At 31.8% G+C, this 57,517-nt stretch overlaps 1 protein-coding gene across 2 annotated transcripts; it reads left to right on the top strand.

The window, feature by feature from the left end:
* Window positions 1–31,651: 31,651 nt before the first annotated feature.
* Window positions 31,652–47,880, top strand: LOC107163043 (uncharacterized). 2 transcript variants are annotated; one of them, XM_089226515.1, is made up of 5 exons: window positions 31,652–31,959; window positions 37,509–37,646; window positions 42,096–42,393; window positions 46,400–46,532; window positions 46,732–47,880. In XM_089226515.1, exons 2-5 carry the CDS (start codon window positions 37,532–37,534, stop codon window positions 46,885–46,887), a joined length of 702 nt encoding a protein of 233 aa, XP_089082641.1. In that variant the 5' UTR covers window positions 31,652–31,959; window positions 37,509–37,531; the 3' UTR covers window positions 46,888–47,880. The 2 variants fall into 2 exon arrangements, with proteins under 2 accessions (XP_089082641.1, XP_089082642.1); XM_089226516.1 differs by lacking the exons at window positions 31,652–31,959; window positions 37,509–37,646 and adding an exon at window positions 40,509–40,736.
* The last annotated feature ends 9,637 nt before the right edge of the window (window positions 47,881–57,517 follow it).

The following is a 57,517-nucleotide window of genomic DNA, read 5'->3' as shown; positions in this document are numbered from 1 at the left end:
CATTGTTCATTATCGATTATTAAACACAATGAGATCTATTTTATTTTATTGGTTATATATAATATAATATTGCAGTCATATAATATATGTATTTAAAAAAAAAAACCAAATTATTAACGATGACCATCACTGGTAGGTAGGTCAGGTCTATCGGCTTCGTCAAAGATCACCTGGTATACTTGGTATAACTACTATACATAGTTTCTATATACATATTTAATGTAGCGTTGTGAATATAAATCAATATGATCCCTAATTTTCGATAAGTGAATGTAAAAAACATCAATAATTTTAAGAGGAATAAATTTTAGTTTAAACCGGTTGAAAATAATTAATTATAATTTATAAGTTTTCGACTAAGATCTGATAGTTAAATTTTTTTTTAAGTAAAAAAATATTAGCAGTACCTATAGCGTATTGTGTATTGACTTTTATTGTACCATAAATAATTTGATATTTTTAAAAATTTTAGGCCTCCCGAATTTATTTTCTGTCACGGTCTGGGTATTATTATAGTTATATGTATATATTTAAAATGTGTATGGCACAATTAAAAACCCGTATTAAATTTCTAGCAAAAATACAAACAAATATTACACCCTTTCAAATTCATCTAATGCATATATGGTGTATAATAATTATTGTACAACCAACAAAAACATTCAATAGTTTAGCTGAGTCATCAAATATAATCGTATGTAAAATAAACTCATCTCCATTTTACTTTATTTGGTTAGCATTAGCAAAAAGCAATTGTGTTAATTGAGAGACCAGTGAAATATAAGTTTTAAAATAGAGTGGAAAGTAGTGCCAGGGAAATAGAATATCTGTTGATGGGGGCGTTAAAGTTTTTGGATCAGTCCCAAAATATACGTCCAAACCATATAAAATTAGATGAACATATTTTACATTTATACCTATTAATTTTACCAGATTATTTCATTTATATTTATGCTTAAAAAATAAATAAATACTTATTATTTTTCAAGCATTTTAATAAAATGTCACATATGTTGTATATTGCGTATAATTAATCTTTTTAATTATTATTTTCCTATAATTTACATAAAAACCAAATTTATTGGTTTTTTGGTATTTATTTTTCATCAACAAGATAATTTATATTCTTTTTACGTTCCAGTTTATTTTTATAAGTAGTATAAAATTTGGAATAAATTGAATTACCCATATAAGATATAACACCATTATACATATAAACACACCAAGTTTATTAAAATATTAAAATTTGTGCATAATAATAACAATCATAATCTTATTTAATAATTATTTTATTCTATTTAGATCTATGAATTATCTGTAGTATTGAATACTATTTTTCAAAAATCATTTTAGTTTAATGAAACCAATCATTTTGTTTTATATGTTTGTATTTTTAAAAAGATTATTGTTATTTATTTCCCGCTGGAGTAGGTTAGTTGCCAATGGTGATGCTATGTGAACATTATACCTCTTAAATTTAACCTTTTGATAAATTGTATTATATCAGTAGAATTGGATAATAATCTACAAAGTATGTGGATTTTTCAGTCTGGTGTATAAATTACACTCTAATGACAAATTTCTAGAATATAAATATCTAAATTCTTTGTAAATAAAAGAATTTTGTTCATAGAATTTTTTTATTATTATTATTATTAGTGTTATGTTACCGTATATTATTAGTTTCTAAAGATTATTACAACTATGAGTGAATTTATAAGCCATACACTATAGTACACTGCATTATAATAAATTATATATAATATACAATGGCTATTGGACATATGTTTATAACATCGAATACTAATAAATCTTTTGGTATTTTGAACAAGTTTTTTGAAAAGTATTCCAGATAAATTATAAAATTGGTTACATTAGTATTAAAAAAAATCTAATTTTGAAAATATTTTTAAATAGTAATGTTATAATAAATAATTTTGAATTTAATTTTTACAAGTTAAATGAAATAAGTTATTATTATGATGTGGATATTTGTAGGATAGAAATAAGTACCTGTTTAAAATAATTACATGATAGTATCATTATTATCATAATATTATCAATGACATTATTGATACTTAAATATAAATATATCTTAGTTAATGGTTGTATATTAAATATTTTATATCATTTTAATATTTTTAATATTTTTACAGACACTAAATTAAAACAAAACAAGTTTAAAATTAAATGTTCATCTGATTATTCTGGTTATATATAATCTCTTGTTAACTAGTCATTGAGATATAGGTAGATAGTTAAATATTATTTGACTTGTATAGGATCAATCGTAGTTATGGCTAGTTCAAGTCAAATATAATGTAATTTTATGAAACAAGTAGTTTTGTTTAAAAAATAAAACACAATATACAAGAGCACGATTAAATAATTCCTCAAAGCAAGATTTTATAACAGAAATGTAACCTCACATTTGATTATTAATAGGTAGTTTAGAATTATATAATAGTTCAACACTTAAACATAATATATATTATAAAATATTATTTACTGAGGTAGTATTATCTATTTTATGAAATTAATTCATGTAAATTACTAAATTAAAAAATCAGAATGACATATTGATTGTGATTCAAAATATTAATCAATACAATAATTTTTTATTCCTGATAAATATGGGTACATTTTTTTTATATACATATACCTATTTTTGATTTTAAATTTAGCTAAAATGTAAAAATTATCCATTGACTCTCTTTACAGAGTCAATTAATTCGTGTACTATGTATATATGTAATACATTTCAATATTGTCGCTATAATTGATTAAACGTTAAATTAAATCGTGCTTCAGCAATGAAATAAAATTATTTATAAAATAAAATTTCACAGATACGCTAACGTCTCGAGCCTTATTTAAAAGAATAGTGCTGCAAGTAAAAACAACGATTTTTCTCATGCAGCCGCATATATATAGGTCAATATTCTATTAAAATATTACTTATACAGCTTGTGGGGGGGAGGGGAGACACAACCCATTTTTACTTATTTGGCGGAATAAGCATAATGTATATTATAATATATAGGTGGAAGTTTAGGTCATGGTGGGCGGTAAACTCATAACGTACAGTTAAGTGTGTTCTTCGTTTGATGATGAGTAGGTACCGGGCAACGGCCCTAGGTAACTATGTACAATGTTCATGGGCCGTATGTCATCGTATTATTATAAAAACCACAAATTAATCGTATACGTATTATTACGAGTGCCGCACTACATAGGTAGGTGTTTGGACGATGAACGTGGAGGTGCCCGTATTGTTTTTTTTTTTTTACAAAAAACATTAAATTATGCTCGAAATAATAGTATTAGATTTATCGTTTTTTTTTCGAAAAATTACCGTTTATTAGTAAACATATACATTTTTTTTTTTTTTTATTATTGAAAACACAACACTATACAGCAGTTACAATGAGTTCAATAGCGCCCGTGGTTATGGAGCAATTTAAATTAATTTAAAATTATTACTCCATAAGGTGCTGCATGTACGCGCGTGCATGAGGGTGTTGGCGTCTACACTTTTTAATACAACATGATTCCATACATTATTCACACTCCCTTAGACGGAGTGTAGGTATAGCATTATAATAGTAATTGCCACCCATCATGATTTCGTAGGTCTAGGCTTTACCAGAAAAAAAATAGTGGGAAACTAGTAAAAAACCAAGTGCCAATGGAAGCTAGCTGCTCTTCTCTTTATTGAAAAACCTTATAATTGACAATAAATCAATAAATAAAAATTACCTATACGTAGTTCAGGTATATATTGTATGTGCCTATTAACGTAAGTTAGAAATCGGAATTGTAAATATAGGATTTATAAGTAATCTTAGTAACAAACCTCATAAATGATTAAATTACAGTATAGGTAGATAATATTATTGTAAAATGCAGAGATATCATTTTTTTTTCCGTCATATAACATTATGTACATTATCAACAATTCTTCAAAAATGACAATTACGTCGATTCATGAAGCATAATATTATACAATTATACAATTGTATATTAGGATGTACTAATGTATAAAAAAGTTATTTTTATGTATTGTATGCTATTATACATTCTACTTTTCAATAAACTAAATTTAAAATTATAGTAAGAAAATAAAAACCAATGATTTTAATGGAAAACTGTTTCAAAAAAAAAAAAAAAAATTCAAACGTAAAATAATTTATCAAAATAACGTATTCAATCATAATAATAGCGAATGATAATTTTATGATGTTTCGATTGTTTCAATAATTAGGATCGTCTCTATAAATGACTATATATATTTACTTTTTTAAGCAGGTTCTACCACTATTTATGTAAAAAAAAAAAAAAAAATGAAAGGATTTCTTGTATGCAATTAATTTAATAACATATTATGTTTATATGTCTAATGTATAATTGTATACAATCAATCTGATATTGCATTAGTTTTCAGTAGTAGACAGTAGATCTGAATGTAATGATGATATGTTATCAAAAATAAAAAACATTTTAAAAAAGTAAAGTAAAATGCAAATTTATTCATTTTTTTTTTTTAGAAGTTATCAATTATTATGAAATATCGTATGGAGCATCTTTGTAGATTAAACCGTTTACATTTTCTCCATAAAAAAAAAAATTCACAATGAAATATGAATAATACTACAATTATAATAACAACTTATATGAACACGATTTTATTCATAAGTCTTCACACGTCGTCATGCTACATAATATTAGCATTCTAATATTATTATTTTATAATTTACACTCATTATATTTTGATTTCTCTAGAAATTCAAATAAAACCATTTTATTTTACTTAAATATGTTTTGTGTTTTGTCAGTGTGATACTATTCAAAAATATTCTACATTTCAATATCAAACATTATGATGTGTATAGTATATATATATACATATATATATAGTAGTACAAACGACCAGTCAGACGATTGTCAGTATTCATTTCTGTACACGAGGTTGTAGGTATATATGTGCATACAGTTTACTAAAATACTTAATCTCACCCTTTCTGGTAATCGATTTTAATGCATTTGACACATTTTCAGGATCTCTGGCATCGAGACAGTATTTTTATTATATTATTTGGTTTTCGTTTCACTAGACATTTCTGCTAGCGTTGCAAAACGCGTATGGATACAATCGTTATTGCATGGCTTCAGTGCCAATATTGCCGAATATTCCATTATGTTACTTTTCGGGACATAAAATATGTTTTCTTCGCCGGGTAAATACTAAAATATATATACATATTATTATATTTTATTGTACCATGTTTCATTTTTGTCCGAACCACCTACCTGCCCACCTACCTACCTACCTGAACAGTTCGTACCCAAAGGTGGATTATTATACATCGGATGCTTTGTATTGTGTCTCGTTCCCAGGGTATGAGATCTAGTTGTTTTTTTTTGTTGTTCATCTCTTATGTTGCACGTACGTATATTATATTGTGTTCTCTTTCCATCATCATCTGAAACTGGTCGGAAGTCGCCCAGGAAGCCCGGTTTCTTGTTCAAATAACAAGAAAAGTATAGGATTTCATTTAAACGTACGTTGTTTACTCGGTTAATGGATCAAATTATATATTATATATTTTTTTTTGGCATTTCCTTTGCACTTACACGATTTTCGAAAAAAAAAACCTTCGATATTTGCTCTGTTATTCAAACTCTAAAGCAGCAGCAGCAGCAAGTCTAAAACCCTCGGATAAAATAAATGGAAAGATTGTATTAATAAGATCAGCCCGGTGAGATGTGCTGCTAACGCGTCGAAGAACGTCGTCTGATATATTTTATTTATTGTTATTAATAATTTCGTTATTATTATTATTATTATTTTTTTGCGCCGGCTGCTGTGACCAAAATATACCTATCGTGTTTTCGACCGTTGTCGTCGGCGGGCGGCAAAAACCATATAATAAATAAAAAACAATCAGATGTGTTTATCTACATAATATACGACGTTTGTACGCGGGCAACCATACTATAATAGATGGATGTATTTGATAAAAAAAAAAAATAAAAATATTTATACATACCTCAATACCTACCCTGCAGTATAGGTACGTCGCGTATACATACGCATCACTAGGAAAATCAAAAATTCTGTCCGCATATATATATATATATGTTTATTATTCGTGTACGTGTATATGGCGGCGGCGGTGGCGGCAACGAAGATGATAATAACGTCCTATTACAATAGCTCGGTAATAACTACCTACGTGCGCTCATAAATAACACCCTTAACGAGACAGCTGTCCCGCAGTAAGACTGCATAGGGGGCGTTTTTGAAGGTGTCGGAGATTGCGTTTTTGCCGTCATCCCCGCGTGTAAGTTATATATTTATGTATGTATGTGCATATGCAGTACCTATATAGGTACTCGCCATCACTGCACCAGGTTTTATATATATATATATATACACACATAATATATAATATGGTCGTATATACATATTATATATATGTAGCTAGTATATGATTATTATGCGTGTATGATGAAGTATTATAATTGTGTATATACTCGAAAGTGACGAAAAATGAGATTCGTGTGTCTCACAAGTTACAGTGTTTACATCTGGTCCGTATATGTATAGGTGCATGCGGGTTAACGACGCAGGTCTAGAATGGAAAAAATGATATTTTTCATGACATTATTATAATATTATGAATTTATGATATAATATAATGACGTCTGAGAAGGTGGATACCGTATTTAATTTTTTTGTTTTAATCATTCACGAATATAATGGTCCACACTATATATATATCAGTGCCGTCCTGCAAGGGCAGTGCAAACACGGCACACGTCCAGAGCCTCGCGTATAATATGTCTACGATAATAATGATATACCATGTAAATAAAATATTTCCAAATATTTTAGCATATAATATTGTAAGGCCAGGGCCTCGAATTCTAATAATGGTCATCCAGGGTCTCACAAAACCTGGGAAGGACACTGCTATATATACGTATATATGCTCTTATACAATACGCTCATATGCTTAAGAATTTAATATGACGTATTATTTATTTTAACTTATTAATACTATAATATTATGAAAGTGTAAGAGGTGAACCAACATATTTTTTTACAGTAAATTCAAAAAAACATAATATAATATAGTGTTATACATTTTATTTTGCAGTCACTGCTGCAGCTGTATTTTATCACTAATAATAGGTATGCATTTATTGATTTTTCAAATAACATTCCGGTCAGCGAATAATATAACATTACATCCCCAAATAGGAATTTTTAGTTTTTTTTTTTTTTTTAATTTCGAACTTGAGCAAAAATGTGTGAATATAAATCTTCGAGTGTCGAAAAACATCATAATAAATATATATGCGCGCGGTGTGAGTACCATATTATGTTTAATATTGGTGGCCCGACGAGGATGTCTGACAAGAGCTTGATTCGCTCGTATAAGGCCTCCTGCGAGTTTTTGTTATTGCAGGTCGATTCCGATTTGTTTATTCTCTCGCAAAAATCAATGTTATTTTTCGATATGAGAACGTCATCCGAAACCTTATACACGTCTTTACTGGGCGTCGCCGACTGTTGTTTGTGCTGCTGACCGCGGGTGACCGGATGTCGGATTTACATGGTTTCTCCGTATAGATCTCGAAGGACTATATATCGCCGCCGTTTCCGCCCAGCTCATAAAAAGTCCGAAAAGAATTTATTCTCCCCGACAAAATAGATCACAGATAATTTTATATCCAATTCACCCTTAAATTACACGTTATGTGGTTGTCATTACAGACCCATGCAATGGTCTGGGCGCGCGCGTTCGTCGTCGGACACGAGCATCCATATAATAATTACGTCTGGAGTCCCGCAGGGACGTCTCGTTCACCTGTCTTATTTCATCAGTTCATCTCATTCCACTTTTCTCTTTCTTTTTTCCCCCTCTAATTTCCATCAGAGATTTTGAGATTTGTGAACGACTATACTCCCATTCAAGCGTTAATCGTCGTTCGACGCCGACATTTCGAAATCTACAAACGAAACGAGCCGCCGCTCGTTCGATGACCATCAATCGTACACATAAGTGCTGCAACCCCTTACTTCATAATAATTCTTTCTTTTTTTTTTTTGCTCACGGCGTAGTGTATACACATTTTATGGACGTGCGTATAGTAGTTCGAACCGTATGTATACATCATAATATTATATGATTGTTAATTTGTAAACAACATCTATTATAGCTATGACCTAGAATGCGTTTTTTAAATTCCTTGAATTAATATAAATACACAATTGTTTTTTATTTTTATTTTTAAACCATATAGTTCTTATTATTTGTTTGGATTACCTATCACGATTTACGATTGATAATAATACGACATTATACAATTATAACTATATATAAATACGTTCAGATTTCCTTCACAAAACTATAGTTGTATATTATACCTAACAATATTATTCATACAACTCCATTATTTATGAATAGATAACCCTCCGGCACTGAAATTGCCTAATAATAATATCGCCTATTATAAATTCGCAATCTATTAAAATTGACATCTCGAATATTAAAAGTTAAAATAGATTTGAAAACGTGAACTATTTTAACTATGAAGAAAATCAAAACTGTGTATACACTATACTTGATTGATGAAGGTTTTGTTTTAACGTGTAAGCCTTGGAGGGATTAGTACAAAACAAATATGAATATAAATGAGTCGAAAATAAAAATAATTATGATTTCCTAACATGTTTTGATGTATTAATTTACGATGAAAGGTATAATATTCATATTTACCAAACAAATACTCACGTTAAAAAGTATCAAGAAAGAAATATTTTTGGTTGGTAATAAATTTTAAGAATATCAACTTTTGTTAAAAAGAGATACGTACCTAACGTTTATAATTTATAACCGTACTATCTGATATAATAATTATGATTTTAAAATGGAAACAAATGTCACTGATTAGTTATTTATAATTAATTATTAGTTATAGAAAACCATTGGAAGACAATATTATGTTGAATATTGACTATGTTTATTAGTATAGATAGGTAGTTAATGATATTAATATAAAGTCAATCAATTTAAATACCTTCTCTTTTTGATTGTACACTACTTTAACATATAATTTAAAGGGTTTTCAGACTTCTGGATAATATTTTTTTATGACTATAATAACTAAAGAAACTTTATTTAAATATAGACTAATTGAAACAAAGTTAATTGGTATTTAGGCATTTATAAATGTGATAAACAATTTGTACCTAACCTTATAAAGTTATAAGTAATTTACCTACATTTTATTGTAATGAACATTTAATAACTGTTGTAGTAATTCAAACAAAGTATTGTTGTTTTAAGCTTGATTTTGATGATAATATTATAATCCATTGATTTCTCCCATTTATCTAGTTTAAAAATAAAAACAAATATGTTACCTAACTTTCAGTTTTGTTTTGTAATAAGACTACAGTTCGGTTAAATTTTTTTTTTTTAAACAAGTTTATATAAAATATAAAATATTGAATAAAATATTAATTTGAACAGTTTCGCGGACGGTATATCACTGATGCAGTGACGTATCAAACGCATTTCGTCTATCGGCTTTAAAAATTTATATATTTTAATAACCGTATTTTTTATATTTCATAAATTATAATACGCATATAATAGTTTATAATGTGTATATGGGTATACCTACAACATTATTATTATTATTATATTATCGACCCATCCGTTAACTTTTCGGCGTGTGAAACCGGTCCTTTTTACGACTATGGAATTTAATGCGTGTAAAAAATATATACCCACTTAGGTACGTGCGCGCGTCGTATACAGTTTACACGCGGTATATTGTATATTCATTATTTATTATTTTTAATATAAAGACAATTTTACTGCCGATGACCAAAACGATTTTTCGAGAACTGACGAATAAAAAAAAAAAAAAAAAATTATAGCAATTTGAAATACCTAGTACGATGAACATATTATAGAGACGACGAGAAGTGAGCGAGAAACGAATTTAAAATGAAATAATACAATACGAATGCATACATATATATCTGTTCACCCCTCGTACGTCGGACGACGACGACGACAACAATGGACGTGTTCGCGCCGAAAAGTTGTTGGGGTCCGCGAGGCGGACAATGAGATATTATTTCGCGCATAACGTCCCCCTACCGTGGCACGCAGAACCAAACCCTGGCCGGCTCCCCTGCAACCGCCATTGAAACGGAATGGGCTGATGTGTATAAAAATTATTCGTGAGCGAGTGTGGCGCGACGACGACGTTAAGACGAGTAGTAGTAGTAGTGGTAGTGGTGGAGAAAAATAAATAATAAAAACCTTTTTGCGCCCCGCGCGATTATTATTATTATTATCAAACACTATAATAATATGTGCGGCGGAAGAATGTCCTGCTGCACCCGGGGCGAGAACGGTGCAGAGGTTGTGCGCGCGCGTAACCGGTTTTGTGTATATATTTTATGTCGCGCGCTCACTGCTGCAGTCGACGTGTCTCCTTCATCCCTCTGCAGCACCGGTGCACACACATACTACTATTATTATTATTATACACATATAGGTATAGCTATAGTGGTATATAGGTACCTATATATGATATTATATATATATTTATATAGGCGTACTGTATATAATACTCTGCGTAAAGATATATTATACCTATACACATGATGACGATATACCTATAATATTGTGTAGATTTGTGCTCGCGACGTGCATGTGTAGTGTATAATATAATATGTATATATACGTTACACGACGAAATTCACCCTCTGTGGCGAAATCTCTCGGGTACAGGGCGGCGGCGGTGGCGCGTTTGTACAATATATAATATTTTTATGTTGTGTAATGCGCATATCATTCGTACAGTCGTATACTACACGGTAGTGAGTGAAATAATAATATTATATTGTTATATAGGTACGCGCTTGGATCATTCGAATTCTGCCGACCTCTGTGACCAGACGTCTCGAGAGGAGGTTGGCGAGACAAACGACATCGCCTGATAGTCTTAATTATTTTATTTTTATTATTATCATTATTAGGAACCCGCGAAATATAGGCCATTTGGCGCGTGTTGGGACGGCAGGGGTTATTTGTGTGTAGATTTTAAGTTAGTATAGGTTGTAACACGTATATTTGTGACAAAGATATGTTGCTAAAACTCCCGGGCGGTCACCCATACGGGAACTTGCAACTGCGGCCGGTACGTACGCTCAGCGCGTTTCCGCAGAATGAGCGTACGACCTAGCCTAACCAAAAAGCCACATCCATGATTATTATTACTCGCTTCTTATAATATTATACCTATTTAGAGTGCTTTAAGGCTGCGCATATCATATTTGAATTGATATAATATTATATATGCCAGTATAGTTGTACCTACTGTAGTGTAATACATTATATTTTATATTTATAGTAAAAAAAATCCAAAAAATAATTTACTTGACTTGGATAAATCTTTTTACCGTCAAAATTGTTCTTATAATCAGATTCACAAATAGGCTATTTTGAATTTATCCAAAAATATATTTTTTTTTTTTTCAGTACTAAAAATTAACATAAAAAAAATGTATAATACATGTAGCGCTAGAGTCACCTAATGAACAAACAAAAAATAAATAAAAATATTAATTTGATCAATCAGTTCCATCTGTTACACCTTGTATAGTACGCCGTATAATATACTTTCAAAACTTTTTCCTGAAATATCATAGTTATACTACGTACACTCAAACAAACCATAAAAAAGAAGAAATACACAATTTTTTCTTTAATTTTGACTATATATTCTAAATTTAAAAAGTATCTATATTAAATACTATTTGATATTAAATAAAGTTAATCTTAAGGTTTAAGGAATTAATAAAAGTATAGCTATATAGTACCTATAATAGGTTTTTACTAAATCGTCGTGCAGCGCCGAATAACAAATCACGTGCAGTTGACCAATACTTATACATCGTTATATTACCGACACTCGACAAAAATGTAAAAATAATAAATATTACAGAAAAATGAATCTCCCAACAATCGTTGTCGGTGGTATTTACTATTTCCCGTAATCCTTGTTTTCATAATTTATTTTTTTTGTTTTGCCATATCAAAAACGTAATAGTAATTTTGTTTTTTGTGGTTGTCAATTAAACCTCTCTCCAAAACTTTTATCATAAAAAAAAATAAATAAAATATCTATATTTTGGCGTTGCTCAGCGTAATAGCCACGATATACTCTCATATAAAACGATGGGAACATCATTGAGTACGTGATTTATTTTACATAATAGGTACGTATATTAATATTAATAACCAGAACAGCCTTAAGTATACCTGATCACGAAAACACTATCAAAATCATAAAGTTTCTTAAAATAACCAAATCGTATAACGCCTTATCTGACATTTGTATTTTTTGGTATTTTTTTTCTCTTTATCTTTCTCTCACTACCTACCTATGTTGTACTTATATATTTTAACGTTATACCTTTATAAATAATCTACATTGTACTTAATATTCATAATGTTATTTAGCACCTAATTTAATGTTTACATTGTACAATATACCAATAACCTTAGTTGTTGCGGCTCTAATAAATAAAAAAAAAACTATAATAATAATAATAATTATATTATTTTGTATTTGGAGCCTCGCACTTCACAGTAGGAATGTCGTCGATGTCGGCAAACCATCCGATGAGCCGCCGCCAAGCGTGGTTTAATATATATCCAGGTGTGTGTGTACTACCTATAATTACATTGGCGATTATCTCGTGTGCGTCCTTCGCCGACTAATATTTAATATATTCATCTCCATCCGTCTAGCCCAAAACTATATGCGATTTTGGGTATCGTATAATAACAAGTTATAATAGGTAACACTTAGACGTTCTATTAATATGATATTATTATGCCACATCGGCTCTACATATATTATTATAATATTATATTATATTATATAACCGCTAGACTAGCAGAATTTGCCTCTGTATATACAATTTCATTAAATCTCTCTGTGAATACTTCAGTGTACGTATATAGGTATGTCATAATAATGGGTATACCCGTTTTTTTTTGGATAGACACTAGACCTAACCTATATGTATATACATAGGTATACTGATATAATATACCTAATATTTATATATGTACTTTTTTATATGAGGTGCTAGCGATTTCTTCATATAAATTCAGGAATGAACAATACACGCGCACATACTTACCTATATATTATTATTGCATAATGAATCAGAGGGCATTCCTGTTCCTGTTTCTTGTTATCTTATATCCTATGCGTACCCATAGTCCTATTATCGCGGCCGCTAGTCACCCTTCGTTTTATTATTTTTTTTTTTCGCATTCTACTTAGATTTTGCTTATTGTTGATGAAATTTCAAGAAATTCTAAACGAACGACAACGACTTGAAAAAATATTTTCTTTTTTCCTTTAACTGGGTAATAATAAGCAAAAATGCAAAAAACCTTCTCCGGTTTTTTTTTAAATTTTTTTTTGTTTGATTTCCGGTGTTTTTTCATTGCAGTGACTGCTTTAAGCTATAAGATGCTGATAATTTGAGACCCTGTTTTTCTTCTTCTTTGTTCATCACTCGCGGATAGAGTGTTTATTATCCGTGTCAGAACTCGTGATAATAGTATTATCTGGCCCGAATACAAATTTCTCTCATATATCCTAATATCGTATAATATTTTTTACACGTAATATAATATTCCGTTTCGCATTTACAATTTAGTAAGTTGGTATAAGTACTTGACAAAAATTTCTGCTTAGCAATTCTATACAACAAACGTATCCACCTCTATTTCACTGAGCACTCTATTCAACTATTTCAACAAATTATCTAATTTTTAATATTTAAAAATAAATTACAATTAATATTATATAATTTGAACATTTTAACGGAATATAATTTATATATTTATCTAATATGCAGTACAGCTATATTGTACATAATATGATATTATATGAAATATTATTGTAATTTGTTTAATTTACTATATTTTAGTAGGTACCAATGTGAATGATCGGTGATGTAATGATGAGATCACTGACCGAGACTAGCTTGTAGGTCCTCAGTATCGTAAAACCGACAAAGTCATAAATGTGTATTTTTAGATGAAGATATTAAACCGCAATTTTCGAACGCTTGACTGTATTTGTTGATAAGTGCAGGATAAAGTTATAATAATAATTAAAATAGCGAGTAACGACGAATACCGATGGAATGACAAAGACGCGAGTATGATACATACCTTCGCAAATAATCGAAGTCTATCAATATTTATTTGTGATATGAGTCCATCGCATGTATTAATATAAAGCTATATACAATAGGTAAGTCAGTATACATACTAAACATTTAGAATACTTATAAATTTATAATCATTTTTCATTATTATACGTTGGGTGCCACATATTTCCATTCATTATTTTGTGTAATTTTGCACCCCATCTGGTTTTACATGACACTCGTGTTCTATTATACAACAATATAAGATTACAATTTTACATCAGTACCTACTATACGTTATAAATGAAGTTTTTCAAATGTCTCGAACAGGTAAATGTCGACAATTTGTGTACGTTTTACATATACGTATAATTCTATACCTACCTATATCATATATATATATATATGTTGTCATGTCGATCACATATAATATATTATATGTATATGTGTATATCATATATATATAGGTTAGGTTATATTATTTGATATTATATATATTTGTATGATATGTCTGCGGTTTCTATTATATATGTGCAAACGCTTGATAATAATTGAAAAACATATATTGGCAAAATGACAACGCGTATGGGATTCAAGTAGAACGAATATGTCCCGTTTTCAATAGACCCCGATGTTTGTTCGACTTTTTGCTCAAATTGAGATGTCTATCGGCCCGAGGAAAGGGTTTGCCGTGTGGGAACTCGAAATAACATCCCGTGAAAATCCTTTCAAAATCCTCCGACGCGCTTAAATCGATGTGACCCAAACTGCAGGCAACAATATTTTGAATTCATACAATTTCGATCGTATTTTTTTTTTTTTTTCAAAATGACCGTCCCCTATTGTCAATGTCGCGGATCGCGCCCACCTGCATTTTTGACAACGATCGTTTGATGGAAAAAAAAAATGATTTATATATTCAGCCACCCCGGGAATTTCGGTAAAAACGATATTCGCGAACTGGTTTATTATAACGCGCATAATATATTTTAGTGTACCTATATATATATATACATACATACATATTATATAGGTGTAGCGAAGTATTTTTTCGATTTATTTTATTCCGCGTGTATATAACCGCATTGTTCGAAGTATATGGACATAACATCACATTCAATATATAATATATAATATATAATAATGTCCATAAATCTCACCGTTCTCTCTTCTCCCGCGCTTATAATATATATATATATATAATGATTTACAGTCATATAGAGCAGTGCGTGATGTATCATCTACCTATATTTTTTACACTGTATATATAATATTATATTTATCGATGTACGTTATTATAGATATATTACGAAGGGGGCGTGTACTACGCGCAACAGAGTGTCTTGGTACACCTATTTATATATATTATATATGTATATATATAATGTTAACCACGGTTCCCGTCTGATAGACTACCCACTATACGGTTATCGGAATGGACCGTGAAGATTTCCAGAGTCACAAATTTAGACGGCGCGTGAATATCATCATCGCGATCACCGCGAGGACGTGCGGTGTAGGTATAATATAATATATAATCTATGTGCGCTCCTCAATTGGCTGCCGTGCCAGACAGGTGTGCGTCGCGTAATATATATAATATATGTATATATATATATATATATATATACCATATATACATGGCGTAGTTGACGCGAGCCCGAAAACTATATGCTGGATAATCGCCGTGTTCGAAGCGTTAATAAACCGTGTTCGGGTTAGGTCACCGATCGGTTTTTATAATATGTATATATATATATATTTTTTTTTATGTTCGTCGCGGCTGAACGGTTGTCCTGCACCAGAATTCTCGATCGGTCGTCTCGTCTCGAACGCCGTGAACTCGGATGAAATCAATAATATATATAAGTAGATAGGTATATAATAATTATGAGAAGAAAAAAAGAAAAATACCCAATGTAAATCCGCGGTATATACTCCACGGTGCGAACGGAAACCATTTGAGTTTCAACGCCACCGATTATGTTTATCCGGTAAATAAACGCTGTAACGGATTGCGATAATTTGACAGAATTAAAATGTACAGCTGCAGCTGTCTCTGTTCCGTGGATTTGTGGCTGAAAAGACGCACAACGGGATCGTTTCGGGATATACCGTTTCCAGCAGAGATATACATTTACTATTATTATTATTATTATTATTATTATTATTTTAAAAATTATCGAAAAAAATTATTCTACTCTTAAAGTGCGACATAGATAAATACTGATGAACCAGCAATACACTATCGTGAATAATATATTTCAACTTTGATATTGAATTAAACGAATCATCTGTGTTTGCGATTCGAGTTCCCGAAATATTTAAGCATACATATGTTATTATTATATATGATTTCGATAAACTATTGACATAACTACTGAACTGTTGCAGTACTCGTATTATAACTGTTTTAAATTTTTTTATAAGAAGACAATACCTACCTTCAGCTTACATGACGGATGTATGCGGGTGTAGATTTACAGTTTTTATATTTTATTTTCGCTTGTTTTCTATGGCGATGCACAACATAATCATAACACGTATATATATGCACGTTATATTCCATCAAACTTTATTATTTTTTAACTAAAAACGCCGAATGACGTGGCCAATTTTGCGCTGCAGTTTATTTCACACAATGCTGCAGCTCTTGGTACCTAAGCAATTGATCGTGCGTTATGAACAATTGTGCGAACTGTCCTTCGGGGACGAGACAAATCCCCCGATTGTCAATTTCGATTGTGCCCAACAATTTATATCCTGTGACGCGTTTGATTTGTATCTGACATGGTCACAAAGAAACAAGAGGGAACGCGCTACTGTCGACTGGTTCTGGTATATATATTGTAGCCAGTTTGACGGGATCATATACGTACACCGAATTCCCTCTGTTGGGCGAAAATGCTAATACAAGATTAGCGTATAATATAATGTATATTGTCTAAATATATATATATTTATATATAGAGAGAGATAAAATATATAAATTGGAAATAATGCGTATATGCCTCGTCAAAAGATATTATGATCAAACTACTGCGTCAGACGATAGAAAAAAATCTAAACCGAATTGATTAAACGTGAACTTAAACATTATTTGTCATGAATATAATATTGTTTACATGTATATTTTAGTATAATAAGACGTTACGCAGTTATTACAAAAGCATATAATATCCGGTATGTTTAAGTCAACACACGTTTTCAATATTATTGTATGTTGTTCGAGACATAACCTAAATTTGAAAAGTATCTCTTTGCCGGTATAATTATTTTTGAATCGTAGGTATGTGTATAGAAATATTTTAATGATTTAAAAAGAAAACCGTTGGGTATAGGATAGGTACAGTGTATGGTATTCAAAAACCTATATTGTGAAGTAAGTCTCGTATAATACACAATGTATATTTAGAGACTTGAAAAAAATAGATAATCCTCCGAAAATGAGATAATTATTTTATTTTTTTTTTAAATACCCTTCGGCTATTTTTTATAATAGGCTAGGTGTTCTTGTACTACCCCACGTACGCTTCTAGTAATATGCGTTCAACGGGCGCTGATTTAAAGGGTGGTAAATAATAGCAATGATTAGATGACTCGTAGATTTTTGCACCTTTTTTAATTAAAAAATCTAACAAGGGTATTTATTTCATAAATCATCACGTCCCGTTCATATTTTTTTAACCATCACAGGATCTTGTTATCCCGTCAATTTTTAGTCCTTTAATTATTTCTCGTAAAAACCGTTTAGTTCCAAGCGTCTTTTCGATTGTTCCAATAATGCACAGTCACAGCATACATAGCGCCGTACACGTATCCTCTATTTCCTCAAGGCATAACAATATAATAATAATTTATTTGTTTACTTACTTTGAAACGAAACTAATCCATCATATGATCGCGGGTTAACTTCGAAAAAAAAATAATAAGCAGACAGCAGTCATAATAATAATCCCATTCCATTACCACCACGAGAATATTATTTACATAAAATAATTATTACTATATTTACTTGTTAAGGCGCTGGATCATTTATAACATTGTAATATTTATATTACCTATTAAATCTCCTTGAAATTATTTTGTATAAATAAATATAAAATATATATTTCATTATCATCAATAAATTATTTTATAAATAAAAACCAAATGTAATATACGTAGGATTAAACCACCAGGACAACATATTTTATACGTCTTAAAACAAGAGTATATTTGACTGATATATTATAGCATATTATACTTAATTGCAAATAATACGCCTACTACTTTTCAAACGCAAAATATTTATTCTACAGATCAAAATATTTTATTATTATATTTATATTACATTATATAGTTATACATTATTTCCAATTATGTTTTGCCTTTTTATAGTTCTATCACTTAAATATAATGTAAACCGCATAATCTATGTAAATTATAAAAAACTATTTCATCGAACTAAAAAAGCAAACAAAATAACTACAAGTGATTTAGTATCTATTTCATTTCCTAAATTATTTATAAACAGTAATAGTTATTCAAAAAACCGTTTTTGACAACCAATGTTTTATATTACTTAGAGCTATTTAAAATGCGATAAACATACATTTACAAACGTCAAACTAAATTCCGAACATTAGGTATATGAATGTTTTTTAATATAAATTATAAATTAGAGCTATAGAATCGTACAAAAATAATACACATCGTACTTTTAGTTGTTAGAGTATAATCTAAATTATTGTACGTTTATAAGTTTGCTATTAATATAAAATAAATCAATCAATAGAAAAATATATTGATATAATATATTTTAAAATCGGAGCTCGATCAATTATGTTAACGAATAGTAATGATTTATACTGAATTAGAAAAATTCTTATATAATATTTAAATTTTGTCTAAGTTTTTAATCACCTACATATCATTTTTTAATAATCTAGTACATAATCTCCTCCCATAAACATCTTATTGACTAGATTTATTTGCAGTTTATTATATAATATTAGTTGTTTCATAGCTATAAATACTTCTAACTTGATTATCAGATCACATCATTAAATTCTTAAATTTTAAAATTCTAAATAAACGTTGTTATAGAGAAACTAAAATAATTAATGTATTGGGCATATTCATTAGAAATTAATGAACAATTATTAAAACATTTAAATGTCTCACAAAGTCATTTATAATTCTTCTAACGAGTTTTTTTTATACTATAGGTAGAGCAATTTTTTACAGATATATTGATAGAGAAATGAATTAAAAATATAAAATCAAACTGTTATGTCATATATTTTATCACACAAATAATAAATATGTCATGACACACTGGGCCCCAACGAAGAATCCATCCAAAATATAAAATTATTTATAAAAAATATTAAACTGTGCAATTAAGTTTAAATTATTTAAGTGCTTATAAGTATATGTTAAAAATCTAATGATCGACGATTTCTTCTTTAATAATAATAAAAAAATAAATGGATAAAATCTAAAATCGTAAAATATAATATAAATCCAGAGATAAGAATTGTATTTAATTAGGACCTAATTATTAAGCGATTTACTTCGATAATTTGTGTAAAATTGATTTCCACACAAGGTTCCATTAATTTTAAAAAAGAATTTCAAAAATGTAATAAAAAAATATTTTATCGTAAAGAGATCCTAATTATTTGTCATAATATTATTCCTATAATAATTAATTATATTTTTTAGATTAAAATCAACTTATAATATATATAATTATTATGCTTTTAGAACCCTTTCAAACAGATTTAACTTTAATCATTAATGTATGTTACCTTTTCCCAGATAAATTGATACAAATCTTTCTTTAATTATTATTGATGGATGAATTGCAAAACAATTATTTATAGTCAAAGTATTAGATCACAAAAATCTTAAATCAATAATAAATTGGGTAAAAAACAATGTATTTAATTTATAATTGTCAAACCGTTCGAATTGCGGATTGACTAAAACAATATCGTTACGTTTGATTTTCTTAATTTGCTTTTTACAATTAATTCAATGTGTATTTAATAGATACTTTTGGCAATAAGCTAGGTATAGGGTATAGTTCGTGAGAAATAAGAACCTCAGAATATTTAGTAGTTACTAAATATTTATGACCGAATTCAATAAAACTTTGAAACTCGAAATTCTACTCCAGATACATATTATTATGTACACCGTACCCGGTTGTCGGGTACCACGTGCGTTTCGGTCTAAAAATTCGTATAGCGAATAATAAAAGACGAACAATATTTCATTTAATCATGTCATGTACAAAACATGCTATCGTCGGAATTAATTATTATTTTTAAAATTCCCGAAAAAAATATGGCAAAAAATATTCTTGTTTTGGCGGATGGCATTTAGGTGTAGGTATTATGCGAAAAAAAAAATGTTCAATTTTAATACATGCTATAATATACCGTTCAATCGTCGTATACAAGCGCATCAAACTAATAGGTTTACGAAATCACTACAATCATAATATTATTGTCACGTGAAAAACATAAGTACATAATATTATGATAATTTTCGTAAACAAGCACGTAAACAATAACATTATTGTTGGCTGTATAGCGACCAACGTGGCGTTTGTATGTTAAACATACGTTACCGGGTTGTCTCGGTTTATACCTTCTGTATACAATTTGAATAATACTAATAAAACACAATATGATGGATACAATAATAATAATAATAATATGATACAAAATATTGTCATTTCCTATTTTAAATATTAAATTATAAAACACGCTATAATACGGCGTGTTAATCACATTCTTATTTACGCGTGTTAACAGTAGCACGCCGAATAATTACACTGAGCCTAGCCGCCGATAAGTGCGCCCACTCGCATTCGTCGGACAGGAATTATTATTACATATTACACTCGTGTTTTGACTTTGTCGTCGCACAATAGTCGTATCATGTACACACACATAATAACGTACGTCATAGTGCGGCCATATACCGTTTATTAATTACGAGCATTTATCTTCAGGTATATACCAGACACGTGCATATACACACAATATATATATATTATTTACAACTCACTGCCGAGATATACATATATAGATATACCATAATAATAATGTATATTATGTTCGTACGTGTGTGGCATAGTTTCGTTTATTATATATATACGGCGGTGGTGTGTGTGCGGCGGCTGACGAGAGTGGTCCAGAGGCGGCGGTGGATGCAGGAGCAGCGTCGGTCGCACGCGCTAGACACGCGTCTCGGGCGGCCCGCAGCCTCCTCTGCTCACGTACGTGGACCCGATGGCGCGGCGGAAGGCCGAGGGAAGGAGGACGACGGCGGTGCCGAGAAAACCAGGTGCTCATCCCGTGCGAGTGAATACGAAACGCGCGCACGTCCTATTACAGCACCTATAATATACATACGACGTTATAATAATGATGTATTGTACATAGCATTGAATATAATACGTAACATTATGTGTCGAAATCGTTCTTCGTCCGTACCTATTTAATATATAGGTATATAACATATTATAATATGTATAATATATTAATATGTACTCATCAACAGGTACGCGTCGAACACGACAAACACACATTAAGGCGAACATATTAAGTGGCGCTCGCGGACATAACTTCAAGTACCTACCTACTGCATCAGGGGCATTGCGTTTAGAGTCCTAGAAAATCAAAGTTCAAAATATGCCCCAGACGTCGTCATCGTGAGTGATGAGTCAAGCTGCAGTCGCTGCAGAGAGTCCTGTAAAATATGTGTTTAAAATAGAGTAATAAAAGCCATAAAAAGGGAGGGGTCCCTTCATCCCTTTATTAAAAATGAATCTCAAAAGTAAAATGTAAACAATAAACTAATATATGGTCCTATTATGTATATTTTATAACTGCAGTATACGCACCTACCTATATATATATATATCTAAATGCAAATGTCTATAAAATATCGTTCGTCGTCCATCGATATATTATAGTCGCTTATTAGCCGAAAATTCTTTTTATTCCTATTTTACCTAACCAAACTGTTTTGGCTCATATATAAATTATTTTGTATAGTTTCACACATAATTATAATTATTAATTATTTTACACAGTTGTTTTTTTCGTGCAAGTATTTGGGTTTTAACCTGCAGGATGAGCAAAAAAGTATTTGGGGGGGGGCGCAAGCTCTATCCCCTTCCACACATGGTACAACTGCAGTGATAGATGAGATATGTCATATATTATGATGATGTATATGCGCACTGAAGCTATTATTATAATAGGACGGTCACCGTCGTTTCTGCGGAGACGGAATCGCGATGAATAATATTATTATTATCGTCACCGAAAAAAGTGAGCCACAAAACAGCGGCGCGGTCGTTCGACGTGTTCGTGCCACGCGACCTCGGGTGCCGGCGCGCCGACAGTGTATAGGTTGTGTATCGTCGCTCACCGCGCTGGCTACCGGCGGCGGCTGCGACGGTCCCTTCGTCCGGATTTGATCGAGCTGCCTGTAAACCTGTTGTGCTCTGAAAAGGGGGATGCACCGCCCGCGGCACCACAGGGCGAACGTCTCTCGGAGGTGGCTTCCCGACGACGACGACGACGACGACGACTACGACTAACACGACTATAACACGACGAAGACGACGGAGGCGATGACGATAATAATAATTAATGTCGAATGGGCCGATGAGATGCAACCCCCGTGAATGCGAAGACCGACGTTGACGAAGAAACGAATACCTTATATTATATTATACTGATCTCTCGGCGATACGATGACTATCACAGACCGCGTCGTCGTGTGCCTATATATTATATAAAACAATACAACGGTTTATTACTGCTGTACATCATCTATTATATATATATATATATAGGTACCGATTAATATTATTATACACATCGTTGTAATATTATATTATATAGGTAGGTCGTACTTAACCATCAATCGCTCAGATGAAGCGTATAAAGGTGCCTATTATAAATGTTGCACAACAACTTTGAGAGATGAGCATTACCTCAACATCATCGTTATTGTATATAATATGTACACCGGCAGCATACCGATGCTCAGTCTACCGTGGGTTTCGCGTGGTATAGTTATTGGTCTCACCATATCCGAGTTTTACTATAGGGATGGGCCGATACCATTTTTTACCGATATCCGATACTCCGATATTTGGTGTCGTCGATATGAAACCGATGGAAATGTTAAAAAAGCATTTCTCGGCAAAAAACCATCAACCGATATTATATAAAAACCGATACCCGATAACACAAATATTATACCTAGACAAATAAAAAAATATTGATTATTAATGGTAATAAATGATTGTTTAATAGTTATCACATGATTATTTTTATTTCAGTATTTTATACTTTAATATAAATACTTTTTTTACCATAGACTATTTTTCACTATACAAAAACCACAATGCGGCGCAAATCTATTGTAAATTCTTAAAAGTCAATCACTTATTATATGGTTAGGTGTATAGTAAAAATGAAAGGGAAAAAGTTAAAAATTATATCTATAATATTATAATTAATAAATAATAAAAAATAAATAATTATAATCATATATTGAGCATAAAAAAAATATCATATCGGCCGTTTTTTGGGTATTCCGCAGAGCTTATTGAAACGATATAATGTAATATAACAACTACTATGTAAGTAAATAATTTATAAAATATACTGTAATATTAATGTATAAACCATTTTGTAATTTCCTTTTGCAGCGGAACAATATGCATTTTACGGACGTAATATAGATTGCCGCAATATCTCTACGAATAATAATAATTAAAAAAAAAAAAAAAACTACTGTGAAATACCCTCGATTCAACACGTATATCACTCTGTATTATTGCAGCTGCACAGCGTGCAGGGCCATCGCTTGCGACGACGGAGTGTGTCCATCGCGATCCGCACGCATAAAACAAGTTGTGAGCAATCGCACGCAACAACATTTAAGTCGGCACCACCGTTAATCGTATGCGACCATAAAATCGCACGTGCCAAAATGTATATCGTTCGAGAGTATTGCATATTCAACGGCGTCTGCAGACGGTATTGTGCCGCGTGTTCGCAATTCAAATATAACTACCTGAAGATATATTATTTACGTCGTTGATACGTATAATGTTATAGGCATACTTCTCATAATATATTCGCTACAGCTTATAATGTTTTAATATTTATTATACTTTTTTATTCGTTCCGAACAGAATTATTTATCGTAGACCATATTAGTAGGTATCTGCTCATGTATATATACGATTTCAATTAATGCATTCATGCAGGACGATTCAGTTTCAAAAACACATATAGGGTGGCCACCGGCCACCGCAGATTTTTAAAATAGTAGTTTATAATTATAGTACACAAGGTGCAGAATAATTTAAGGGTCTATCCTTGTTATTTCGAAGAAAAAATATTTTTATATGATTCAGATGTCACTGCTGCAGCAAAACAAAAATTTTATGTTTTTCTCAGCCATAGTCATAAATAGTCATAAGTTTATCTATGGTTGTATAATAGTTATAACTAATTAACTATTTGATAAAAATTTTAAATGCACTGAAGTAGTACAAAAAAAAAATGTTTTATAATTATGTAGTTGATGTAAAAAATAAAAAATAAAAAAAATAATAACTATAAAATGTGGTGAAAATATGAATTGTATTTCAAAAATGATGTGTTTTTTATGATAGAATGAAATTATGTAAATAAGAATTATAAAATTTTGAAATAATATGGGTGATGAGCGATGGCCGATGGGTATAGACACTTAAATGGATCATCTTGTACACTTGGTTATAAATTATAATAATGCCTGTAGTTTGGCAATGCGGTGTCAAATTATAGTTATTATCTGGATTCTGGAAAACTTAATATTCGTTGTTGCTTATTCGCGTGCGGCATTAGTTCAATTTGTTGACAAATGAAAACAATATGTTTTCATTATAACCTGCACGTGTGTAAATTATGATGACATATGTGAAATTTTATTAGTTTGAAAAGACATATAATTAGTCAGAATTTAAATAGCTACGTTTTTTAAATGAACTTTTCATTTACGTGTATAACTATACAATTATGGAAACAATGTGTGGTATGATATTTTTAATTTATAACCCTACATTTCGTTCGTATAACTTAATTAATAAATCATATTATATTCTCCCGTGTACCTATAATCTTTAAAGATCAATATTATGTGTACCTATTTTGTAATAATATTGTACCTATTTTATAAAAATAATGTATTAGTAAAAGATTTAAAAAAAGGTTGATTGTGTTTTTCATATTTCTAAATATTGAAATGGTTTAAATGTAATTTCGATTTTAATATATTTTTTGTACGGAGGAACTCTTCAAGAAGTTATTGGTATTTGGTTCTAACCCTTTTTCCATTTTTTAAATTACAGGACCTATATAGACAATGAAAGTGAATCCAATTAAATAAATCGTTGAAGGTATAGGTATGCATGTATATCAATATGTATATATACAACTGGTTCGAATTTCGAAAAATGAAATTACAATAGGTAAATTGTTTTTAATTTCATCTTATATGTATAACAATAACATGTAGATCAATTTTTGGTTGGTAGTAAAACCTTGATTGTCTTCAATGTGTACTGTTTTTTTTTTTTTAACAATATCGTTTATGCACTGTATAATAATTTGTTTGAATTTAATTTCCCGATTTTTTTTTAATCAGTAATTATATGAATCCGGAATTTCCGCGTAATGTGTATGAGTATCACAGACATACAAAAAGGATCTCGATCATCTTCTATATTATACTGCCGGTCTCGTTAGAAAATTATAGGGGCAAAACTAATATGAGGTCTTGTTCTACACACACGTGGCACGCAACCGTGCATTGCATCGAAATGCTCACATTAATAACTACTTTATATTTTTACGTTCAATACGGGTTTCTTCTTCTACTTAAACTTAAAAAAATATATATATATTTTAATGTTCTCGATTTATGGCAATTCGAGCAGTTTGAAAGTAAAAAAAACACCTGTATTTATACAATATTTATTCCGTACAATTATAATGGTGTGTGCAGGCAGTAGCTGCAGCAGTGCGTTTGTATGCCAGAAATTAATATTATAATATCATCATAAATTATTAGTACTTCATCCGTTATTAGGTCAATAATTATTCTTTATGTAATAATTTAAAAATTTTAAACAAAGAAAACACGCGATAAAAAAATGTGTTGTTCAAACATCGAGTAAAAAATGTATTTAATTAGATAGTAAATAATATTTGGATACCTTAGATACCTTTATATAGAATAACAAAATCAGTTAATATTTAAAAAGAACAAATATTATCGTTATTTTCAAGTACTAGAAGTTTGTTATAACAATACATTGTTTAAAACTTTGAATTTTACACAACCGTTATGACAATAATAATAACAATAACATAAAAGTTGAATCAATATTAAAAGTTGTATACAACTACGGATTTGAATTTTTCAAGAAATAAACTTTTGGTAGGTGAACAATACAGCCATTTAAATTTTTTTAACAGGGTTTTTATTGCTAAAATAGTTATATACCTATATATACACTATAATACAAGTTTAGTTATAGTCTAATGATGCATAGGATCATAAAATATAATTCATCGTTATTTTTAAATGGCAGTGTAAATGTCTCAGTATTTAATTGTCTTGAAAATCCTAAAAATACCTGTCTTGTGAATTTGAATATTCTACATCAGGGCATTTATAAAGCGCTGTTACACCACCACACCACAATATATTCAATTTCGTAAAGTATTTCCTCTTAGAACGTATACCAAACTGCCAAATTATTCGAATCGATAAGATTATTTTTTAACCCCACCACATATACAGTTTGCAATGCATGTAAAATTATAACTTTATTTAAAAAAAAAATACATCATTGCTTATTAATTTTAAAGAATTTAAATTTATATTAGGTATGTATAGTATTTTTGTATTGGTATATAAACTAATTATATCTAATTTATATAAGGTCCTAATTAATAATTATTTAAAATATATAGATACAATATGTTATTACCGATACGTTACGACTTAAAATTCGATAAGTGTCATAATAAAGATAAAATATAAGATATGTTTATAATTTATGCACCTGCACTTTACATGTTTCATATATTCACACTGCAGCTGTAGCTGGCTTAAGATTTCTATCAGCGACTTTAATATACTTTGCTTACTTTCCTGGACAGTGAAAATAGTCAACAAATTAATTCTAGATATATTATATTGCCGTACTTGAAATTTGAATACTTATCATTTACCGCAATCGTATATATTATTTAGTGGAATTATATTTATCATTATTTTTATTATGAATATTTATCTATTTCACTTAAATTTACTTACTACTAAAACTAAAATGTAAAATCATAAAGGTGTATCTATATATGTATAATTTTATCCTTTATTACAAAATGGTTTCTGGCGACTTAAATGCTTGGCCAACCCTCTATTTAAAAACTAATTTCACGATTTTCCACCAAAACAGCTATTTTCAATTTACAATAACATATATAAAAGTTAATACGTTATATTACATTTGTTTATAATGTTAATAATATGTTGTAGTAACATCATTTTGGAAACATTTATCGTATATATAATATAATAAAACTCAAAAGTTATCCCTGTCCATTTCACCCTATTATTGTTATTATATATAGCGAGGCATTGCCCGACGGCGACGACGGGCGTTCAAGTCACTATATAATATAGACCTGATGCACGCGCCTTCGTTAAGTACGTTGTTTAATGAATAGGCGGTGGTGGCGGTCAGTGTGTTTTATTTAAGACTTCATAAAAAACATCGACCATTATTCTCAGTATAAATGGATCCAGCGTTAAGGGTGGTCGGTCGGGTGAACAAACTAAAAAAAAAAAAACAACCCATCACTAGATGACCATTTATATATCTTCTAATTATATTCTAATTTTAAATCATCATTTATCTTGATAAAAAAAATGTATACGTATAAAAAAACCTCAACCACCGCCCCGCCGGGCTTTTCATGTTATAGGTATATATAGAGGTAGTTTTTTTTACGTATACCTCTATAGGTACTCTTCCGTTAGGCAGATGCATTTTGAACATCATAAAATATTCGAATGTTGTATGAAGTAATGAGAAATAATTGTTTGTGTAAAATGTTTTGACAATGAACGCGATAAATGGTTTTACGTTTTGTTTAAGGGTAAATCATATCAGAAAGTATTTTTAAATTAGAATTACATATTGGAAACAATAGAAACAACCCTCTCTCTTTTTTGTATTATTTATCTTATACGTCCCATATCACACAAACAAGATTATTTTCTACTTGAAATCAAAAAAAAAAATTAGGCAATTTGGGATGATAATAATATTATTGCATGAATGTTTATATTTTATATAGTTCATGAGAAAAAAAGTTTTATACATTATACTAAAAATGATTTCAATTAAAAATAAAACTAATTATTTAGTTCTGAAAATATACATTAAAAAATGGCATGAACATTGTATTTTCGTATCTTATATAGATGGGCATTATAACCGTGTTGGTTTTTCTAGAAATCGAACAATACAATATTTTTATATGCTGCAAAGGTGCTAATGGAAAATTGGAAACGACAAGATCGTTATTCATATCAATTATGTTCGACCCTGCAGGGATGGTGCTATAGGAGCCAAGATATTTACCTAAGATTTTAAAATCGTTTTTTTGAACAATGGTGGTTATAATGTAGGTGGTAGGTCCCCGGTGGGTGAAATGTATAGGTATATTGTATTTATTGATACATTTCTGTTACCACCACTTTAAGGCAATTCCAAGAACTTAAAGATAAGTATTTTTTTTAAAGAAATCAATTTATAATCCCAATTATAACGCCGGCATTGTCAATTGTCAAATTTATTATTATTATTCAAAAAAACACTTGTACACACATATTGAATGTATCAAATCATCATATATAGTATTACATTTATCAACCGATGAATTGATTTTTAAACCCATTTACTGCAGTTAAGCAAACACATATTTAAATATACAGTTTAAGCCAATGATCATAAAAACCAAAAACGACATATCAGTGTTCGATCAATTATGGTGGACACTGGACCTTTTCAATTACCATTTAAAATGCTAATATCGAACAGTATAATTTAAATAAAAAACCAAAAGAGTGGTAATAGAAAGTAATGGAATCCGTTTTATATATTAAATAGAAAAAAATCTGCATTATTCAAATTCCGTTGGCTTTTAAAGTAATATAAAAATCCATATTATACTTATTATAGTTATTAGTTATTATGTATTTAATGATTGTTCTATAAATATGTAATTTATAAATATATAAATAAATAATGATATGAATGATATTTTATTCTGTAAAATTTTGTTTTGAAATTTGAAAACACATACTATTAATCAATTAATATTTCAAAAATATGCAATTCGTAAACAATATTAAAAATACATTCCTCTGTAGCTATGCAACATAAAAAATCAAATGATCACATTCGTCGATCCTTTTCTTTTAAAATACTATATTATAATATATTTGAAAATTTTACTAAAAAAAATACAAATATCTGAATTTGTTCAAAGAACAGCAGATATTAAAAAATGTACAGTTGTATTCCGGTACTAGCATTTTATAAATTTTAATTTTTAACAACCATATTATTCTTTTAAAGAGCATCGTGTCACTTAGTACCGTTCAACTTGTTAGGAAAATTAAATTAATACTTAAGCGTTTTGATAGGACTAATCCGCTGATGCCTATACCTGTTATCTATTTCTGAGTTTTAAAACCGGTCTAAACGGTTGCTAAAAATGATCTATTTACCGTTTATCCAAAAATGATCTATTTATCATAAGAAGCGCACGTCGGGCGTGAGGTTGTACCTACATGTAAACAGGTTCCGTTTGAATGATTTCAAAATTAAGCTTCAGAAGTTATTATATAAACAGCTTAACAGCATCTCATCTTGGAAATAAATTAGAATATTGATGGACATTTATGATTTGTATTTACATTTATTTACATCGGCTTAATAATATATTAGTATAAATATAATATATTTTATAAATCTAACCAGCGTATCATACATATATAAACACGGCAGCAGCCTGAGGGGCCATATTATATTATATACTTAAATCGAATAAACACATTTATAATTCGGTAGGTGTTTGTTGTCTATTTTTCAAATTTCGATTTCCTCGTCGTGACGGATATACATCCACGATAACGAGTTTTTCGGATATAAAACAAATGGGCCGACTCGGGTTTCACGTTTTTCCGATAGCTGTGGAAGAAGACGTGGAAATTCGAAAGGGCAAAAAAAAAACGTGAGGCGTTTATAGAATTCGCGTTCCCGATCGGATGGGACCCGCGACGACGTATAATATACGGTCCGTCGCACCGGAGACTTTGATGAACGTCGACGCAAAACGCGTTTTTTCTCCGACTTCGACGTATGTAGAGCAAAGCGATATACTACACACACACACACACACTCTCGTCGCATATATGAGTATATGCGTTTTGCGCGACCCGTGCTCGCGGGACAAAGGATTTTCGCCGGTCGATTCCTATTAAGATACACTTACACAAACACACTCTTAATACATTAAGTACCTATAGTATACATATATATATATATATATATATATATATATATATATATATATATATATATATATATATATCGAGACGGTGGCGGTGGCCTTCGACGGTAGTCTGGTAACCGGAGGCATGGTGGCGGCGGCGGCGACGACTAGAGAAGTGCACCGAAAAAACGACCAAAAAAAATAACCGGTTGGCGTTTTAAGTTCCCACGAGCTGCTGTCCGCCAGCAACAGAGTGCTCGATGCGCGCGCGCGCGTAAGTGTGTGCGTGTGTGTGTGTGTGTGTAGTGTAATAAATACTCGTCTCTTGGGTCGTTGTTTTTTTTCCGTGCGTACCATTCTTTGCCGCCGCCGTAGCCGCCACCCGGCGGCGGTGGGGATGGCGCGTGCCTTCGGTGTATATGCCCGCCGCGCGCCGCGTTTCCAGGTGTCCGGTCGGGCGCGCGCGCGAGCCACCGGCGGCGTCGGCTCGGCAGTGGGGATGACAAGAGCCGCCGCCGCCGACATGGCCGCGCACTGTTCCCCTATATACTATATACATAACGCTGCTATTATGCATATCAATATATACGTACATATGATCTATACACATATATAGACGCGAACTGCAGCGGCTCACCCCCGTCGGCGTGCCGTCCCTCTCTCTCTCGCGCGCGCCGTCCCGTCGAATAGCGTAAACTCCGCGGCGACACGACACCGGTGCCCCAACCCCCGAACACGATCAGTCGCGTTTCGAACCGCACACGTACACGACGCTCGCTCCCAAGCTTACCCACTCACGTCCAAGCTTCACATCCACACGCTTCACGGTATCATAATAATACATTTTGCTATCATTCGTCTGAAGTACCATCGTATAATAAAGGTTTGCCTAACCTCTATACCAGCAAGTACCGACGCCACCGGCTTTAGCTCTCTCTTCTCCACTGCAGCTTTAGCGGAGTTTTCACGCCGAGGATCGACTTCAACTCCGACGAATAACATCGTTATTGTCGTACTGCCGATTGTTTTTCTTTGAAGGTAAACGATTTTATTCATTTTTTTTTTTATATATTATCATATTTTTTCTTTATTTTTGTTATAATTATTATGTTTATCTTTTTTTATCACATCAATTATATGTATATTATTACGATTTACGATTACTGATTAGTAAATATTATATTGAACTCTTGTCGTATTGCTGAAAAATCTCTTGAAATTTAAACCGTTTATATACCAGACAATCTCACAAAAGTATTAATAACGTAATAAAATAGGTTTTTAAAAAGTTAAAAAAAAAGAAATTTAATTTAAAAATTAATAAAAATTTAAAAATTAAATAACTTTAGTTTTCAATATTCTCCGATCGCATCTATTTGTACAATTTATTAATAAATATCTTAAGCTAAAAATTATTTCCACATTTTGGTTTATTAAGTTTTCAACAGTTATACCTAGTAGGTAAACGCTATTTTCAAGCTTTTCCGAAAAAAAAAAATTAAAATATACGTAGATATATATTTCAAATCCGTATTTAACGGTCAATTTGATGTAAAGTCCGTTACACAACGATAAGTGACTAACCCTTTGATTTGGCGTCACATTCAATAAGAACAGATTTTGCAAGGGGTATCCGCCAAGTCAATCGTTATCCCCCCCGTAGTGAAAAAAAATGTCGAGTTTCTATATTTCGTACAGTGTATTGAGTCAACATTACGAAATTTGCATTTGAATAAGTCTTTTGCGAAATTTTTAGTATTTATTTTATAAATCATAATCATCAACCTAGTTATAAATAATTTTAACCTAACCTATACTTTTATTTGTTTCTACGTATTAAAAGTCTACGAGATTTAGATATATTTACGATAAATGTGTAATTAATAACAAAAGTGTTTGTACGTGGTTTTCAAATTTACCGCCAGTCAAACAATTATAAATCACTCAATCCGACCACGACTCCCCCCTGGTATATTGTCGGGGCTGGTTTGTCCTCCAGCCGTGGTTAATTCTACTTGCATCGCCGTCGTTACGTTTTGTTATTATAAATTTAATCGCTCAGTATAAGCATACCCACTCGTACCAACGCGCCGCGTTAAACGGCGGCGGAAGGGTGGTGATGGGGAGTAGGTAATATACATCGAAAAGCAATTTTTCAGTTTCCGCTTCGCACGGGTTGTTTTTACGCGGCGTATCCGGTGCACCGCGCTGCAGTAAGTAATAACTGGTAGGTGTACCTACCTACTCGGACGGGAACGCTTTTTCACTCGACGCGGGGAAAAAAAGGGGTACCACACGTACGCGTCCGGTATAATATTTGTTTTATTATTTATTTATTTTATTATATTGTGTGCCCGTTTTACCGTGTACGGATTTAAAAGTCGTATATACTTAGGTATATATAGAGTAATCGTATACGTATATATATATATAAGGCCGATGCGGGCCTACCGAACACGTACGCGCGGGAGCGAATAAATAATGTCATGCGTGGTCACGATCCCGTATTATACACACACGTCATATTATATCGTATCGTATATTATTATGAATTTATTTTATTTTAACGCGAAATTTACAGCTCCACCAGGTTTACGACGAGTAGGTACCAACTGCGTCGTCCTGTATAACAACAACATATAGGTGCACACTCGGCCACCGGGTCTACATACGCGGATTTCTTTTTATTTCGATATCATGCACACCTATTGTATACAATGCATATATTCTGGTATACGATCGATAAACTTTTCGTCTATACGGGGACTAACAATAATATCAACGCGAGTTTTATACGACGCACGTGTGTGTGTGTATAGAAATGTGGAGTAATATTATTATTGTAATATACGAAATATTACGCATTATCATAGTCGTAAAACCCACAAGAGTGCCTACGGTGCGCGAGACGGCGGTTTCACGTTTGTCTAGCGCCAAATTCAAATTTTATTGGCCAATACGCGTCGACGACAGTAATAACAATAATAATAATACATATTATATTTTTATGCTATATCACATTCGGATTAAACATCGCGGTCCGGGTCTCGTCGACGACTTTAAAGGTGGCAGGGGGGCACCGGTAATCCGTACGTCATACAGATAGCTTGTACGACGTGTCGTTAATCGTCCGAGTAATTTGTCATGTCGCTGTAGGCTCTATGTGTGTGTGCGTATAATAAGTGGCTGTTCCTTTGTGCGCGCACAATGCGGGTTCGGCTCCTAAACAGAAGACACTACTATTATAGTTGTAGTAGTTTTACATAAATATATTTGTTTTTTTATTATTATTATTATTATTTCATTTAGCCGTAGATCGTTGCAATAATAATTTATCTTTATGTGTAAATTACCCGTGTGCGTCCCGTATGATATATCACGCGCACACACACTTCGAAAATACACACAATATAGCCATATAGTATTATTACTGTTATTATTATCACCACTGTAGGTATTGTTTATTATTATGATTATTATGCATCTACCTATAATACGCGCCACGATAATATCATTTTGTTGGCCCAAGAAAACGCGCGACAACGGTATCGTGTGTCACAAGCAGCACGCGCGTTGGTACTTAACTGGCGGCGACGGGTGAGGTGAAAATAATGCATAATAATAATAATAATAATAATAATATAATATAATATATACATCATGTCCTTCGGCAAACATATTTTAAGGATACGGGATCCAGACACTATAATATGCGTGTTTCATGCTGGTACGCGTAAGACGTTCGGTTATGAATAACAAATATATAATAATGATCGTATACGACGGGCGACGGCGGTATACTTATAATATATATTATGCGCGTATAGTACTTACTACGTACATATATAAAATAATATTGTCTATATTGGGTTTTTGGGGTTACCGTGCGCGTGTATTTGAGTCAACACTTTTTTTCGAGTCTATGCAGGTAGTCGTTATGCTAAACATGTAGATTACCATTGTTGTTTGGCGTCCTACAACGGTTGTCGTATATATATAGTCGTCCGATTCCATTCGCTGCACGACGTGGATAACGTTAATTGTAACAACTATAATAATATCAGGTATATATATTTAAAAAAAAAACGACCAACGTAGGTACACTGTAATCTCAATCCATTTTAATTTCACGACAATGAATTATACAACAATTTACCGAGTAAAGATTTCTTAATATACCGCGCGCGCAATTCGAGTCTACAGAATTACGTTCGCGCGGACTTCCTACACCGACAACAACCCTTGGATAGATTATTCCGAACGTTGAACAAAACTATGCGCGTATTTTTTGCCGCGTTTCGCTGTCTATAATATAGTTGAATGATAATCGTCGAAAGTGCACAATATTATTATTATCTATTTATTCTCAGAGTATTTTTCATTCGTGCTAAGTCTCTCAAATCTTGTGCAACACATTTTATTATGTGTATTCTTATTTCTTATATAGGTAATTCAATCGAATTCAGTCACTGCAACGCAGTGTATCATTTCAATCCGTTAAAATAATATATCGTTCAATTTTTCATATTCCACCCCGTTTTCAAACCTCACACCAACATAATTCTGCACAAACAAGTGGACACGCTTTTTATGGGCCCCGCCGATGAGCAGTTCCATTTTCAAACCAGTCCATCCATAGATTATAGAGCCTACATGCACGAACCCGTATGCAGCAGAACGGAATTATTGTGACATAGTCAAATCGTTTAAGTATATATATATATATACTTTTATATGATATAATATTATAAACCCATCGCGAACAACAACCACCCTTGCAAAATGGGAGACACGCGGGGTGATGTGCGCGAGTTTTAATGCACGAGTGTATATAGGTGAATAATTTCTCCCCCCAAACGGTTTCTGTATATATATTTAGGTATAGTATTATATACTTGTGACGCTGCTGCCGTTGGTGCGCGCTGTAGAAAAACAGCGAGAGAGCTAGGAAACAGTGGTGTGGTGGGGGGAAACGGGGCGGCAGCGTGCGATCGCACTCGAGCATGAAACTGGAAAAAAAATATAATATCTATGTATATACGAAACCATTAACCAACCCTCCATTATAATAAGCCCTTTACGCACGCACGCAGGCACAACCCCCTGTAGAATGCGTCTATAGAGAACCGGTTTTCGAGGGGCGCGCACAAATCGTGGGTCCATCGAAGTGTGTACGAAAAGAGAAAAAATTATTATGCATTCGTATATTATAATATACGGTACCTTATATTTTATGTATAGGTATGTATAAAAAGCCGCGGCGCGAGAGTTATTCAACCGACCGCGATCGTAATGATATATATATATATATATACATGCATATTCCGACGAATTACATTCGAATAAAAAAAAAACATGTACCGGCCCGACAGCGGTTTTCGAGCACACATTTATAATATTATTATAATCATAAAATAAAATATTATAATAATAATAATAATATATACATTACATACACGATATACCCGTATATGCCTATAATACGTATACTTATAAAATTTCGATTTCGATTAATGGTGTGGGACGGCGTTATCGCCTAAGAGCGTTCCGATGAATGAACGAATGAAAAACAATACGTCACCTTATTATCGTACGACGTGTAGATGAAGACCCAAAACTATGATTAACGTAGCCAAGCTTGTAAAACCAGTTAAATCGTTTTGAAAACGTGCCGCGACCAATTATTATTACTATATTGTTTCTAATGGCTTTTATTTTTCAAACAAACTGACGTTTACATGTATACGTAGGTACAGTCCTCGACGACGGACTTGCCGACAAAATGCTATTGTTTAGTTAGCGATAAGACGCGCGTAATGTACATACAAACGATATATCGAACGCAAAGCAATCATAGTACTTATCTTTAGTATATATTATTATTATCTATGTAGATCTTACGTATATATTACGTCGTGCGTGTGTTTGGAAAGTTAAGATACTGTACCGTGTGGTTTGGTATATATTATTATTATTACTGTTTAGGTTACAACCACGATCGTATATATATATATATATATATATATATTATGTATACTATTGAGGGTTGATTGGAAAACTAGTAAATCGATTATACGACCGTCGTAAAACCACGCAACGAGGGTAATATATACCATACTATTATTATAGTAGACGTATTATATACATGTATATAGGTGAGCGCTAGCTACATTGCAGCTTGCGCAAAGCAAAGCAAAGCAACAGGCACGGGTGGTTAAAGCCGGGCGATTTTATTTTGTTTATCAAAAGCAGATGCGACTTGCACGCGTGCATATATAATAAACCTCTCGTTTATCAGTACAAACATTGGAACCGAAGACGGCGACAATAATAATTAATAATCCAAACCGGTGGTGGCGCCCCGGGGAGGTGGTTGAAACAATATCTGACCCTAAAAACGAGGCTTCATATATGCCGCAATCTGACTCCTAGTACAATATTTTATCGTGTATTCTATTTCAGTACGACATCGTGGCAATAATATGATATTACTAAATTACCTTAATTATCGTATATCATATTATAATATTACGTGGTGTGCTATTCTCGCGGTGTATTAACGTAAGTCTTATTTCCATTTGTTTTAGGTTTTATCACAAAAGGCTCTGCAATGATGAGCCTTGGCGAAGAACTGAAATCCACCATGCCGTCATTCATGCAATTCTGCTCCAGAGTTGACCAAGGCAACGTACAGGAAGACTGGTGGACCGCCGGATCCGACGCAGGTATGAAGGGTCGACAATACTATGATATAATATTATAATTTTTAATAATTCATTGTAATGTGGTACGTGAGTGTGAGTGTATATATTATACGTGCTGTACGTGGTAAATATAATATTATATGGGTGTATTATCTATGTGAAAAGGGGGAAGGGGGAGAGGGAAACAAAAATTCGTTACAGATTTGTCGTTTTGCCGGCTATAACACACAATAACGAGACTAGAGCTCAACCGCCGGAACTCGGGAGGTTTGTGTTTTATTTTATTCATTGTTTTGGTTCTCACACACTAGGAAATGAGTTGTTACAGTGTTACGCAGACCGTGAACATTTTGCCTAGTTTCCCCACGCACTGTGCACTGCATGCAGAGTCCTCGTCACTGCTTGGGGTTGAAATATTCGAATAATTCGCTCAGGTGCGGAACAATTATTTTACTCTGCAGCAGCAACCCTTCTGTATAGTACACCTATATATGTTTTACGTGTCCGACAGGGTTGCGCGCATTAAATCGAGATTATCCGTGTGTACGGCGTGGGACTACATAATAACGTCATAACCAGTCCGGAAGTAGATTCGGTTCGGGTGAAATTATTTAATTTGACGGTTGGTCAGTTTTTCGGCTCAGGTGGCAGCGCCCACTATACTATGTTGCAACTGTTGTATTGTTTATAGCATTTCATTTGCGTACATATATATAATATTAAAGTTTACAACTAATGCGCGGCATATATATATTATTATATGATGTATATATGGTTTGGCAAAACAAACTGCACTATGTATATATTATATATGTATAGGTGCTGCAATATATATTATTACGATGTTATGACCAAATGTGCACGTCAAGTCCGCGAAATGTCCGGACCATACCGTTACCAGACAGATCGAGAGGGTGGAAAAAGGTGAACGCCTTTCATTAACGTCTTTGGGCACCATATGTTGCGTGTTTGCGTCGCGTTACCGTTCTCGTCTAGTCTAGGGAGACCATATGGGCTATATATATGCACGGTCTGTTCCCAAGGAATTGAAATATATGTACGTCATATGGTCCATGACATAAGGTGTATGAATGCTTGCGAGTAACATATATAGTAATATCTACTTTATATACCTTCAGAAAAAAAATCGTCTACCCGCTAGACGTTATATTGTTTTCCATGTTTCTATTGATCTCACGTGTATTATTATACTACGGCAGGCGGCCTATGTCCGAAACTTATGTATAGGTGCCTATATACATATATAATGCAGAGTAATTATTACTATAACACTAAACACGCATTGCCTGATGGAAAAGTATTAAAGTTTTTGAAAATGTTTTTCGTACCATTTAACATCATTCATGAATAAAGTTAGCTATGAGTTTTTCATCGTTATCATTTTATAAGCGTTTACTTCATTTTGAGTCGCAGCATGTACGAATATACATACTTTATAATTTAAAATTTTAAACAGATTAGTGGTGTGTAGTGAAACGTATTAGTACCTAACAAAATATTGCAGGTCTACCAAGTTTTACTCGTTTAAACTTTATATATATGTAAACAAATTTAATACTCGTTTGAAATTTGATTTTGTGCGTTTATAATATTCTCAAGAATATATATTCTAGTGAACGTATATATATTCTAGTTCAGAACATGAAACTAATTATGTATGCAGTCATTCAAAAATATATAAAAACTTATTAATAACAATAATAAGAAATACGAAAAATATTAATTTTTTGAAAATATTGTATTGTATGGACTTTGAATTATGTAAAAACAAAAAAAAAATGTTTTCTGTAATGATAATACTTGTTTATATAACGATTGTTAAAAGAATCATTATATATTATAAAGGTACCTTAATTTACGCACAACAAGGAATAATAAAGTGGGCAAAAATCTCAGCGAATGCAGTATTATATAATTTTGACAATAATGTATATAATCCATTAATATACGTACAATATATTATTATTATTATTTATTATATACATATAATATGTATTGGTGTATTATAGTGCACAATGTACTTCTACAACGTATATATACTCACACAAATTCGATACCCGACGGTTTGACCCGATTGTTTTTTTTTTCGATATAATAAATTATTTTACTCTGGACACTCGTAAATGTACCATCACGTTGGAACCACGTGAGGTCCGCCAAGAAAACATATTGTCTACGAAATATAATAGCGGACGCGAACGTGTAACTCCGGTAGTGCACAGGTATATAACAATGATACAACGCGGCCTTACGTAATCGGGGTGCTCGGTCGTTTGTGTGTCTATTGTCCGCCCGTCTCTTCTTTGCGCCCCTCCCGGAGTGCTGAACATCACGAATTCCCTTGGGCGAAGGGTATCCCGACGCGATTTGAAAAAATAAAATAAAATTTGTTACATTTGCCCCTCCGATGTGTATAGGTAATATATTTTATTATATAATACCTGCCTATACATTATATTATTATACGACGAAATACCGTACTTAACCGACGTTCTTTGTGCATACGTGGTCGGAATCCCTGTGGCAAACTCGCACGACGCACACACACTGGCAAATACACACGCACTCGCAATCGCTCACACACACACGCACAACCCTATAGCCCTATATCCATTGTGCGCCGCCCAGACCTTTAGGCGGCTTTGCGTGTGTACGCATGTACCTTCAACATCCCCATTCCCCGTGTGTGTGTGTGTACAACGACGGTGGTGGAACGTACAGAAAAAAAAAACTGGTTTAAGACACAAAAGGTTATACCTATATAATGCCTCGTATACCTGGCGAGCGATGTTCGTACGATAAATGCGATCTCGAAATTCTTCGGTGCCCAAATACCTATTCGCCGTTCGTACCCGATCCAGTTTCGTACCGGCCATCATATTGTCCGCCGGTACGTTTGCCTAGTTCGTTTTCGAGCGCGCGGTCGTGTAACAAAACCGGAGAGAAACGCCGAACAAAGCTCTGCTCGGCGTGTTCGTATAGGTATACTTCCTATAATATTTATAATAATAGTAACATAACATTTGGCAATTATGGAGACTTCAAGTAGTCCGCCGCCGTCACCGACTGATTCTACTTGTCAACAACGGGGTGAGTGTTTCGAAACGCGCTTCTGCCCGTGCTCGTGTGTATGTATTGTAACGATAATATGTAAATCGCCCCTGCACAATATCATCATGATATTATAATAATATATTGTCTATGGTCCGTATTCATCTTATCGCACGGCGATTTCCACCGACGGCGATATCGATAAATTACAAAATTTGTTGTTGTTGTTATTATTACCATTATATAGGTATTTATTCCACCACTATAAGTACATATATTAATAAGATAATAATAATATAGTCCATACCTATTGGGGCCATCAATATTAATGAGTATAGTAATATAACTGGACGATAATATCTGACTACGATTATAATCAAAACCAGTTTTCGTCCGAAATTAAACTGTTCGCTGGCGCGAACAGTCGCGCGTTGGAGACGTCGTCTTCGTGTATACATAACGCCCGTCGTCGTTGCCGCCTCACCGTCGCGTACTTATATTATTACTGTATAATAATATTATGTCTATATCGTTATAACATGTATTGTTTATCATCCCGAAATTTTTTTATTCAAAATTGTTTAACGGATGTTAAGTTCTTATTTCACTCCGAGCCCGAGCATCGTTTCAATGGAATGAAATAGTTTTAATAATAATGAAACGAGAATTCGATGTCGAGTGTGCCTATTGTTTGATGGCAATATAGAAGAAGGGCCGTGTTAGCGTTTCCGGTTTTATTTTCACGAGCGGACTAAATAACCACCGATGACGACTCGCCCCGTTGTGAAAAACTAAAATATGTAGGTACACAGTACTCGGTGCGTATTCTTGTGCGATGGGGGGGAGGGGGGTTGATAGCGAGGAAAGCGGTTGCCTAATGGAACGATGACTATATTATATTATATATTATAAAATAAGTACACATCAACAACAACAACAACAGCCATAATAATAATAATAATAATGATGATATATATACTTAATCGGTCGGTTTGTATGCAAATACACACCGCTCTATTATAAGCCGCGCGCACACAAAACGAGAGAGATAATGCGTGTAGGTATATATGCTATACTTACATTATAATATTATAACGACAATGGCAGTTCTTATCGTTTGCGCGTGAGCTCTTCAAATTTGGTTTTTAATCCTGTTTTTTTTTTATTTATTATAACTGAATTATACATAAATATATAATATATCATATATGTATATTGTGTACATTATCTGCGTCTTACTACAAATTATAAAAAAACATTTCAAGCATAATCACTCACACACACCCATGTTATAATGTATGATATATATAGGTACATTATACGTATTGTAATATCTGGCAAATATCGACGCCGTTGTCCTTACCTCTGAAAATAATGTGCATTTTTTTTTACTTTCAGAAGCGTTCGCCCACAATAACAAGGAAGAATGGCTATCGGACTCTGACAGTCAAAACACGATTATTTGCAGCACGACCAGCTCGTCACCCGGTCCCTCGTTGGCATCTACGTCCACCGGGGGTGGCCAGAAGGCCGGTTCGTCCAAGGCCAAGCAGGGCAGTCGGTCCAAAGACACGCCAGCCGGACAGAAACCCGCTCAGGTGGTGGCCAGGCGGAACGCCCGCGAGAGACGCCGAGTGCAGGCGGTCAACTGGGCGTTCGCTAGACTCCGAAAGGTCGTTCCTCTCGAAGAAAACAAGTGAGTGCAATACCGTTATATACCTATATACTATTGTGAAAAACACAATTATTGCAATATTATTAATTATTACCTATATACATATCGCGTACAAACTGGGAGATCTGGAATATTAATCGATTGTTTTTTGATTTTTCGATTGACGGTGATTTTTTTCTCTCAATATTTTCACTGCAAAACGCAATGTCCTCGTGAAAAGTTTTACCACATAATAAAAATAATACTTTCACTCTCCGTAAACAGAATTATTTCACTGATATTTTGCAACTATTAAACGTAGATACGTAATTTATCACAACCATAGAGACTAAATAATTCGAGCAAAATATCGACATTATACATAATAATAATGTATTAAATTTTATTTAAGAAATATTATTAATATAATTCCAAACTCTGTGGACTGTGATATACTGGTTTCGCGTTGTATACCGAACACACAACTCAAATATGAGCCCTCCGGCATGCTCTGTGATACTCATATATTAAACGATCGATCAAAAAAATAAAATATATATATATAGGTGAATTGACGTTTTGTGCCAACTGCTCATACATCATAATTCATAATATTATACCCTTTTCTTGTAAAAAAAAATACAAATTTTTACATCGTCTTAGAAGAACACGCCAAGTATAATAAAATATGATAATATAACTTATATAAGCAATAATTCGATATTGATTGCATTATAATGGGAAGGTTATGAAATTAACAATTTATGAGTTTCACAAACAAAACCAAAGATATATTGTTAAACGTATATATTGATGTATAGTTTAGTTGAATCGATTTTAAATCACAAAATTAAATCTTGAATTGTGGAAAAATTAATTGAAGATTTTTTTTTAACTCCCGCCGTGTTCAATAATATGAAAGCAATAACAACGAGACCAAATTACTCTTTTCGGTTGCGTGTGGCACAACGATGAATTTTGTTTCAGTGACAGATACTGTCAATATGATAATATCACTATTTATACATTATACTACTGTAGTAGTTGTCTCAAGTGCTTGGAAGGCATTCAACGGCCGGCTGGTATACCTAAACATGTTATAATAATATAGTCACATGCATCCTCTCGTGTATCTAAACCATAACAGAATATGCTATAATATGTCTTCATACTTATAGTAGTTATAACATATTACAATACCTCATTTTTGTTCTCAAGGTCCTCCTAATCGCCGCGTCGTTAACCCCCGTCCGGGCACTGTTCATGAACCGAAATGTTTGTTTAAAAAAATTAAACCTTCCCTTCCGACCGTTCACGCAACGTTTAGACTATTTTTAGATTATATAATCTACATTATACTATTGTATGCTCTGCATCGGGGCTGTAAAATCCTTTCACGGTATAGTGTTTCCAAAAAACAAATCCTGCAACACGTCCCCGGCTGCGCATTATCTCGGAAACTCTCGGAAGTCCGTAGTTTGGGTAGACAAACGATTTTCTTTCGGTATACGCGGTTATCATCACACACGGCGGGTACATGTGGAATGGTGGATATCCGGAGTATTAGTGTAATGTTTAACGACCGAAAAACTAAATAATATATATATATATATATTAACTTCATCTAACATCCACATAGGTTCTACACCGAGTCGTTTAAATATATATTATACTTGAGAGTTGAGATTTAAACATAGACCTGCGCATACCTTGATAAAATATGATAGCTTGACAATACTCTTGAGAGTAACGAAAAATTCCACGTAACCAACGTCACTAATTATATATTGGCCATCTTTGATTTATCGGAAACAAATTTAACGATTCTGTTGCACCCGGCGAAGGCGTTCGATCGAGCTGCTGAAAAGTTCTCTCCCCGTCTCTCGCCCGCTGTCAACGGTATATTATGTAAAAACGGACGAGATGTATAAAATTATAATATATATTATACGCGTTATGCGCATAATAATATAATATAATATAAAACGAGGAACCACCGGACCGCCGCCAATAATAAAACATTAAAAAAAAATAATAATCATAAAAACTGGTCGTAATAATTAGTGTTAGCGTGCGGCGGCAATTTTATACAAATATAAGTAATAACGTCTTCTCGGGCGGCACTTGAGGTCAAACTATGTACGACGACGGCGACAGGACAGGTGATGCGGTGGCGTGTCCCGTGGCACGAGCCGCCCAAAAACCAAAAAAAAAAAAACCAAAAAAGCACCTGCATCGAGACGCGGTCGTCTTCGCCTTCGTCGTCGGTAGCAGTTCGACTCGTTCCTTCTTCCTTGTCCTAGTCCTCCTCCTATGTATAATATTATATTATATACGCGCGCGTACATTATACACCTCTATATAGATAATAATATGTATATATTATGACCGACGACCGAATCGTCTACTCCTCCGCTCATTATTAATAATAATATTACGCTGCACACACACACACACACACACACGTCTCATCAATATTTTATTATATACCTACACGAGACGTGTGCGCCGGCCAAGAGGAAGAGATTAAAAAACATTTCGGGTGGAACCGGTACACCGCGGCGGCAAATGTACATACTATTATAATATTTTGACCAGCTTTTCACTCTCCCTCCGTGCCGCCCCTTCGCCGGCGCCGTTGTTTTATTTTTCGGCAAACTGGTTTTTTTTTTTTACACTTACTAGTCGTGTGCCACCAATGAAAGAATCAGATAAAAAAAAACACAAAGCAACAGGTGCTTCTGGACCGCCGACACCAGTCAATTATTATTGGCGATCGCACCTACTTTACGACGTCCGTATTAACGTGTACATATATACATATATATATATATGTGTGTGTGTGTGTGTGTATGTGTATATAGATATCATATATATATATGAAGTACATAATATATATACACACACACACAAGCTTAAATGATGCGCGCGTCCGGCGCGTGCCTTGCTCGATTTTTGTTTTAATAACTGTACACGCGTTTTCCGTCGTCCCCGCGGCTGATGCCACACGCGGATTCTGAAATTACATCAACAACCCCTCTCGCCGCTACGTCGTACGTGTGACTACAATTATTAATCGAGCTAAAACGCTTAATAATTAAACTATAATGCAACAGGTAGCCACTGCTTGATTCAACAGGTAGACAATATACACTCGGCACAAACAATTTTTTTCCGTATATTTTAATTCCCGGCGTAATCGCAGTTATATTTTTCAACTTAGGCGCAGCGCAAGTCATCTCGATTTGCCGTTTATAATGATGTCTGTATATTATATATGGTACGCGTGCATTAAATTATAAGTTTAATCAAACTTTGCGGACTATCGAAGGTTGGGTTAGAATATTCTATAATCAATGCCTATATACCCCTTTTATTATTATTATTATTATTATTATGCATAATCTTCGGGGTTTTTCAACGTGTGACAATCCGAGTATATTCGAGTGCGTCGATATGTGGAAGGTGCAGTGTTGTATATTGTGAATAAAATATTATAAAAACGCTAATATATAATTACAAATATAATTTAAGTCACATGTCGCTAATATCGCGCGCGTCTCGGCCCATTTGCGTGCTCGCGCGTCGTGCTCGTCGTCGTCGTCGCCACCGCCGCCACAGATGTTGTTTCCGCACCCTCGTTAGGAACTTCCTGTGCACCAGAGCTGCGTCGTCTCGCGTGGCACTTACTTGACATATATGTATATACAATCCGTCTGTGCTGCAGCCGCGAGTATCTCGTATACCGTTTCGGCAAATCACTTTTTGGGGTCAAAAACGGGAAAATGTGTGCACACTATTTGTATATTATTATATTTACATTCGTGCGTATATAATATAATATCGCACACGTGTATATATTATACATATTATATCATAATAGTCGTCTCGCTGTTTTATGCGTTATAAATGTAATATGTATGGTAAAAATCTAGAAAAACGTTATACCTATATATATAGATATATTAGGTATAAATATATATTTAATATATAAATATATATATATCCTAGACACGAAAACTATAACGTGCTCGTTTGTTTGTTACAGAAGTAAGAGAATGAGCAAAGTCAAGACACTGCAAATGGCCATCGAATACATTAACCAACTGCAAGGTGTCCTGTCTTTGCAGAGCCCTGCACTGCAGCAGCAGCAGCAGCAGCAGCAGCAACACAATAATCACGTGAGTATATTGCACCGATACGCTATATTATATGTAATAACACAAAAATTAAATGCACCTTATGAATTGTTTCCCTTTATTTTGGTATATTATTCCTATATATTTTCACGTCTGAGATCCCGCCGTATTACACGATAATGCGATATCATATATTTTTGAAACTTTTGAATAAGTTGTTTGAATTTGTTTGTTCTTATAGCCCGAGCCCGAACAATTACAACAGCATCATCAATTGCTAACGACGGCCGACATCAATCTGTTCTCCGACATCCAATACAAACTCGAACCCGGCGAGCTCCAATTCCGCATGCCTCCCAATTTCTACACCCAATTACTGGCTGACAATCAAAATTGACTTTGAAAAACTCCGTGTGATTTTGTTTTCTATAAAAAAAATTTCATTCATCGTGTATAATTATATTTTTATTATTATATTATCATTATTATTATTATAGTTAAAAACAATAATTGTCTACGAGCTTAAATCAATGGAAAGTCCGTTTGTTTCTTTTATTATTATTAACAATATCATTATTATTATTATTATTATTATTATTATTATTATTATTAGTAAATGATATTTTGTTTTTGTCGCGGTAAATTTTCTTCTAAACATGTTATTGCCACTTTAAAGCAGATTATTATTATTATTATTATTATTAAGGTGGACAAATACTGTAATGATTACGAATTGTTTTATTCGAATTTCAACATTCATTTTTTTTTTTATATATAACTTCATAATATTTATTATGTTTTTGTTAACTTTTGTTATAGTACATTTAAAGTCTAGTCATTACGCTTTTAAGTTTATCACGATTAGGTACACTTTTTTCTCTTTTTGTTTAATCATCTCAAAATAACATACATAATATCATAAGTTATGATTCATAACATGACGTGTATTATTTAAATCGTACCGTATATGCTTATTGATAAATTATATAAAGGTACTATTTTACCACTTAGGTAATTTTTTTACATCAATGAAATTTTAATTATTTTTTGTACTCAATATATTATGTTTAGCAAATATTTTTTTTAAGGTATTTTTATAACGAATTTTGTACTTTTCTAAAATACTGTTACCTACCTAAGTAAATATATGTTAGGCTATGACTATCGACTTATTGAAATTGCTCATTTTAAAACCACGACGTTTACAGGGATAAAAGTTTAAATGTTTTAAACGATTTGTTAAATTATATGTAATTTATGATGCTCCTGTCTGTACAAAGGACTATTGTATTATATTTAAGTGCCTTATTTCCATTTTAGTGTTAAGTTTAAATTGTAAAATATTTTTTTCTATAAAAAAATATATTTTTTTTTTGTACATATACCAAAATGTGAGTTAACCATTTTTCTACCCAGTGCAGTTTATTTCCTTATTATAACCTGGTCTTAAACGATGATTTACCTTTTTAGGATTTAAATGATTAAATATAGAAAGATTCAACATTAGCAAACATATAACTATATCAGTATAATCTTTGTACGATCCGTAAATTAATGTTCTTTTGCCAGCTTAGTAAAAAAATCCAATAAAATATACTGAACAGCCTACTGATATATAGATTAAACTAGATTGTGCCAACTGTGTAATTGGTTGAAGCGATCGGCCGCCATTTAAAACTAGGCCAATGTTCGTTATCACTTGAGTTTATAAGATAACGTAAAATGATTTTTATTTAATATTTTGTGAAAAATAATTATTATTATTTTCTGAAATCTAAAATAATAAACTATAATCGTAATTTAACGTCTAACCAAATAGTTTAACACTTAAACATAATAATATTATTAAATATTAATTGAATCCAGTATTACAATATAATAATAATAATTAATAGAAAAATAAAAACTATTATAAGAATTTATAATAAATTATATTGAAAAGTTACATATTAATAAATAAAACAGTCTTTGCCAGCTTTTGTCTCTTATTATTATCAATGTTGAATACGTGTGATAAGACCCATCGGCCTCTTTTTAAATGGCGGATGGTAACTTCACGACATATATTATATTCCACCGTATATGGAATCGTATTCTATCCATTAGATGTACTCGTCTCAAATATTTCAGTTTTTACAATCAAACATAATATTGAACCTTTAACCGTCAATACGTTCATCGCGTCACAGTTATAATAACTAAAATAGGTATAATGTTTTTTTTTGATCGAAAGATAGAATATACATAAATTATTTTTATTGATAACATTTTCGATTATCTTTCTCCTTTAAGCAAAGCTTGTGTTGGAGATAGAGAGTTATTCAATTTTGAAATATTATAATTATTAATAAAAGAAATTATACTAAATTACAATTTTAAATACATATAAAACTAAATAAACAAATATCAATATAATATTTTTTTTTTTAGAAACTATACATGATAAAAACAAAACTATAAAATAACATTATATTCAAACAAAATGTTTATTCGTAATAATCATAACATTAAAGTGTCTAACTAAAAGCATTATTCAGAATTTTAGCACGCGTTATACTAACAAAACGATCAATTTTTTTTTCAACCAAAGAGAATCCATAATATCGTTCCCGACGTTTGGACGTGTTTTTATTTTCAAGCACGTGGTATTGGATCAGGAAAAACCGCATTTATATAATATAATTTTGTTGTTGCGAAACAAAGCGAAATATAATGCTATTGACATGCGATCAGTATTGTAATTTTAATAGTCAACGATCCTTTATATAACTGCTTACCCCCCTTATAATACGGGGTAGACTCGATGTTCTCTCATCGACCATTGTTGTCGAGGCTATATCGTTCATATGTCCAGTCGTTCACCATTGCCCACCGGGACCAGAAGATTATACCTAGGTAGGTACTTTTTGCGTTTTAAAAAGTGGATGGCCCCTATACCTACATACATATTCTTAGTACTTATAGTATTCATATATTATATTTATCATCGTGTATTGGTCACAAGTATAAAATATAAAACGTATACAATCAACAATCAAATTATTTTTATTCAATATGTTACGAGTATACTAAATAGTTTAATACCTATGCTGACTTATAATAAATAATATGTTTGTCGTTAATTTCAAGATAAGAAACTATAACAATATATTATTATGTATTATAGGTAACTGTTTATTTTTTATTTGTGTTATTTAACGTTTCGATTTTGTTCAATATTATACAATTGAACAATTTATGCCAGTTTGAGCTTTGATGAATTTTATTTTAATTTTTTTCCGATTACTGTTCTAATTTGTAATTTATAAAAGTTTTCTAAGATTTTTTTTAATTTTCCTCAGTTTATTTTTGTTCTTGAACTAAATGATCTTTTATTTTCAATGTAATTAATCATCACACCATTTTAGGTTCATAGATGAATACATCAACAACGAATGAAATTATTAACAAACGATTTTATTTCTCAGTACATCCTGAGATCCGAAATACTAAACGTTTAATCGCATTATACAGTTAAATTAGTGAATGAGTCTAAATGATAGTAAGACGTTATTTATTGACCAGCGCAACTAAGGTAAACTAGATGCCTAAAACACACGTAAGATTATTTTTTGTAAATATGTGTATTTAAATTTATTATTTGTTATAAGAATACTCTTATTAAGTAGTTTTAGTATTTACTGTTCCTAGTTGTATATAATATAATATATAGATAAGTAATAATAATAGCTTTAAACTTAGTCGATAGATTAACACTTAGAGGACCACCAACTGTTATATAGTGGTAGAATAGATGATAATTCAGTGTCTGCAGGATCTAGAAGATTTTGGCGATTTATGCGTGGTTTGGAATGAGTTCACGGTGTATTGTTCGTACTCGTCGCATATAAATATTGTTTTGTTGAATATTGCTTTCCCTTCATGCATCACCATTTCATCATCACATCAAACACTGAAACACATCATTCAAAATCGCCGGCCGGCATCACAAACACGTTCCAAGACCGTAAAAAAGTGTTTAAAAAGGAGTTTTTGAACATTTTATTAGGCTCATGTTGAATAAAGAGGTTCTATCGGAGTGAGTGGAGACTTTGAAATAGGACTTATCACTAAACAATAGTAATATTAAAATATGATAAGTATGATAACAATAATATAGTTTAGTCTTAGTGCTTGAATGGTGTTGAATTTAAAAATGTATCCGCGATAAGACTGATGTCATTTATTGAAATAAATTGAAAACGTCTGTTATTATTACATCAAGTATAATAATGTATTGAATAAGTTAGAATAATTCATTATTTTCAGCCCTTTCAAATAATAGATGTTATAAAATATGCAGAGAGTGAAAATTAGATAAATTCAACACTATAGTGAACTGGAAATGGGCGAATGCCGTCTCATGATAAAAAAAAAAATTACAACTTGAAATCTATGAAATTTATAATTCGATATTTATTTAATTATATAATATCGTGTCAAATTGATAAAGAAGACGAATGTTATACGCAATAAGTGAACTTTTCGATGCATTTTCCGTGTAAATTATTATTGTGATTATCGGCATTCGCGCGTTTTCGTTTACGATGTGGATTAGGCCTACCGGGGACACCACAATAAAAAAAACGCGCCACGTGTAATACCTCATACTTTTAAACAACATAGACGATGTAATATGTCGTTTAACAAGCAAAGGTGGTGAGGAAATTTACACAACATGTGAAGACAATCATTTTTGACAAGAGGCACTTAAAGAGTCACAAATGTTTTAAAAATTAACAAAAAGTATATATTTAGATCCAACTTAAATTCATATAGGTAGTGTGGTAGTGACCAGTAAACATATTGTTAAAATCGAATTTGTATTTGAATCTTAAAACCAAGGAGATGTCTGATTGTTGCACCAAAATAAAAACCTATAACATTTCCATTTGTAATATAATATCTATATGCTTAATAACCGGAGATGTGTTGTTGTTGCCCCAAGTCTTCATAATTGTCATCACTTATCATCCTGGCATCTTAGACACTTTCATATCTTTGAATTGCGATGTTAGATTAAAGGTAATATTATATTAATTTGATATCAAATTACTAATATAAACAATATAATTAATATAATAATGCATTTAGCATAGGTTCTCTTTTTAAAAGCAAATATTGCGTTGTGTTATTGAGTTCGTTGAAATACATATATCATATTATATTGTATAGAGATACAAAGTATAATTATTTTAAATAGAAACACTCAAAATAAATAAAAAATAATTGCCCATTCAACAATAATTTGTATACAGAGACGAGGGTACTGACATTTCTTAATAAAGCATTACAAAACAAGTTTTGAAAAATGATTGTATTCTCTACTATAATTTTTTTATCATCATTAAATTTTCTGAACGACTGAGTTTATTTTGCGTAGATTTTAGATTTTATATACTATCCATGTACTAAGAAGAATAAATTACTTAAGTTTTCAATCACCGCTTATAACTCGTTTATCTTCCAAAGCCATCACCATCAACCTATTATTCTTAGTACACGAAGTTAATAACGCAAAATTTTGATGCGTTGAAATACGTCTTCAAAAAAAATGATCTACCAAATATTTTACAATAGAAAAGGCGGATTCTCATTTAAAAATTAGAAGTTTGTATTTTTCCATATAGCCATCCCTCTACTTTTTAATTAATACAACAAATCTTAATAATTGGAAAGCATATAATATTTGAAAATTAAAAAAAAAAATCGGACTAGGATTATTGAAGAAAAAAAGAAGGTGGTGATGAGCATGCTTGGTGAATCGCCTTTTATATAATCACTCGGATGCGTGCAGTGTTGTAGAAATGATTTATATAATTGTGAAATTTGTCGTACTACAAACAATTAATGGATTTCTCTATTAACGTGTCGTGGTTATAGATCGATCGACGGCGGATGAGGCGGTAAAATATGGGGGAGGTGGGTGCATCAGCCCGTTTACAATGGGGTCCGGCGGCTAATCGCCTTTTTTCGGGGATCGAATTAATTCGCGAAAGGGACTATCCCCTATATATTTCATACGTATATTATGTGCTTGTTCCGTATTTATTATATATATATAGTATATACACACTACGTACAATACGTATACAAGCGCGTGTATAATTCCATTATAATAACGTTCACTGTTATAAACTTAAAACTTACCTAGGACAATGCGCATAATAGTATATAATACGTATTACGTATATATAATAATGATATATTATAATATATAATATGAAATGACGTGACTGAGAACGTTATATATGTATACGTGTATATGCATGTTACTATGTGTAAGATATATATATATATATAGATATAGTGGTGATATATTTTATTTTTACAGTTTGCAGGAAGAAAATATATAATATTATAATGGATTACGTACGGGGTGAATCAGATTAAGTTTTTTTTTATTTGCCCAACTGACAAACTCGCTTGGACTATAAGTCATTTTGCTAAAAAAAAGTAGTGTTTTACGCCTACCTACGCGCACGCATCATCTTAGTCTCCGTAGACCGTCGGCATGTCTGCAAACGGCATGCGCGCTGCACCCTTAAACTGCAACATCCCTTTGTGGACGATATTATTTAAGACAACCCTAACTGCAGTGTGCGCATAAATCAACAAGTCTCGCGAGGATATAATACGACGTCATATCCGTTCGTAAGATGTTACGGTTTTATTATCCTGTTACTAGGTATATGTACTGCAATACACGTGATTGTGTAAAGTACCTACAGACCTTATATGCACATGATGATTGATGGTTTAAGTATATTATTATACTCTCACGTGCCACAGTGGGACATCTATACAACCAGTGGTAATGGGCGAAGTAACTAAAAATTGTTCAACGTTCATAAATGTCTTTATGTCCTGTACAAGTGGTGGTTTTGAAAGTGGGTGACAATAGGGTGCTAGACAATATTATATATTAATATACCTATAAATATATATATATATATATATATATATACATATATATGGCTATGAAATTCCTATCAATTAGATCGAAATTACGTTAAAAATGTGAGAGATGTATGGAACATGTTATTAAATTGAACAAAATTTAATATTAAATTATTCAAGTCTTTAGCCAGTAATGCTAGTGTAAGCTAAAAAACATTATTAATCGACATATATAAATAATAAAACTAGGTTAATTTATGATGTAGGTATATGGGATAAGATAAGACAAGGGTTCTTTGATAGATGTGAACGATAACTCAACAGAACATAACAGTACAAATAATTCCATGTATATGGGTCATTGGAATATGGTTAATTCCTTTTAATATAAGTCAATATTGATTATAAATGTTATTAAATACAACATTAGTATACTTACCTAGACAGTATTCGGAAATATAATAAAAACAATTTTTGTTGTGCAACTACAGTATAATATTTTTCAAAATGAAATCGATTATATTGTCGTTAACCATGCGAAAGGCCTTTTGCGGCTATGCAAAACAAAATTAAGATATCATCAAATCATTATACGTATTTACGTGGTGACAATTCTTTCGATCGGGTTTCTATTCTTATATATTGAATACAATACTACATAATATATTATTATGTATTTATATATTATTTATAACCTTTCAAACTATATATATTATACTTTATGAGAACTATATATAATATGATTATAGTATAATATTAAATTATGAGCGCGTGAAAAATCAAAGGCACACTCATTTTGGAACATTGTACCTGTATACATATATATGCATGGTATAAAATAATAGACACTCATCATATTATAACTCTATAGACAGAAAGGGGTCGCACCCCAATGACCCATTTCGGTGTATTCGTTAACCCTTTGGGATTTGACGTCATCAGTGTACAGTATACCTAACACTCGTATATACGAACTCCGAGATCGCACAAAAATATTAATAAAATATGATACGCACATTTTCGCCTTTCGGGATCCATAAATCCGAGGAAGTAAAATCGTATTTAGAGTATAGAACTATAAACTATACGCACGTGTCTCCGAATTTATTAAGTAAACCTAATAATACAATTTATTTGACAAGTATAATATATTTGCAATATTTTACAAATAAATTTAAAATTACCTATACAAATATAAAATATTTAAATAAATTTAATAAATGATAAATAATTGTTTCCTAAAGCCTAGACTTGTGGAGGAGACACTGAGGAGTATGAGTCAATAAACTTGTATGTACCTAATACGTGTATTATGATATAATATTTACTAGGTAACTTTTTGTTTTTATTATATAGGTATCTTATCGAGTTGTTATGACAGAAAATGTTCATATTTTAGTGTAATTTTGTAGTTTTTTAATTTTTCACACCTATACCTATCATATCTATAAAGCAAAAGTTATTTATTTATTTTTTAAATCAGCATTTGTCAAGAATAACTAAGATGTAACTGACATAACATTTATCTGATATTTATACATTGCTTTATAACTTACGAGTTACGATGAACAATTTAAAGTTTTAATAATATAGGTACATGTTAAACAGTATTTGCTACACAATATGAACAATACTTGTAGTCTTGTTCGGAACAAAAATTAAATTAAATTATTTATCATATTTCCACGTTGGTAATATTGCTCATTTTAATATATTCACGACATTGGCTGTCAATAAAGGTATTCTAAAAATGCCGAAGAGCTTTTTTCTTGGCGTTAAGTTCGGCGCGATCGGTACCGTTGGTATATAGTGTGTTATTACATGTCTAAGTAGAAGAAACATTTAAAAGATGATAACGAGATGCAGATTAAAGAGGATGTACAGGTAATCAAAGTATTATTTTTTTTCACATTTATTTCAATTTGTATAATCTGTATAAAATATTTTTACAGTAAGCAAATAGATGGGATGCCTCGTATGACACATACGAGGGTTTGGTTGGCTTGATTGAAGAAACTATTCAACAACAGTACTTAATGGCTTGGTTAGTTGTAGTGGTTAGTCGATTAGCCGACCAATAAGTCACGGCACTATAGCTATTACTCTTTAAAAAAAAATATATGTACAATTATTTTAATAGCATGGCGTAATCTTACCGACTTATCGTAGCCCATGTTTGAGTTGGGAAACGACCAAACGGGTAGGACGTATTATATGAGGGTGATTAAATCTGGTGTATAAAATATGTATAATATGATTCGTTATTATTCGTTAATCTAAGATAGGTTAATAGTTAGGTAAATATTATATTGTTTGAAGGTAAAAACCATAATAATGTGTAATGCTGCAGTAGGTACATATAATTACTCATGCTGTAAAACTAAATAGTGATAGTACCTTTTTATATTAATACAATGATGATACCATGGACGTAGAAGTAGTCTTCGTTAGGAAGAAGTATCAAAATAATCAAAAAAGATTCAAATAATATCATTATTGAGTAAAAATTAGAAGGTTAATTTTTCATATATAATTAAAATATATTGAGTTTTAATTATATTTTAACCAAAAATATTTTCATATTAGTTACAAAGTTACTCAGAAAAGATGATGTGGCATCCATAAAAAGTAATATTATAATACATATTGTACCAACATAATTACAATAGTATATAACATTATTTTTAACATATATCGTTCGTATAGTAAGTGGATCAGAGAATAATCAATCAATTTCATTCTGCCAGCGACAATTTGCCAAACTCGAGCACGAAAATCATCCATCGACCAACAAAATCAACTTCAATTCCATCCTTTCAGGACTTTCCAAACACGTATGTGCAGTTCCACTAATCAACCAGACCAACGCGCTTGGCATTAATTATTCCAACAGAATCGTCTACAGTAAATGAGATTCCTCGACCAGAGTCTTCACTTCCAACATCCACGGTAACAATTGATTTTAGGTTATAATGGAAAGTGTACACTTACGTTTTGAATAGTAGCTAGTATCTACAAATTCGAATTCTTGACTATCTTAATAGTTAGCCATTCCATAATTTATTGTTGGTCATTGCATTATTTTTATTTTTCAATTGATTAATTTAATATACAAGTAGATACATGGTAATTTCATAACGGCTGCGACGGCAGAAAACACGGCAATGACTTATAATATTATAATAGTATATTATTGTTATAAAAATGCTATCGTATTTGTGCATATACCGTTTTAGACGAATTAATCTATAATATACATTATACATAATAATTTATATAATACGTAATAAATACTATAGTTACGTTTAATGTTTTGTCTATCCTGTCTATCCTTATTCATATTTTTAATTGGAAATATTAACATGATACATTGATACGTAATATGATATATTCTTAGCTTAAATATAATAATGTTACCTATAGCTGTAGATGCTCTGTTGGTTTAAAGTTGGTTCATTTACAGTGAATGTAAGCTTATAAATACATATCTAATAAAGTAATAACTAATAAGTATTAATTATATTATATTATTGTACCTATATTATACACCCGATGTCGCGTCTTCTCTACGTGTCGCGAAATTTATTTCACGGGACAAAACGACATATATTCTTTGACGTACCTACATCATATTTTATTGTATAGCGCGCTGTGCTAATATAATATATTTACAGAGAGAATTCGCCGTCGGTGTACCTCGCTTCATGTATGTATAATAATAATAATTGTGTGCAGGACGGCAATACAATATACCACAATACGCATATATATACTTCAGTATAATATCATATATAGGTATATTATGCACTATATTACATGCATGCATGTATGTGGAGCAAAAGGAGCAAAAGACGAAGGGTGCATTGTTGAATAAAACCGTAATGACCACCACCGCGTCCGATATAATACATATGTATGTAAGAGAAAAACGGACCGCGATCGACAAAGGATCTATATATATATATACATACGATATGCGTCCTGCTTTATATACCTATATGTATATAATATATATATATATATAGATCCTTTGTCGATCGCGGTCCGTTTATATATATATATAATATATATATATATATGCTAGTATA

Source organism: Diuraphis noxia, unplaced genomic scaffold (genome assembly GCF_037042655.1).
Source record: "Diuraphis noxia isolate RWA-SAM2 unplaced genomic scaffold, SU_Dnox_SAM2 contig0004, whole genome shotgun sequence".
NCBI lineage: Eukaryota > Metazoa > Arthropoda > Insecta > Hemiptera > Aphididae > Diuraphis > Diuraphis noxia.
Note: the sequence above shows the minus strand (reverse complement) of the source record. Positions and strands in the feature narration are given on the sequence as shown.

What these genes read in the sequence shown, in the direction of transcription:
- LOC107163043 (XM_089226515.1), top strand. Translation starts at nt 37,532, where the DNA reads ATGATGAGCCTTGGCGAAGAACTGAAATCCACCATGCCGTCATTCATG. An exon ending in GTTCCTCTCGAAGAAAACAA is followed by an intron (nt 42,394 to 46,399) that starts GTGAGTGCAATA and finishes TGTTTGTTACAG; the next exon opens with AAGTAAGAGAATGAGCAAAG. An exon ending in AGCAGCAACACAATAATCAC is followed by an intron (nt 46,533 to 46,731) that starts GTGAGTATATTG and finishes TTGTTCTTATAG; the next exon opens with CCCGAGCCCGAACAATTACA.